Genomic DNA, 72089 nt, shown 5'->3' with positions numbered 1-72089 from the left:
CAGGTCCTAAAAGGATGTCAGGCTGGTACACTCGTTCAAAAGCTCGTCGGAGGCCCATGTATATAAGGCTTTATAGTTGGACTTGGGGGTCTTGGGGGGAGAACCAGACTGGGAGTTCGGGCGCGTCATGGTGCGAATAAATAGCTGGAGAAAGAAGAAAGGAAAAAGGTTTTTAACAAAGTGATGCCAAGACAGAAAAGGGGGTAAAACCCCAGGAAATACCACCCACGCGAGAAAACCCAGAAAGAAGGAGAAGGGAATAGAGAAGAATGGAGAAGCGGAAGAACACAGTAACGCATAAACGTAAACAGTCCGAGGCAGTTCAATAAACTATGCAACGCGACGAAGGAGAAGAGTCGGGATGTGCAAAAATCATACCTTTGTTGTCGAAGTGAGGGAGGAAGGAGAGCACGAAGGAAAGAGCAGGAGTTGCAGGGAAAGGGTTTGAAGGCGATGAACAGTGCGGAGATGCAGAGAGAATGGATGTAACAGTGGTGTGTGCGCGGGGTTTGGGGTAACTTGAACGTTACATTTGCAACCCAAGAGGCGCTAATCAGGAGCCGTGAGATCGTGCCACGTGTCAAAGGATTAAGCGCCCAAGGAGAGCGCAAGAGACTCTAGCGGCTAGCCGTGTGATGAGCCATGTGGCGCACGATTAAGCGTAGCCCCCAAAAGGTGTTATTTTCCCTGCTTCAGAGGATGTCCAATCAGCCATTAAGAGCGCCCCTATGGTTCAGAGAGTGTCACGTCAATAATTCGAGAATTGGTGAGTCAGCAGGGAATGACACGTCATCAGGGAAAGACAAGTCTTCGGCTTAAGACTGGGGGGCTTGTGTACCGTCCCGTATCCGGGCGTTGACAAAGTCAAGGTCAAAGTCAACGCCAGGAGTCAAAGTCAGCACAAGGCGTCGCCTAGGTGAACAGACGCCAAGTACCAGCGTCGCCAAGAGAAAGCGTCGCCTAAGGCGAGGCGTCGCCTAGGTGGAGGCGTCGCCAAGATCAAATATCATTAAGTCAAGGCAGTCACAGCGCGGTTCCCCGATACCCATGTGTAGGAAAGACCATGGAGGGAGCGACGCCGTGGGAAGGCCTCAGGTCCCGATAATCCGGGGCAGTGATAAAGAGAAGGAAAAGGTGGCTTCAAGGCCATAGTGATAGCACCAGTGTAGGGCAGCCTGACTCGTGAAGTACCCCTGCCGCCCCAGAGACGCCTTTGTGACAGATACGACTCAAGGGGAGGGTCACGCCCAGGGTAGCCAGGTGCAGGGTACGAGAGGAAGGCATATACGCTCTCAAAGTGAGTGACTAGATGATTGGGGGCATGAGTTGGCGCCCAAAAGGTCACCCCTTGCGCAGTAGCACTCCCAAGCAGGAGGACTCACACGTAGAAACGTCCCAAATGGGGTCATGGCGCTGTGAGGCCCTCCACGTGTACGACAGCCAGGTCAGAATAGAAACACCATTTAGTCAGGTACCAGGTAATTAAAGTCATTTAATACAGTTTCTGTTTCGAGCGTTTAAGGTACTATAAAGGCTCCCAAGCGTTTCAACGTCTTAAATGCGCTACGTTTTCTAATTAGACGCGTTAATTAAGTGCGTTACGTTGTATAATTAAAAGCGCTTTAAGACGCTTTAAATACTTGGGTAGTTTAAATAGTGCCGAGAGTGTTGGGAACGGGGTTCGGACTTTTGGCAAATTTTCCAGAAACTCTCTAGTTGCTTGCTCGAGCCTTGAGGTTACGGACAAGGGACTGGGGAAAGATCTTTGCCAGAACGAGAAAATACACACTAGAAATAGTTTCCTTTTTACCACCTTCAGAGTGCCATACGCAGTGCTCCGATACAGAGGTGCATAGTTTTTGGTGTTTCTTGCTGGCTGACTTAAGCCTCGGAGTGCAAACGGCCGCTAGGGCGCCCTTTTGTCCTTCTTTGCAGGAATCCACAGGTAATCAGTGGGAAGGAGTCCCTAGCTGACGGTTGAGGTTGCGCACGAAGGCGTCGTAGGTCAACCGGACGGAACAACTGTGTATGAACTGCCTGGGATTGTTTGTGTTTCTGCATTTCTGCGTTCTTTTCGCTCCTTCGTCCTTCTCCGCTCTCTTCTCCCCCTTTTCAGGGTTTCTTCGCGTGGGTGGCATTTTCTAGGGTTTCTCTTCCCCTTTCTGCCTTGGCATCGCTTGTTAAAACCCTTTTCCTTTCTTCTTTCTTCAGCTATTTATCCGCATCATGGTGCGCCTGAAAACCAAGGTCCAGTTCTCCCCCCAAGACCGACTACAAGGCCCTCTACCCTGATGATCTTCTAAACGAATGCACCACCTTGACGACCTTTGAGGACTTGGAGAACCATCGAGGTGACCCCCATTTATACAACTTCAATGCCTTCTACCGCACCAACGATGCCCACATCTCCGTCCGCCCCGGCAGGCCAGGGGAACCTGTTTGTGTGGATGACAGACCCAGGGGTGGGGCCCCCTTTTTCTTCATGTATCAAATTGTATTCAAACACGTTGGTGTACGCCTTCCGTTCACGCCCTTCGAGAGGGAACTCCTCACGGAGATTAATACGGCCCCTGCCCAGCTACATCCCAATAGCTGGGCCTTTGTAAGGGGTTTCCAAATTCTTTGTGGATATCTAGGCATTCTCCCTTCTGTGGACATCTTTCTACATTTCTTCAAGGTGAAGAAGCAAGGGAAAAGCCTCTGGATGAGCTTTTCCGAGATCGCTGGCAGGATCCTCCTTTCCCTCTTCCAGAACTCGTACAAAGGCTGGAAAGGAAAATTCTTCAGGGTGTGCTGCGCCAAACAGGACCCCACAGCCTTGGATGGCTTCCCACTAAACTGGACAGAGCATCCCAAGCTGCTCAAGCCTAAGGCCCTGGATGAGTTGTCCTCTGCTGATAGGGGGTATGCGAGGCCTTGGCTGGCCTGGGGATCGTTTTTGACACGTTGAAGCTCATAGCGTGTGAATACAACGCACACACCCTATCCACCTATTTTGGTAGGGAGGCTCATTTCTTGTTGCCATTTCTTATTTGTGTTTTACTGCATCATGTTTGTTCTGTTGGCCTCCTCCACCTGTTTCCCTCGTTGCTAAGTGTCTTTATGTTTCATTTACCTGCATGCTTTGTGGGTTTATATAACTGCATTGGCGGTGGGATTGGCATTCTGTGATTTGTGTGTAACTGACGCCTTGTGTTTGGTCTGGTGCGGCCTTAACTTCTGTTCTTTGGTTTGTCTGAATATAGGATCAGTGATGGATTCTTCTAAAAGGATGGTCTTGGCGAAAGCACTGAAGGCTGCTCGTGCCACCAAGGCTGGCGCCTCCTCCGCCCCCGCTGCTGATCCAAGCCTCCCACTATCCTCGCCCTCACCAACACCAACCACCACCGAAACTCCACTAGGCCCATCTTCACCACCCCCACGTAGCCCCCAAACACTTCAAACACCCAGCTCACCTCCACCCATCGCCGCAGTCCCACTGGCTGTGGCCTCATCACCTGCTCCAACCCCCCGTGACAAAGGGAAGAGGGTGTTGGAGATCCTCTCCGATGATGAGGACTCTGATGGTGGGGTATTCTTCAAGAGGAGAAAGGTTGCGAGGCTTCCCATCCTACCAGTAGCATCACCCGAGGGAGGGGATTCCTTCAGGGACAACCCCCCTAGTGCTACCTCTCCCCCTCCCACAATAGTCCAAGAGGAAAAAGGTGAAGGGGCCGAGTCTGCTCCACCTCCACCATCAGCCGAGGTCTCCGCTGCTCCTGCCTCAATTTCTGTCGCCCCCGATCTTATTGTCATTCCTCCTCCAATCATGCATCTGATGAGAGGCTTCAACGGAGGATTGATGCCAGAAGGCTCCGACAGGAAAGAAGGAATGCCCTTGTACTTGGGAGCCTTCTTGGCCGTGGCCCTTGATTGGCGCGCCCAAGCTAGAAATGCAACTTTAAACACACAAGCCCTCCAAGCCCTGGAAGCAAGAGTGGCCGCTCTGGAGGAGGAGAAGGAAACTCTGGGACGCCAAAATGAGGCCTATCAAGCCTCTCTGAAGTTGGCGCAAGAGGCTAAAGAGGAGGCTGAAAGGCAGCTGGATGAGGCGATGGAGTTTTAGGCCGACTTCTACGTCCGGGAAGTATCTCTCCAGGTTCAAATAACGGACCTCCAAGACATGGTTGAGGCCTCCGAAGAGCTTCAGAAGGACTTGGAGGATCAGTGCTATGGGCAGGCCGAAAAATTGGAGTGGATGGAGGAGGAGATGGCTACCCAGGCCAAGACATTGTACCTTCTCCAGGTTGACCATGACAAACTGCAAATCGAGGTCAGCCAGCTCCGAGTGGAGAAGGAGGCTCTGGAGAAGCAGGTGGCTTCCGGGGACTCTACCATCGAGGAGTTGGAGAAGGCCAAGAAGGCGCTCATCGATGACATGGCCGGCACCTTCAAGGAGGGATTCAAGGAGGCTTTGGCCTAGGCCGCCTGCGATAACCCAGGGATCAACGTTTCTAATTGCAATTCCACCCACCATGTCGTTGATGGACGCGTCGTGCCCCTCGAGTTGGATGACTGAAACGCCAACTTTCAGCCGCCACCTTTACCTTTTTGCGCTTTATATTTGCTCTCTCCATCTTCTGATAAACTTGTAAATCCTTTGAACTATTTGCACTTTTGCTGGGGTAATAGGTTTTGTATAACAATTTCATACTCGTTCTTCATTTTCATATGCTTTAATTGCTTTCCCTGTACTTTTACCCGTTTCTCACGCTGTGTTGGGCGATCCTATACATCCGGCACCTTACTTCTAACGTGTACCTCAAAACCTGTTCCGCCTTCGTATCTATGAGGCCTCTGCCTCGTGAAGGCACCGGCAGCTCCGCCATTGCTGCAACTCAAAAGTTGAGACCTACTCTGGGTCTTAAACACTTGGGACAAGGTCACGCTTCGATGCCCACGCCCATGGAGAGGCCTGTCTAACAGCGCCGTATCGTCCATGGGGTGTCTTAAGCACCAAGGCGATCTGTCCCTTGATTCTTGGTGCCTGGCGCCCACGCCTAAGGAGAGGCGTGCTACAGCAACGCCGTATCGTCCTCAGGGTGTCTAGAAACGCCGAGCACCGGGAAGGCTCGAAGCCCCCCAGGGGGTCATTCCCTCCATGGTCTTTCCTTCCCATGGGTATCGGGGAGCGACCTTACCAGTGGTTCACTCGTCTTTTTGCGATCTCGTCTCCCTCCACAGTCTTTCCTACCTGTGGGTATCGGGGAGGCGACGCCGTTGGTGACTAGTTTTGACTTCTTCGATTTCGTCTCCCTCCACAGTCTTTCCTACCTGTGGGTATCTGGGAGGCGACGTCGCTGGCAACTCACACTAGCGATGCCCTCGACATCTCATGCTGGCGAAACCTTCGGCGTCTTCTACTGGCGACGCCTTCAGCGTCTTGGCGATGCCTGGTGCGGTCAAGCCGTTGACTTTACCTTCGCATTGACTTTGACTTCGACTCTGGTCGACGCTTGGGGGTAGCGGAGAGCTTAAGGTCTCGCCCGTGCCATCCACGTGGCATTTCCCGTATGGTTGATGGGACGTTCCCTCACTTGACTTGATCCTGACATTTTCTGAGCTTCTGACCCATTCTCGACGGCGCATCGTACCCTCAGGCATTCCGTCGACACGACATTTTCTGAATGTTAACCAGTGGCGCCAGGATCATCCTCCCATCCTCTGACACGTGGCTCGATCGCACGGTGCTCCCATTTGCGTCGTTTGGTGCTCTAACTGCGATATTTAGATCTTCAAAATCTTGTACCTGCGTCTATCATCTGTGTTTTCGCACCCTCCTTGCACCGCTACACAAAGAATTCCTTCCGCGTTCTTTCTAGTTGGCATTTTTCCTCCCGCACTCCTAACGCGTTATTCTCCTTTTGATCTCCTAGCTCTTTGCTCATACTTTGAGGCGGTATGTCTTCCCAGGTTCCTCCCCCTAGGGTTAACCCCAAGGACCTGTATGCATGGGCCTCGCGCAAGCTCCTTGATGAGTGCTCATGCTTGCTTTCTACCAGGGCCATAAGGGAACACAAAGGGGATTCGTGTTCCTACAATCATCGTGCCTTCGCGAAGAGGCATGATGACGACATCACCGTGCTTCCTTGCACCTTAGGGGAGCCGGTGTGCGGGGACGAACGGGCCAACGGCGGGGTCCCCTTCTTTTACTTCTACTAGGTGGTATTCAAGAGCATCGGCATGCGCCTGCCCTTCTCCAGGTTTGAGAGGGAACTACTGACGGAGATTAACGCTGCTCCGGCCCAGTTGTATCCTAATAGCTGGGCTTTTGTCAAGGCCTTTGACATACTCTTTGGCTTTCTGGGGTGTGCACCCTCGGTTGATATCTTTCTTCACTTCTTTGAGGTGAAGAAGCAAAGGAACAACCTCTGGGTGACCTTCAGCAACGTTCCCGGCAGGGTTCTCCTAACTCCCTTCCAAAACTCCTTCACAGGGTGGAAGGGTAGATTTTTCAAAGTTTGTTGCTCCGATCTCGTGCCTTCCGCCCTTGATGGTTTTCCACTGTACTGGGTGAGGGAGACAAGAGTCCTGAAGTCCAAACCCTTTAAAAGGCTACCCTCGAACGACCAGGTTGCATGCCGGATCCTGGCTGAGGCGAGAGGCTTTGACGCTGCCGCTTTGATTAGCTTGGAGTACAACGCCGAAGCTTTGGAGAAGTACATATGTATGAGAGATTACCTTAGAACCTCCCGCTCTTCGTCTTTACTAGATCTTTGCATGTCCTGTCTCGTGGTGTCCTTACCATGTTTGTTTCCTTCGGTGCAGGTTCGAAGATAAACCGGCAACGGAGGTCACAGCTTACCCAGGCACTGAGGGCTGAGAGCGGAGCTTTGTCCTCCTCTCATCCAGACTCCGGAGGCCACTGAAAAGTGGTCTGTTTGCACCTTTCGCATGAGCATTGGGCATGCATATGCTTGTCTCATTTGTCTCATTCACCTTTATCTCGAACTCTATTTGTAATATTAACTTTCTGGTGTCATGTTTTTGCTTTCTGTAACGCCGCTTCATTTTTGCACACTTTCGTCTACATTCGCTTCTTTTAACATACTGTGCGCGTTTCCTTCATTATGTTTATTGGCGACGCCCCCTTTCCTGGCGACGCGAACTCTTGGCGACGCGTATGCATGGCGACGCCCCCTTCTTGGCGACGCGTACTCTTGGCGACGCATACGTTCGGCGACGCCTGTCGCCTACTTCGAGTCTTTGTCTTTTATCTTTTTACCCCTTGGTCTTGCACATCGAGTGGAAAGAAGATAAAAACTGAGGCAAAGTTTTTCTTGAACTTCTCTTTCTTTTTATTTGGGTGACCTCGTTAAAAAACCCCGAGAGGGAAAAAGAGTGTCCCCTACAATAAAATTGTTACATGGCTGCTTACTTACATAGTTCAACTAAAATAAAACTTCAAATTGGCCGCATTCCAGCTGCGCGGAATGGGAACCCCCTCCAAAGTCTCTAAGTTGTACAAACCGTTCCCCTTAGCTTCGGTAATTCTGAAGGGTCCGGTCCACTTGGGAGACAATTTATTTTCTAGCTCGTAGGGGTGAGCCTTCCTCATAACTAAGTCGCCAATCTGAAACTGTCGTGGCTTCACCTTAGAGCTATATTGTCGCTCTACTCTTCTCTTTACTGCTTCAGCCTTTATTCTTGCTTCCTCCCTGGCTTCGTCCAGTAGGTCCAGATTCACCCGCCTTTCTTCGTTGGATTCCTCAGCCACGAAATTTTGGAAACGTGGCGAGCTTTCGTGAATCTCAACCGGGATCATCGCATTCGACCCATATACTGAGCTGAAAGGCGTCTCCATGGTGGAAGATTGGGGCGTGGTGTGGTATGCCCATACGATCCTTGGCACTTCCTCCGCCCACGCTCCTTTAGCCTTTTCTAGCCTTCTCTTTAGCCCTCTCAGCAAAACTCTATTCGTTGACTCTACCTGCCCGTTAGTCTGGGGGTGTTCGACTGATGCGAACACTTGCTTGATGCCTACCTCTGCGCACAGGTTTCTCAACTGTTGGCTGGCGAACTGGGTTCCATTGTCGGATACTAGCCGCCTAGGTACGCCAAAGCGACACACAATGTTCTTCCAAACAAAGTGTTGCACCTTGTGCGCAGTAATCTGGGCCACGGGCTCCGCCTCCATCCACTTGGTGAAGTATTCAATGGCAACAATCAAATACTTCATCTGCCTTATCACCAATGGGAATGGACCTAGGATGTCAATCCCCCACGTATGGAAAGGCCACGGGCTGTATATGGATCGCAGCTCTTCTGGCGGCGCCTTGTGCCAATGAGCGTGTTTCTAACATTGCTTGCAACGCTGGGCGTGCCGCACGCAATCCTCTTTTACTGTTGGCCAGTAGAAACCTGCGCGTACCACCTTAGAGGCTAAGAACCTTCCCCCTACGTGACTCCCACAAATGCCTTCGTGGAGCTCCGCCATTATTCTGGTGCACTCGTCGCCGCTTACGCACGTTAGGATAGGGTGGGTGAACCCGTGCCTGAACAATACTCCATCCACTAGGGTGTATCTTGCGGCATTCCTCTTCACCTTCTTGCCCTCTTCTGGTTCCGCTGGGAGAACCCCATCCGCCAAATACCGTCTGTATGGCGTCATCCAGGTGTCTCCCTCGGCTAAAGCACATATCTGCACGTGCCTTCCTCCTTCGGGCGTGTCCGCGTATGTGCTAATATGGGGCGTCTTCACCGTATCTTGAGTCAAAGAACGATGACTCCTTGGCCTTCCTCTCGCTGTACTAATATGGAGGACATTCACCCTGTTGTCCTCCACGAATTTTCTCGGAGATTTGAGCGTCTCTTGGATTACTGTCCTCTGCCTGCCCACTTGCCTGAGCTGGCCAGCTTAGCCAACAGGTCAGCTCTGGCATTTTGTTCTCGTGGGACATGTATTAGCTCAAGAGCGCTAAACACTCCCTTCAGCAGTTGGACGTACCTTAAATATGTCGCCATTTGTGGGTCTTTTGCTTGGAACTCACCCGACACTTGTCCCGTAATCAACTGGGAATCACTTTTCACCAAGAGGTTCTGCGTGCCCATCTCCTTAGCCAGAAGCATTCCTGCAATCAGAGCTTCGTATTCATCCTGATTACTACTTGCCTTAAAGGCGAAGCGCAGAGCCTGCTCAATCAGCACACCATTGGGTCCCTCCAAGACTATCCCCGCACCACTTCCTTGCTGGTTGGAAGAGCCGTCGACCGAGAGCAACCACTGCGAGCCCGCCTCCGGGCGAGAGTTCTGCCACAAAATCTTCATACACCTGCCCTTTGATGGATCCTTTGGGCTCATACTGGATGTCGAACTCTGATAACTCCACCGCCCAGCGCACCATCCTTCCTGCTACGTCAGGTTTCTGTAATACCTTTTGTATAGGGAGGTTCGTCATCACCACCACTGTAAAGCTGTGGAAGTAATGGCGGAGCCTCCTGGCAGAAAATACCACGGCCAACGCTGCCTTCTCCAGCGCCTGTTTCTCGTCTCCGAGCCTTGTAAAGCCTTGCTGACGAAATATATGGGCTTTTGAACTTGGTCCTGCTCCTGGACCAGCACAGAACTGATTGCTCGCTCTGTTACCGCGAAGTATAGCCGGAGGGGCACGCCTGCTACTGGTTTGCAAAGGACCGGTGGCGTCGCCAAATACTCTTTCAACTTGATGAAAGTCGCTTCGCATTCATCAGTCCATGCAAAGCGACTATTTCTTTTACGGCACTGGAAATATGGGTGCCCCTTCTCTCCTCCGGTAGAGACAAACCTTGATAGTGCTGCCATTCGCCCCGTCAGCTGCTGCACTTCCTTCACTGATGTCGGGCTTCGCATGGCGATGATTGCTGCGCATTTATCGGGGTTCGCCTCTATTCCCCTCTCAGTGAGCATGAAACCTAGGAACTTACCGGCCTCCACCCCGAAGACACACTTCTTGGGGTTTAGCTTGAGGCGGTACTTGGATATGGTGACAAACAACTCCTCTAGGTCCGCCACGTGCCGCATCATATCCTTCGACGCCACTACCATATCATCCACGTAGGCGTACACATTCCTCCCTAACATGGGCGCTAGGACCTTGTCCATCAGCCTTTGGTAGGTGGCGCCTGCGTTTTTTAGCCCAAAAGGCATCACCTTGTAACAGTAACTGCTAGTCTCCATCATGAACGCAGTTTTACTCTCGTCTCTCGAGTGCATTTTGATCTAGTTGTATCCCGAGAATGCATCCAAAAAGCTAAGTATCTTGCAACTGGAGGCACTGTCTACAAGTGCGTCGATGCTGGGTAGTGGGTACGAGTCCTTCGGGCACGCTTTATTCAAGTCGGTGAAGTCCACGCACATCCTCCACTTCCCATTCGCCTTCTTCACCAGGACGACGTTGGCCAGCCACTCAGGGTATTGAATCTCCCTGATGTGACCAGCACTCAGCAGCTTCTGCATCTCTTCCCTTACCACAAGTTGCCTCTCTTCATTAAACTTTCTCCTTCTTTGTCGCACGGGGCGGGTCGTGGTGTCCATGCTAAGGTGATGGCATAGGAAGTCAGGGTCGATGCCAGGCATATCCGAGGCGGACCATACGAAAGCATCTAAATGGCGTGAAATCACTCCTGCCACCTCTTCCTGCTCTTCTTGGCTCAATAAACGTCCCAGCTTAAACGTTTAGCCACCTATCTGCCTTTCCACCACGTTAGCCGCCGACTGATCCCTGCTATCTTTCTTAATGGGCGCCGCCCGGTAGCGCTTTCTAGGCGTCGACTCTTCTACGGGCGATGTGTCGTCAGGCCCCTCCTCCATGTGCGTGTCTGCCTCGGGCGTCGCCCCAACGAGTGTGGCCTGGCCAGGCGTTGACTCCGTGGGTGTCGCCTCAATCAAGGGTTCTATCTCCATCATTGCGTCTGCTCTTGGCGGGCGCTCGAACACCATAAACACGCCTCTCTTCATTTTCAGGCTATTCTCATAACATTTTCGTGCTTCCTCCTGATCCGACTTGATGACAATCACTTTGCCACTGAGATCCGGCAGCTTCATCTTCATATGGCGCGTGGAGGCTACTGCGTTCAGCCTATTCAACGCCGGTCTGCCCAACAAGATGTTGTAGGTAGAATTGGCGTTTACGACCAGGTACTGGATGCTTTCGGTACGCGAGGCCTCTCCATCTGTGAATGTTGTCCTCAACTCCAAGTAGCCTCGGACTTCCACCTGGTTATCTGCAAACCCATATAAGCACCCTGTGTAGGGTCTCAAAAGGTCGGGAGACAACCGCAACTTGTTGAATGTCGAGCAGAACATGACATCTGCAGAGCTTCCTTGGTCGACAAGAACCCTGTGCACCTTTCTGCCCACCGTGACAACTAAAATGACCACGGGGTCGTTGTCGTGCGGCACAACATCCTGCAGATTCGCCCTCGTGAACACGAGGTCCGACTCCCACGGATCACCTGAGATTCTTTCTTCAATTGAGTTGACCCCCCTCGCGTATTTCTTTCGCTGGGAGGCGGTGGGTCCTCCGCCGGAAAAGCCACCAGCAATGGTATGGACTTCGCCGAGGACAGGCATCTCGTGCGCTTGCTCTTCCGCTGGCGCTGGAAGGGTCGCGGTCGTGGCGGGCTCTGCGACGTAATCCTTCAGAAACCCGCTTCTCACCAACTCATCTAGCTGGTAACCCAGTGACAGGCAGCTATCGATGTGATGACCGAAAGCTTCGTGGAACTCGCACCAAGAGTCCTTGCGAGGCCCTAACACCTTGTCAGTCTTCACCGGTCGCCTCAACCTTTCAGCTATATTGGGCACGGCAATCAGATCCTTCAACTCCACCACAAAGTTGTACCTCGCCGGCCTTGCCCTTTCCCTGGCCGGGCGATCCCCTCCTGCTGGACCCCGGGGCTGGGGTTTTCTGGTCTCATAGGGGCGCCTCCCCTCTGGCTTCTTTCTCCCCGTCGTGGTCTCATTGACCCTGATGGGTTGAGCCCGCGTCTGCGTTCTCAGGCTCGAGGGCACAACGCTGGTGCGCTTCTCACACACCTCTCCTTCGGAGGCGATATGTTCCATCGCCCGACGCCGTATTTCAGTGAAGGTCCTAGGGCGATTGCGAATAATGGATTCGCAAAAAGGGCCGGGACACACGCCTTTTTCTAAATGCACACACGATCATAGGCTCCTCTGAAGTACCAACTTTTACTACTTGGGCCCCGAAAAAGTTGATGTATTCCTTCAAGATCTCCCCTTGATACTGTTTTACATCGAACAGGTTGTAGGAAACTAGCGGCAGAGCCCTGTTCGCCAAGTACTGCTCTCTAAACAGCTGCAACAACTGCTGAAAAGAGGTGATATGGCCGTTTGGAAGGCTGATGAACCAATCCATTGCCATCCCCGTCAAGGTGCTCATAAAGAGCTTGCATGCGGCGTCGGAGTCGCCTACCAACACCATCTGCGTGTGGAATGCAGTGAGATGTGCCTCGGGGTCCTCCATCCCGGTGAAGATCACCTTGGGTCCCGCGAACGTGTTGGGGATTACTGCATCCAGGATCTCCTGCGAGAAGGGAGTGGAAAACTCCCTTGGTGGGGTGAGACGCTCCGTCTCATCCTATTCATGTTGCCCCTGGTTATTCCTCAAACCCCGGCGCAACTCCTCATTCACACGATGGAGCTCTTCGTTTCTCGCACACGAGTCTGCGAGATCCGCCTACATGCGTTCTTGTTCCACCCCCGATTCCGCCATCTCATCCTGCAGCCCCCGCATCATTTCCATGACTTGCTGCATGGACATCTCCTCACTCGCCGCGCGTGCGGTACCTTGTTTGGTGGTGGCCCTCATTCTTCACTGTTTCCTCCAACTTCTGCCAACGTTATGGTGGCTCTGATAGATCTTCGTTGCTTGTGATGAGACAGATATTTTAAATCGGCCCCACGGTGGGCGCCAAATGTTCCGGCCGGTTGACCTGGGACGTCTTTGTGCGCAACCTCGCCCGTCAGCTAGGGACACCTTCCCACCGGTTACCTGTGGATTCCTGCAAAGAAGGACAAAAGGGCGCCCTAGCGGCCGTTTACACTCCGACGCTCAAGTCAACTAGCAAGAAACACCAAAACTCTACACCTCCATATCGGAGCACCGTGAATGGCACTCTGAAGGTGGTCAAAAGAAACTATGTCTAGTGTTTTTCTCGTTCTGGCAAACAACCTCTCTCCCTAGTCCCTTGTGCGTAGCCTCAAGACTCGAGCAAGCAACTAGAGTGTGTTCTAGGAAAGTCTGCCAAAAGTTCGAACCCCATTCCCAACATTCAAGGTTCTACTTAAACTACTCTAGCATTTAAAGCGTCTTAAAACACATTTAATTATGAAACGTTCAGCGTCTTTAAGACGTTTAAACCGCTTGGAGCATTTAAAGTACCTTAAACGCTCGAAACGTAAACTTTATTAAATAGCTTTAATTACCTTGTACCTGACAAATTGATGTTTCTGTTTTGACTTGGCTGCTATTACACGTAGAGGGCCTCACAGCACCGTGACCCCACTTGGGGGTATTTCCTCGTGTGAGTCCTCCTACCTGGGAGTGCACCTGCGCAAGGGGTGACTTTTTGGGTGCCAACTCATGCCCCCAAACATCTAGTCACTCACTTTGAGAGCGTATCTACCTTCCTCTCGTACCATGCACCTGGCTACCCTGGGCGTGACCCTTCTCATGAGTCGTAACTATCCCAAGGGCTTCTCTGGGGCAACAGGGACACTTCACGAGTCAGATTGCTCTCCACTGGCGCTATGACTATGGCCTTGAAGCCACCTTTTTCTTTTCTTTAATGCTACCCTGGGTTATCGGGGTTTGAGGCCTTCCCACGGCGTCACTCCCTCCATGGTCTTTCCTACCCATGGGTATCGGGGAGCAACACTGTGATTGCCTTGCTTTTGTGACATTTTACCTTGGCGACACCCTACCTTGGCGACGCCTGCTCTAGGCGACGTCTTATCTTGGCGACGCTTCCTCTTGGCGATGCCCCGCCTGGCGACGCTTGCACTTGGCGTCGCCTCACCTAGGCGACGCCTTACGTTGACTTTGACCCCGGCGTTGGCTTTGACTTTGACTTGTCAACCCCCGAGTACGGGACGGTACAGGTTTCTTCAAAACCTTCTGGATGGGTAAGTTAGTCATTACCAACACTGCAAAACTCTAGAAGTAATGACACAGCCTCCTTGCCAAAAACACAACCGCCAGCGCTGCTTTCTCTAAAGCCTGATATCTCACTTCTGGGCCCTGCAACACCTTGCTAACAAAATAGATAGGTTTCTGGACTTGATCTTGATACTAGACGAGCACCGCACTTATCGCCTTCTCAGTTATGGCAAAATATAACCTGAGGGGCATTGCCATTTAAGGTTTGCACAGAACCGGCAGGCTTGCCAAATACTCTTTAAGCTTTACAAAAGCTTCTTCGCATTCCCTCGTCCAGACAAACCTGTTATTCCTCTTCAAGCATTGGAAGTACGGGTGGCCCTTCTCTCCACTGGCGGATACGAATCGAGACAGGGCGGCCATCCGACCTGTGAGCTGCTGCACCTCCTTTACAGTGGCAGGACTCCTCATCGCCAGAATGGCGGCACACTTGTCGAGATTTGCCTCGATTCCCCTCTCAGACAAGAGAAATCCCAGAAACTTCCTTTCCACGTCGAAAATGCACTTCTCAAGATTCAATTTCAGCTTGTACTTGGCTATTGTAACGAACAACTCTTCCAGATCAGTGACGTGCCTGCTCTTTTCCAGAGATGTCACGACCATATCGTCAACATATGCTTGCACATTCCTCCCGAGCATAGGCGCGAGCACTTTATCCATTAGCCTCTGGTACATGGCTCCCGCATTCATCAGCCCAAAGGGCATCACCTTGTAGCAATAGCACAACCTTTCCGTCATGAAAGCAGTCTTTTCCTCATCCATGGGATGCATTTTAATCTGGTAATATCCCGAGAAGGCATCCAAGAAGCTGAGCAACTTACACCCTGACGCACTGTCTACCAGGGCATTTATACTTGGCAAAGGATAAGAGTCCGTTGGACAGGCTTTATTCAGATCCGTGAAGTCAACACACATCCGCCACTTCCCACTGCTCTTCCTGACCAGAATGACGTTGGCGGCCATTCTAGATATTGAATTTCCCTGATATTGCCTGCCGCGAGGAGTTTCTACGTCTCGTCCCTAATCGCCTGTCTCTTTTCCTCGTTGAACTTTCTCCTTCTCTGGCGGATTGGCCTGACTTGGGGATCCATTGCTAAACGATGACACAAAAAATCGAGGTCAATCCCCAGCATATCTGAAGCAGACCATGCAAACGCGTCCAGGTGTCTACTTATTACCTTGGCGATCTGGTCTTGTGTCTCGCCATCTAAGGTTTTCCCCAGCTTAAACGTCTTGCCATTGATCTTCTTCTCAAGCCACTCCTCGACCGGCTGAGGCCTCTTCTCACTGGCGATCAGCGCTCTCGCAATTCCTGACTCCCTGGCGGCCTCTGGCCAGTTTTTCTCTTCCTCCACCCAAGCGGCGCTCTCGGACCTCGCCTCAACATCCTCCATTGCCACATCACCCTCGGAGGCCACCTCCAACGCTGTATCCACAACTCGCCGGTTTTCCTGCTCAAGCCCCACACCAGGGGGCGGCGTTGTGGTTACATGGCATACCGATCTCTTGTTCTTGAGGTTGTTTTCATAGCACTTTTTTGCCTCCTTCTGGTCAGAACGGATGGTGATGACCATCCCTTCCATTGATGGTAACTTCACCTTCATGTGCCTTGTTGAAGGCACAGCTCCTGTCCTGTTGAGTGTTGGCCTTCCCAACAGGATGTTGTATGCCGATGAAGCGTTCACAACAAGGTACCTGATCTTCTCTGTGCGCGAGGCCAACCCATCTGTGAACGTCGTCCTTAACTCAATGTACCCCTTGACCTCCACTTGATCACCAGCAAAACCGTACAAGCAGCCTCCATATGGCCTCAGCTGGTCAGGGGATAATTGTAACTTTTCGAAAGTCGGCCAAAACATCACATCTGCCGAGCTTCCTTGATCGACCAGCACCCGATGGACCATCCTTCCCGCCGTAACAAGCGAGATTACAATAGGGTCATTGTCATGAGGCACAACATCCCTAAGGTCTTCTTTGGTGGACGTAATGTCCACATCGGGTGAGTGATCCAAACAAACCTCCACTGACAATACGGACCTTGCATACTTCTTTCGCTGCGACGCAGTACACCCATCACCCGAGAATCCACTAGCTATGGTGTGGATCTCGCCGTGAATGGGCACTTCGTGCTGCTGTCCCTCACTGCTCGCCGGTTGTGAACCTGATGATTGCCCCGCCTGCTTCTCCAACAAGTAGTCCTTTAAGAACCCACACTTGACCAACTCGGCGAGTTGGTATCCCAAAGCCAAACACGAATTGATGGAGTGGTCAAAGCTCTTGTGGAACTCACACCACGCGTCTGGTTTTGGGCCCAACATCTTATCTGTTGTCTTCTCAGACACTTTGAGCCTGGCAGCAATGTTCGGATGGCGATCAGGTCAGCCAATCCCATCACGAACTCGTACCTCAGCGAGCGATTAGACTCTCTAGGCCGTCCTGCCCCCTTCCCCTTGCTCTTCTTTGGATCATAAGGATGATGCATCCTTTGATTCTTCTTCCCTGTCGCCGCCTCCATCACCCTCTGCGGCTGAATCCTCGTCTAAGCGTGTGGCTTAGCGGGGGCCACATTTCCCCTTTTCTCGGAGACCTCGCTCTCAGCAGCGATGTGAGCCATGGCACGTCGCCGGATTTCAGCGAACGTGGCGGGGTGACTCCTTATCAGCGATTCACTGAAAGGTCCGGGCAACACGCCCTTTTTGAAGGCATGCACAAACATTTCTTCATCCTTACCTGGCAAGCGAACAATCTGAGCTCTGAATCTGTTCAAGAAATCCTTCAGAGACTCCCCTTGATACTGCCTCACGTTGAACAGATCGTAAGACACCAACGGCGGTGCCTTGTTCACTATGTACTGCTCAACGAACATCTTGGAGAACTGCTCGAAGGTGGTAATGTGGCCAGTAGGTAGACTGACGATCCAGTCCAGCGCTGTTCCACTGAGAGTGCTCATGAACACCTTGCAGTAGACCACGTCTGAACCTCCTGAGAGCATCATCTGCGTGTGAAACGCCGTGAGATGAGCCTCAGGATCTTCCACCCTGGTGAAAGATGCTTACATCGCTACCGTATTTGCAGGGACCACCGTGTCCATGATCTCTTGAGAAAACGGCATGGGAAAACTACGCGGTGGGGACGGGGGTGCAGATATGTCCCCGATCGCACGCTCCTCCCGGCAGTTACCTTTATACCTAGGTTTTTTCTCTCTCCAGGCAGTTACGCTTTGGATGCGTGGCTAGCATCCCACCCTGCACGTGTCATCATCTGGGTTGGGGTAACAGGTAGTAACCAGCCTTACACGTGTCATCATCTAGAATATGATAACTTGAGCGTCATTTCTGTGTAGCATCCAACCCTACACGTGTCGTCATCTGGGTTGGGTTAACTGGTAGTACCCAACCCTACACAAGTCATCATCTGGGCTGGGGTAACTTGAGCGTCATTTCTATGTAGTAACCAGTCGCGCGGCCAAGCCTCCCTTTCAAGGAGTAATCTAGCACGCAACACGCTCTGGAACACCACCTGACAAGGCGAGTATCGGATGCAACAAAGTACATCGTCTCTGTGATATCGCTTGTCACAAGTGCCACCCTCCTTATTGCTAGGCCATGCATGTTCTAGCTGAGGAAACCTCACCACTGACGAATGTCCACTCTGGGAATCTCGTCGTCGATGAGCAAGTTGTTCCCTCCAACTCACTCGACCTTCACGCCCCATGCTGACGTAACAATCATCTTACTGAACTTACACGCTTGAACTTACTCGTCTGAGCCTCCAATAGCTTCAACTACGTTTGCTGGGGAAACCCGACGATGTGCTTCTTGCGGCGATGTGAGACCACCTGATCTTCCATGATCTAACGCGGCGATGACATGAAAACCTGGCAACAACCGACTATATACACTACAGAACGCCGCTTCCACAAACGGCGACTATGCTCACTCCTGGACCATTCATATTTCTCTTGTCCACGTGTCCTGCTGAGCACGCCCCACGTAGTCACTTGCCAAACACGTCGTCACACCCGATGACCTGATCGGTACAGAAGTCACTCGTGAAGGAACAAATGAGGTGAAGAGAGCTAGAAAGCATGCTTTTATCCAAGAGTATGAGATATTTAGAATGCTTAAAGGAGAAACAATTGCTGAGGTGCAGAAAAGATTTACACACATCATCAATCACCTTATGAGCCTAGACAAGATCTTTGTAAAGAAGAGCTGAACATCAGGATCTTGAAATGTCTTGATAGAGCATGGCAACCAAAGGTAACTACTATTTCTGAATCTAAAGATCTAACATCATTAAGTGTTGCTTCTTTGTTTGGAAAGCTTAGGGAACATGAGCTAGAGATGAATAGACTCAATGTTCAAGAGAGTGAAGATAAGCACACAAGGAGCATAGCATTGAAAGCATCCAAACACAAGGGAAAGCAAGATTCCAGTGATGATAGTGATGAGGAAAACTGATGAGAATCAAATAAAGGAGGCTTTTATTAAGGGAGGAAGAGGACATTCACCCTCACATTTGAAGTTCTTCCTTCTAGTCTTCTCAAAATTAAAAGAAGACATAAAATAAAGTAAGGATCAAGCCTAAAGACAAAGAAGTCTACAAGCCATCAAAGAATGGCCTTCAAATAAATATCTCTCTTTATAGTTTTATAAAATGTAGAATGTTTAAATATATAGTTTTTAGGAAGGTGCTTAGATACCTCTTTTGTAAAAGCATCTTTAGGCATTAGTTTAGAATTTTCTAGAAGGTGACTCTTCATGCTTCACTTTAGGTGCTAGAAGTGAGTAGCATGCAAGGGACTTTTGGTTAGCTTGTTTTGTAAGCTTCATGACCAGCCCTTGCTCCTATAAAAGGAGGGCTTAGGTCCTTCATAATGCAGATTTGGAAATTGTAATAGAGAAACTCTACTCAAATTGAGAGAGAATTGTGAGAACTTTGTCTTCTCCTACACCTTGTCTTATCTTGAGTGCCTTGGTTCTCTCAAGTGGCGGCTTCCCACACTTATCTTGGAGCATTCATACTTCAAGTGGTGTGTTCATCAACCAAGTTCTTCAACCACATAAGTCTTCTCTCTTTTCCATCTAGTTCTTCCATTTCCATGTCCATATGAACTCCAAAACAAGTGTAGTTTCTTTTAATCGGTTCATCTTCCTTTTCTTACACTTTTGTTCGGTTCTTTTCAATTTCTCACTGTTTTAATTCGGTTCAGTAGCTTTTTTTCATGTTTTGTTCGGTTCAATTGCTTTCTTTAGAGTTTCAATCGGTTCATTTACTTTCTTGTTCAATTTAATCGATTCAATTGGCAAGAAATGGAACTTCCATGTGAGTTTGGTGTTTGGTGCAAGTTTTGGTGAGTTCTTGAAACATAGAACATTGATCCATCTCTATAAAAGTGCCTATTCAATCTCCAACTCAAGTTGATTCCATAAAATGTCAAAGAATCATCTATATCTTGCTATTGGAATCATATCATGTGGTGATGAGAATCAAATAAAGGAGGTTTTTATTAAGGGAGGAAGAGGACATCCACCCTCACATTTGAAGTTCTTCCTTCTAGTCTTCTCAAAATTAAAAGAAGACATAAAATAAAGTAAGGATCAAGCCTAAAGCCGAAGAAGTCTACAAGCCGTCAAAGAATGGGCTTCAAATAAATATCTCTCTTTATAGTTTCTTTTATAAAATGTAGAATGTTTAAATATATAGTTTTTAGGAAGGTGCTTAGAGGGAAACCTTAGATACCTCTTTTGTAAAAGCATCTTTAGGAATTAGTCTTAGGTTTGTTCTTGTTTAATTTTGAGTTGTGTTGCACTTTTAATTCAAGAGCTCTATCTTCTTGTTGTTTCTTTTCTGTTTTTAGGATTATAATTGAGTATTCTTGCTGTTTTCTTAATTGTGCATACCAAGTGTTTGTGTTTTTTCCTTTTTGAATCCATACAAGTTTTGTCATAGTCATGTTTTTCCATGAATGTCATCACTTCTTGTAGTACTTTTATTGAATTTTTTGTTTCTTGCTTTGGTGTAATCCAGTTTTCTGAACTTGTGTTTTGATCCTTTGTGCATTTTCTGTTTTAGTTTTGAGTTCATACTTGTATTTTAGATCTATACAAGTTCCTATACATCATTTTCCATTATGTCTTTGCTAGTTCATAATTCTGTTTTTCATTCCTGTTAGGACTACTCTGTTTTCTGAAAATGTGCTTACTGTTTTTCCTTATTGCAATTGATTTACTCACTGGAAAATTCTGAAATTCTGGATTTGTGTTCTTCAAAGTGTTAGAAAAGAGTAGAAAAAAGAAGTACTCAAAAATTCAAAATACACAAAAAATGATAAATAAAATACGAACAGTGTACAATTCTGCCGAAAAAAATACGGTAATCTGGCAGCGATTTTGAAATATTTATCTCAATTAATTGGCTTACTTTTTTTAAGTAATTCCAGTGCCATTATTGAGTTAACATCTTGAAGTTTCTTTGGTTTAAATTTCATAATCCAGTTCGCTCTATATCATTCCAGTTAAATCAGTGAACATCAAGCACAGTTTGCATAAAAAAAAAGTTTCCAGTAGCTTATTTTTGTTTTCTTCATCTAATCTAGTGCTTTTCTTTAGGTATTCTTTTGTGTGCCTACTTTTTCATTGAGTTCCTTATTTTTCTTGCTTGTCTCTTGTTCTTTAACCTTTGAGTTTGTCTTATATCTAGTATTCCTTTTGTTCTAGCCTTTCATTGCTTATACTTTTTCTTGATTGTCTTTATTGCTTCATTGGTTTTGTTGTGGTTGGCTTTGAGATTGGTGTGCCTTGCTTTGACATATTTCATTTGAGGATTCCAAGACCTCAAGATCAGATTGGTGCAGGGACATTATTTCTTTGAGAGTGACCTCTTTTTAAGACCACATTCACTTCGGCCATTTGGTTGCCAAACTCACTGTTTTTGCTAATTTTGTTTCTTGACTTGTTTTTGTGTGTTTGCTGTTTTTATTTGCAAATGGCTGGATTTTCAAGTGATGCATCCTACAAGCAGCATTCTCCTTCCAAAGCTTCGGTCCTTGGTGAATTACATGAAGCACAACGCACCATTAGGCGCTTGGAAGAGAAATTGCAAAAGATGGAGGTGCAACAAGCTAGGCCATCTCACTCTATCCATGAGGAGCATCATGCACATAGACCTTCAACAAGAGGTTCTTCCAATGACATAGGCCGTGAAGAAGACCACAGGAGAAGGAGGACTCCACCCCAATTTCATGGACATAGACATCACAACCAAGGGGATAGACATCACCATGGAAATGGCTTCTACCAAGATGCAAAGGCTAGGCTACCTTTGGTCAAGCTTCCTTGTTTTAATGGCTCTAGTGATCCTAATGTATATTTAGATTGGGAGGCTAAGTGTGAACAAATATTTGAGATCCAAGATGAGCACAAGTTTAAGCTAGCCACCTTAGAATTTAGTGATTATGCCAAAGAATGGTGGCATAAAATTGTAATGGACATTATATATCACAAGAAACCTCCAGTGGTTTCTTGGAATACTTTGAAAGAGTATATGCGCGCGAGGTTTGTTCCTCATTCTAGGAAGGAACACTTGTTGAAGTTCCAAAGGCTTCCTCAAGGACATAGGATGGTAGATGAATACTTTAAAGATTTTGAAACCACTTTGACTAAAATGAATATGCATGCTAATGAAAAGTCAAAGATAAAATGGTTTGTCCGTGGCTTAAGAAGAGATATTAGAGAATTTATAGAATTAAATGAGTACTCTTCTTTGAAGCAAGTGCTTCGCATAGCCATCAAGATGGAATTATATCTTTTGAAAACCACGTCTACAAAACAAGTTTCTACTACAAATTCTTCTACTCCTAAGTCACCTACCAAAACTTCCAATATAAAATGTTTTAAATGTTTAGGTTTTGGGCACATAGCTCTTCATTGTCCACAAAAAACCTTAATGACAAACAAGGTAAAACAAGACCTACCTCACCCACCTCCCTCACGTAAAAATGAAAAAGACAAAGAAAGCCAAGTTGACATGAGTCTTATCCTTTCACCTCCAAGGTGTTTTCCTTCCTTAACTTTTTCATTACCCAAGGTTTCTATTTCAACACCATCTTGGTTAAAAAGTGTTAGGGATGATTTCATACCTCCTAATGGTTTTCACCATTTAAGAGGTCTTTTTCCAAAAGATACCATCACTCCCAAACAAATTTTTCATACTTGGTCGATTTATAAAACCTCCTTTTCTGAACTCCCATTGTTTACAAATGATAAGTCATGTTTACATTTTTCTTCCACTTTTAATTGTAAAACTAAACTGACTTTGTTATATACAGGGATTCAAAATTCGTGGACGAATTCTCTCCAACTCGAGGAGTATGATGAGAATCAAATAAAGGAGGCTTTTATTAAGGGAGGAAGAGGACATCCACCCTCACATTTGAAGTTCTTCCTTCTAGTCTTCTCAAAATTAAAAGAAAACATAAAATAAAGTAAGGATCAAGCCTAAAGCCAAAGAAGTCTACAAGCCGTCAAAGAATGGGCTTCAAATAAATATCTCTCTTTATAGTTTTATAAAATGTAGAATGTTTAAATATATAGTTTTTAGGAAGGTGCTTAGAGGGAAACCTTAGATACCTCTTTTGTAAAAGCATCTTTAGGCATTAGTTTAGAATTTTCTAGAAGGTGACTCTTCATGCTTCTCTTTAGGTGCTAGAAGTGAGTAGCATGCAAGGGACTTTTGGTTAGCTTGTTTTGTAAGCTTCATGACCAGCCCTTGCTCCTATAAAAGGAGGGCTTAGGTCATTCATAATGCAGATTTGGAAATTGTAATAGAGAAACTCTACTCAAATTGAGAGAGAATTGTGAGAACTTTGTCTTCTCCTACACCTTGTATTATCTTGAGTGCCTTGGTTCTCTCAAGTGGCGGCTTCCCACACTTATCTTGGAGCATTCATACTTCAAGTGGCGTGTTCATCAACCAAGTTCTTCAACCACATAAGTCTTCTCTCTTTTCCATCTAGTTCTTCCATTTCCATGTCCATATGAACTCCAAAACAAGTGTAGTTTCTTTTAATCGGTTCATCTTCCTTTTCTTACACTTTTGTTCGGTTCTTTTCAATTTCTCACTGTTTTAATTCGGTTCAGTAGCTTTTTTTCATGTTTTGTTCGGTCCAATTGCTTTCTTTAGAGTTTCAATCGGTTCATTTACTTTCTTGTTCAATTTAATCGGTTCAATTGGCAAGAAATGGAACTTCCATGTGATTTTGGTGTTTGGTGCAAGTTTTGGTGAGTTCTTGAAACATAGAACATTGATCCATCTCTATAAAAGTTCTTATTCAATCTCCAACTCAAGTTGATTCCATAAAATGTTAAAGAATCATCTATATCTTGCTATTGGAATCATATCAAAAACCTTAGCTTGCTGTCAAGAAAATTCATCAAATTCCTAAAGAGAAACCGCAACAAAGACAACAACAAGGATAGGTATGGAAACAAGAAACCCAATGAATTCAATTCAAATAACTATACTTGTTTTGGTTGTGGTGAGCAAGGTCATATAAAGGTAGATTGTCCAAACAAGAGCAAAGAGAAAAAGACTAGTTACAAGGAGAAGAAAGGCAAGACAAAAAGAGCCTACATAGCTTGGGATGAAAATGAGGTGTCATCATCAAGTTCTTCATCAAGTGAAGATGAAAAAACAAACATATGTTTGGTAGCTGAAAATGATGATGAATCTTGCAGCTCAAAAGTGAGGTAAGTTCATGTGCTTCCTTAAATGAACAAAATTACAGTGAATTGCTTGAAGCTTTTCAAGAAACACATGATGAAGCTAATAGATTGGTTCTTTCAAACAACCGATTGAAAGATCTTAACAGTTGGCTTGAAAAAAGAGTTAAATCACTTGAAGAGGATCTGGAAAAAGCAAAAAGTGATTTTGAAAAATTGGAAAACCATTTCAAAAATGCTTCTTGCAAGTGTGATACTCTCATTTGCGAAAATTGTGAAAATCTTAAGAAAAAGGTTCATTATCTTGTTGAAATTGTGGACAAGCTTTCAAAGGGGAAATCAAACTTTGAGAATGTCTTGGCATCTCAAAGCTGTGTTTTTGGAAAGGCTGGTTTAGGCTTTAATCCACAAAACAAGCAAGATAAGTTTTCAAAAAAGAATTCAAGAAAATCAGAAAAACAACCGATTGTTAAGACGAACCAACCGGTTGTTACATGCTTTTATTGCATGAAGAAAGGCCACTCTGTTAGGTTCTGTAAAATAAGGAAATATTTTGTTCCAAGAGGTTTTATGAAATGGATTCCTAAGGGATGTGATGTTTCTAACTGCAAAGAAAAGAAAAACGGACCCAAATTTGTAAGGGGACCAAATCTTGCTACTTGAAATCGTTTTTATGCAGGAAAACTAAGGAAAAAGGAAGAACTGAGTCATCTGATCAAGTTGTTGAAGAAAAAGGCATTCATTGAAGCTGAATCAATGCTATGCAAAAGACCTCAACAGTGAAAAGAGGCTTCTTGATCATAAAGCACATGGCTCATTGAAGAATCAACATAAGGATAAGACTTTCCTTTATTTGTTCTTAATTTCTATTTCAAAGTTCTTTCTTATGGTTAAACAATCTTTTTATAATCAATGTCATCTGCTTTGAACTCCTTCTGCTCATGGTTAAAATTCAAAAACAAGTTTTTAACTGCTGCAGAAAAACAACCGATTGTTTCTTCAAAACAACCGATTGTTTTGGGTCTGACAGCACTATGAAGAAATTGTTTTAATTGCTATTTTGAATTTCTATCCGTTGCAGATCAATTTAAAAGAGAGAATCTTGGTCAAAGAATCTGTGTTGAAAGCTGATTATGTTCAGAGAGAAGTTACAACTGTCATAAAGGAATATATTCCAAAATCTTGGAATTTCAAGATCCTTAATGACTAGTCAAAGATCACATGTGAAGACCATGTGATTTTCAGCTTTTTCTGACATTTTCTGTGCAGAGCAGAGTCAAGTCCTCTCTCTCTCTGAAAACCAGGTACCCATTGAATGAAATTAAATTCAAATTGATTCTTTTACTGCTATAAAATATGGTGCAGATTTCTTCCACAAGAACAACCAATTGCAACATCTCTTGCAATATCTCTTGCAACATCTCTTGCAAATATCTGTGAAGTGAGCTCTCCTCTATTTTCGTCTCTGCCATCATGGAATCAACTCCTCCCACCTCAAAGAGAGTCAAAACAAGGGCTGTAAGGTCTGGAGGAAGGCTAGAAGGTTGGTTTTCTAGAGACAATGATCTCATTGAGAAGTATACGTATGAAACAAGTATCAAGAAGATAAACAACCCCAAGGTTGTATGCTTTGATTGGCTGAAAAGTCAAAAGCTTGATAATGTGAGAAGGCTGCTCAAGGATCAATCTCTCAGAAAGTTCCTGGAGATGAAGGGAAACATTTATCCAGATTTGGTGAGGGTGTTCTACACAAACTTGAAGTTTGAGGGAAACAATCTAGTTTCTCATGTGAAGGGTGTAGAAATGGAGATAACTCATGAAGTATGGACTGTTGTTGCTGGTCTTAAGTTCTCTGGTCTGAGAATCAACAAGGGAAACCTTGGAGTGGTGGAGGATTTTAACAAAATCCAATTCTACAAAATTTGCTTGAAGAATAAACATGCTCAAGTTAGTACATGCTCGGTTGGAGGTTTGAAGCTTGATGAGAGATTGCTTGCTCTCATTGTAACTTGGATTCTAACTCCAAGGGGGAGTAATCATTTTGTGCTAACTGAAGAAGATCTGGTATATATCTTCTGCATCACCAAGAAAATCAAAATCAATTGGATCCATATCATCAAAGAACACATGCAAAAAACAATGAGGTTAGGAGATTATCATTATCCATATGTTGTTTTGATATCTAAATTTCTACTCTATTTTGAAGTTAATCTTGAAGATGAAACTTCTGAGTTGGTCAAGTCAACTCAAGAGTTGAGCAATGGATCACTCAGCAAGATGGGTTTTACAAAAGTAGGTGGAAAATGGATAAGCAAGGATGGTGATCATGGTGCCTCATCTAGTGGTGTTGCTAATCTTGAACAAGATGAACCTGCTGATATGGATGTTCAAAATGAAGATCAACCTGAAGATTATCAAGATGATGGACCTAGTGCTGGTGCTAGAGATCAGGAAGATGGAATGCCAACCATGTCTTCTTTTGAAAGATACATGATAAATAGGCTTGATACTTTTGGGGAGAATCAAATAAATCTTCATGATCTGTGTGTTAGCAACTTCCAGAACATTGATAACATATTCAACAACATGGATGCAAGATTCATGACTCTGGATGAACAGATTGAAGCTGTTCAGAATCAAATCTTTGATCTTCAGTTTGCTGATGAAGAAGAATGAAGGAAAAACAACCGATTGGTTATCAGAACAATCGATTGTTTTCTTGCTGTTACATCTGGTTTTTAAATTTCTTTCTTTCTGCTGTTGTTGCTTTAATTCTGATGTAATCCAAACAATATCTTGTTTTATATCTTATCTTTGTCTATTTGTGAAGACAAATAAGGGGAGATATATGTTGTGTTTTAAGTTTCTATTTTCAGTTGTTAAAACAGTTTGGGTTATGTAATATTTTTTTCTGATATTTAGTTCTAAAGGTTATTAACTGTTTATCTGTGTGCTAACAAAATATCAGAAGTTCAATATTTTGCTCAAAGTTCTATTGCAGGAACTGCTTCAGATTTAATCAGATACAACACAAGCATCAGGGATTTGTCTTCATCAAATAGGGGGAGATTGTTGAACCAAGTGGTGTTCAAGTTTTGAAGAATCCAAACCCTTTGAAGGATGTTGAAGCCTTGGCTGTGCTTGATGTTGCTGTGCTGGTTTAGCTTAGTTCTGGGGTAGTTTATATGTTGTAATCCACTCTTTGATTAAATCTAAATCATTAGCATTCTCAATCTTTCTTAAAGTAAAATGTTTTCAAACTAAGTTAAAACAACCAATTGTTTTGTCGAAACAACCGATTGTTTATACTTAGGTGTTTTGAGAAAAAGATTGAAAACTGTTTTTTAAATGGTTGAACTGTTAAGTACCAAAACAACCGATTGTTTCTTTTGGGACCATAATAGAAAAATTGTTTTCTGTTTTACTGAGCTTTAAATGATTTAACTGCTTACGCTCCCGTCATTAAATTCTTTGACCAATCTTTTAATGCAATTTAAGATTTGATAACAAACTACATCTTTGAATATATTCAGAAAAACAGATTTGAGATTTAAGAATCTTTGACAAGTTTTTCCTAAGAGTTTTTGAGATTTTCAAAGAACAGAGATAGCTAAGAGTTTGTGATTGATCAAAGTGTATGGAATAGGATTCTGCTTGTATTAATTTCAGATTATCTTCTGTAACAAGTGTAATCCTTGTACTTTATTGAACAAGTATTCGTTTCTGATATGATTCCACTAGCCAAATAGAGATGATTCTTTGACATTCTATGGAATCAACTTGAGTTGGAGATAGCTTAGGCACTTTTAATAGAATTGGATCAATGTTCTATGTTTCAAGAACTCACCAAAACTTGCACCAAACACCAAACTCGTATGGAAGATCCATCTATTGCCAATTGAACCGATTAAATTGTGTATAAAAGCAAAAGGACCGAATAGAAAGCTATAATACTGAAATTGAACCGAACAAAATGCAAGAAATGAAGAAGAAACAAATGGAAACAGCTAAGGAGAAGATGAACCGAAGCAAATTCAGAAAACAAACTATATTACCGAATGAAAATGCTAGAAAAGCAAACTAAGACATGTTTTAGATTCAAATGAGCTAGGAGATGAAAGAAAGAAGAACTTATGGAGATGGATGCTTTGGTTTGATGATCACGCCACTCCAAGATGAGTGAGCTAGTGTCGTCACTTGAGAGAATCAAATGCACTCAAGATAAGACAAGGTGAAGGAGAAGACAAGTTCTCACAAATTCTCTCTCAAATTGAGTAGAGTTTCTCTATTGCTAATTTCAAATCTGAATTTTACAAGAACCCACACCTCTATTTATATTGTGAGGGTGCTAGAAAATAGGTGGGAAAATTCAAATAAAACTCATTTGAAATTCCCACCAAAAACAAGTCACATGGGAGGTGTGACCTTTTTCTACTATGACACCTCCTAAAAATTACACCTACACCTACTCTCCTAAGTCACATGGATAATGTGACTTTATTTTACATTTTCACACTTCTTTATTTAATATCCACACCTCCAGCAAGAGTAAATCAAATGATGCTCTTTTATTTAATGTTTGGCATTGCCCCTCATGGGATGGACTTGGGCTTGTTGGGCTTTAGCCTTTTTGGGCTTGGGCTTTGGGCTTGCGCCTCATCTTTATTTTATGTCTTCTTTTAATTTTGAGAAGACTAGAAGGAAAAACTTCAAATGTGAAGGCGAATGTCCTCTTCCTTCATCAATAAAAGTCTCCTTTATTTGATTCTCATCAGTTTCTGTGTTTGCTGAGATTGGTTGTGTGTTCTTGAGGGGATCAAGATCAGCAATCTTAGTGTTGGTGTGTTGACCAAGGAGAGTGTGTTTCTTGAGGTGTTCAAGGTCATTCTCTTGGTTGTTGTGTAAGTGATCAAGGTGTGATTGCTTAGTGGATTTTCTCAGGGTTCTGAGAAGACTGGATGTAGCTCTGGGTTTGGAGTGAACCAGTATAAACAACTGTGTACAATCTCTCTATCTCTAACTCTTTAATTTCAGTTTATTTGTTGTTTGCTGGTATAAACAACCGATTGTTTCTGCGAAACAACCGATTGTTTTTCTGGTACTACAGCTTTTGCTTGCTGTTTTGGCGAACTGAATTTCTGAATCAATTGTTTCCTGAGATAAATTCATTCTAGTTTTGAAAAGTTTGCGAAAACCCTCTTTAAACAATTCACCCCTCTAGTTTAAAGCCATCTTTTCTAACCGGATGAGCTTCGGGATTTCGCTTTTGTGATTTAGGAACTAGATTCATAGATTTGATTTGAGAACGAAGTGGAGAGGTTTGATTTGGGAACGTGGATCTTATTCGGGTAACACTTTTTTATTTCAATGCTTTGGGTTTTCAATGCAGTACACAGTGCACTTTCAGTCTTTGAAACCAAACATGTTGAAAAATTTCGAACAAAAAAAAATAGGCACTGCGGTAATTTTTTTTAATTTACCCATGACTTAAATTATATTACCCATGTCTTATCTTTTCCCACCAACTTTTGATTGGTAGGTAAGTACACCTTTCCTTTACTTTTCACGGTTCTACTTTTTTTTTTTTTGCCTAATATTACCTACGGATAGAATTGTGGGTAAATTAAATTTACATAAGAAAAAAAATTGGTATGTAATAATCCGTAGATAATCAAGCTTTTTCTTGTAGTGCTTTCATTTTAGCAAAATACTGAGGATTTATTTACGTTATACTTTTGTTACACATTCTTTATATTGATCGTTACCAAACAACAGTGTTTATTGTGATAATGGGTACTAGTGCTAGGTAGCATTAACATCTTAACTACTCTACTCAACCCAGTCGTGACATTTTCATCAATGACAGCAAATGCACTCCTCCTCGTGTCTCTTAAATCGAAGCAATAAAATCTCCGGACACCCTCTGAGGGACAGGACATATATCAGGTTGTCTCACTATATAAATTTGATCCCCAACTTCCTTGTAAGAGTCCTGATTACGATACCAACTCCACAAAGCCCACGTTTCATTCTTCACCTGCATACGACATATTGAAACACCGCAGATGAGTGAAAGTTCTGGTTACTTTGTTCAGCCAATTTGAGGTTCCATAAGCTAGTAACGCAAATGCCCTCAGAGGTCATAAAAAATTAAAAAAAATACATTTTGCAACTATTTGGCTCCTCTAAAATGAGGGAAGTGTACTTTAGAAGTTAAAGTACAATAATAACCGTTTATTAAATATCAATTGTTGAGATTGTAATTAACTTCAATTTGTATCGTGTATTTGATTTTATCTCATTACTTAACAGTTGATTGTCCGATCAATAATTGTGAGTATGCTTTATTCCCAAAGTATATATTTTTTTTATTAAAAGAAATAAAATCCAGTGTAATACAATTTTGAAAGGTTGTATACTCTCAGAAGAGTTCATTGCTGATAAAAAAAAAAACTCTCAGAAGAGTTATTTAATTTTAGCAACACAGCAGCATTCTAGTGTAACAACTATTTATTTATAGCATCAGGACTGAACATGATATAACAAAGCTTTATACGTTCAACTATCCACCAGTTAATTAATTTTGAGTAGGCATAACTATTAGTATATGGATTTATTGAATATAACGAAATTTGTACCACCATAATTGGGGTGGGGTAGGAAAGGAATGGTACCTCTAGAATCCCATAGCCAAAGCTAGTTTCTCTGAAAGCACTGTAATCTGGCTGGTGATCCCAACAAAACTCACTCTCTGGACCAAATGTAAAATTTGTTGCACAAAAGCCACCCATATAAGGATCAGGAGTACTTAATGGATCAGGACAATGACCAGGCTCGTCTGCAAATTTGATTGCCATCTTCTCTCTGTTACCCCCATCCCCAACTGCAATATGGACAGGACCACATGGATCTAAACTGTAATTGTAAACCCGATTGGACCTCTCATAAGCATGAACCTGTTATTCAATTTAAGTAAAAAGCACAAGCTTAGGCTTAAATCATAAATGTTTGACTAAGTACACGAGCATATATGCGTTATTGTTAACTTCTTAATTGCATGCCTGTACTGAACAAATGTAGGAAGAAGATCAGACATAAAATCCGTAAACTTTGCTGATACGTGTTTTAATTTGCTTCAGAAAAACAATCGATAACCAGATATTTAGATTGCTTTTATTTTATTATTATATGCTGCAATACAAACACAGATTACGCTTTTAGGATGTAAAAGAACAAACTAAAATTGATTATCGTCATTTAATTTATTTGGACTAAGGATGACTCACATGTCCATTGAATACTATATCCACACCATACAAGTATAACAGGTCTTCCATTTCCACCCTCATGCACTCTGCTTCTCTATAATGGGCTTCATAAGAACTATACCATGGTGGATGCCAAGTTGCTACAAGCCAGGGAGTTAGTGATCTATCAACACTTGCCAGATCCCTCTCCAGCCACTTGTATTGATCAGCTGCCATAGTAATAAGCATCTCAGATAACAAGAAGCGGGAATAAACAAGTCAACTGCACTTGAATTTACAATGCAAATTTTAAACACATTCAACTCCCATTTAACCGTTCTATCCACTATAAATGATATTTTAAACTTGCCTATATTTTTAGATCATATTATATCTTCTCCTTTTTCGCTTTGGTTGTAACTTGTAATAACAAAATCGCATTGCTGCTCTTTCAAAATTTAGGCCTTGTGTTAAGGCTTCTTTTGATTCAATTTCTGACTTAGGCAAGAGTGTTATATCAGACAGGAAATTTCTTCCACATTTATCATACAAAATACATGGTCAATCAAAGTAGTTTCACAAGTAGTAGTATATAAATGAATCCAAATATATGACTAACTCAAATAGCATTCCACATTCTTGAGAAGCAGGGTACAATGAAGTTTCACAAGGGTCACCCTCTTAGCTCGTTATCTTTTCATTTGCAGTTGTAGTATTTACTCTGATCGTCCGAGCTTAAAAGTAATGTACAGTGAAGTTTCATAAGGGTCATTCTCTAAGCTCATTATCTTTTCATTTTAAGTTGCAGTATTTAATCTGATGGTGCTAGCTTAAAAGTTATTGGCCGGTCAGTGTAGACACTAAACTGATATGAACTTGGATATTATGGGTACTCAAGTCCCACGTAGAATACTATGGGCTAGGTAGAATATTTAAGTATCTGGTTGATCTTTCTTTAGAGGCTAACATTTCCTTACAATTTTCTTTCTGTCTTTCGAACATGGACTGAAAAGTGTGTCCACTGAATCAATACTAATAAGTAACAACTCAAAATAAATCAATTAAAGGAAAATGACAGCACTGTGTAAAGGGGTAGAACAGGGAAATACCTTTTTTATCATAACTAATATAGGCCCCAAGCATAATAAAATGAATGCCCCCAGCATTGAAAGAGTAGTACAATGTGGATGAAGATCCACTTTCTTCAGAGGGGAATGCAAACCTAGAACTGTAGGCCACAAATGTCCTGTTATCAGCCTGTTCTTCTGTTTCGTGATTTCCTTCTACCACCATTATTGGAACTTCAGCTACTAGATTCTGCATAAACCTGGAATCATTCAGTGATGATAGCATAAGAAGATATAATATAAAATATAATGTCACGGTTCTTTTTTGTCACCCTTAAACTATTGTGTAGAAGTTATGCAATTTGTCTACATACCTTCCCCAATAGTCCCATCGAGGCTGGTAAGTTTCATGTATAGGACTTTGAGGAAACGAGCATTTATAACAGTCAGAGCCAGTTCCATTTGTGAGATACAGATTCGCATAGGTTACATCACCAATCAATAGAATAAGATCAGGTTCATTATTAGTCAGGTGACCTATGGTAGTAGTTGTATTATAAGTGAGACCAAGATCTCCTACTATAGCTACTTTTCCTGGGTAGCTATGTAGACCAGAAATTGGCATGGTCCTGAAATAGTATATATCACTCATGGCTTGTAATGCAGGATCTCCACATTGATAATAGTACAGTGTGCTTGGTTCCAATCCTACATATACAGTAAAAAGTACAATAACATATAGTAGTTGTATTTAAGTAAACAGTACACGAAACTTGCATACAATATCAACTTTAGTTCAAGAACAATGACCAAAGTTATTTGAATGACATATTACACAGGGTATATAGACAACACATTACTATAATTTGACATAAAACTTAAACACTGAAATAGAAACAGTGATATGGAAAGTCCGTAATATTGAACTCTTGCTAGGAAAGAAATGGGGGGAAATATCACCTATGAGTCGAACGTGATGGATAATTCCAGAAGTGTAATTCTGAAGGCCATCGAAAGGATAGAGCTGGCTGTAGATGAGAGATTGACCCCTAGCTTCATGCACTAAATCAAATCTCGAAGTTCCATATTGAACAACACTTGAGACAGTCTGAGGGTCTAAAGGCTTGATGTCGAAACCAATTTGAAACTCCCCTGTTATTATCACATCATCATCCACGAAAACCATCATGAATTACACCACCTTGGATTAAAATTATCCAAACCCAATTTAATTTATGTTCAATTCACTTATTATAAGTGTATTTTGAGTTCACGTTACATGATTCAAAATCACACAAAAATGCCAGCTAACGTGATCTTAGATGAAAATTCATATGTTTAATTCTACTGATTTCGAGGTTAAACAGATTTAGGCATAGACTTTGAACTGGATAAAATAAATTTATACTTAACTGTACTACCAACTTCTTGTAGAGAAAACATTCAAGCATAAATAACACACTTAAAATCAATTGTAGACGCAATAGTGAACTACTTTAAACTGTTGAGCAGGTCGAATTCGTCCCTAAATTTCTTCATTTAAAATCATATTGATATTAGTATACATAGTCCAAGTCGAGATACCTGTAATCCACGAGATCCAAACTGAGTCATGGGTGGTAGATAGAGACAAAGAGATCTGTTCAGGCTCGAAACCCCAGACGCGGCGGCGAACGCGGGGATCGGAGGGCGGCAAGTCGACGGCGTTTCCGCGCAAGGAGTGGTCGAACGGAACGGTGACGGGATCAAAGGGACCTTCGAGAGTGGAGGGAACGCGGCAGTGAGCGAAACCTGCAAGCAGATTCAGCAGCAGAAGAAAAGCGCAATGGAATTGAAGAAAGGGAAAAGCAATTGTCGACATTGGAGAATCCAAAGGCTGAACGATTTTCCATTCGCTAGAAGGAATATGTCAATATTTTGTAGTTGTTGTTGGGTGTGGGAAAGTGTGAGAACGTGGTAAGTGCGGAATATCTCGGAACTGAAAGTGAAGTACTTCTGCTATCACTGCTTAACCGTTTAGTGCAGTGTAAAGAGTACAGAATATTTGTTCTATTGAACCAATTCCGTGGCAGGTTTTGTTTCATATAAGAAAAATGTCATGCAAAATATGCGGGGAAAAGAATAATATTTTAATTGTTTCTGCATTCCATGTAATTAGTTATTTTTTTAAATATTTTAAATATTTTGGTTTACGTTTTTATTTTAGGCTTCTTTTTCTTCCTCCAGTCTTTCTTTTCTATCCTTTCTCTTTCAGCTTTTCTGCAATTGCTAATATTTTTTTTTTCACATTGGAAGTTTGTTTTTGTTTGTGTTGTTTACGGTGTGGGTTTGGTTTTTCTGCAATGTGGGTTTTGTTGTCGGGGTTTTTGAAGCGGGAAATAGTTTTCAATTTGTTTTGATAGTGATTGTGGAGAGCGGTGATATTATATATTTTTTTATTGATTTATTTTTAAATAATGATGTTGTTTAATATTTTTTTTGACGATGAATAATGTAAAGTTTATCCCTAATTTTTGCACACACTTATAAAATATATTTTTTTTTTATTGATTTATTTTTGAAATATTGATGTTGTTTAATTTTTGTTGGGTGATAAATAATGTAAAATTTGTCCCTCTTATTTGTCATGTGGTAACCCCTATAACAATATGTGGTGACCCAAAGTGAAATTCTTGCACACAAACATTTACAGAATACATTTTCTCTTAATTGGTTTATTTTGAAAAGATTGATGTTGTTTAATTTTTGTTGGATGATGAATAATGTGAAGATTGTTCCTATTATTTGTCATGTCATGACCCTTTAAAAATGTGGTGACCCAAAGTAAAATTCTTGCACACACACATTTACACAATTTTATTATTTTGGTATTTCATTTCATGTTAGGGGTTATTTCAGTGTTGTTATATTATTTTATTTGATAGATGGTTGTATTTTGGCACATCTACTTTCGGATTGTCTAAATATCGAGATTCTTCATATAATTATATCTTTAATTTAAAGAATACCATATTATATATATATATATATATATATATATATAATTAACAAAAGTTTAAGCTGGTATTTGTTTTTAGTGGTATGTTTACTTAGTTAGAGAGAGGGTGAGTTGCATGTTTGTTCTCATACAACCATCTATAAATAAAATAATACTCCCTTAAATTTTGACCCATCTCCTCCCCAATTCAAATACGATCTAAATATAGTTTATAATAATTTTTTATTCCTTTCCAGCAAAATTTATAATTTTCTTTTGTTAAATGTGGTGTTTTCCCAACATTCAATGGTTGAGATTTCAATAAGTTTAAATTATTTGTATTCTCTTCTTATAAAACCTTATGTTACGTGTGAACTGTGAATTATTTAGATTTGGTGATTCTATTCTTTACTTTTGTTTTTATTTTTTTTTAAATAGTTCTATTTCTAATTCTAAAAGATTATAAAAGGATATATTTTATTCAGACTCATTTGGTCAAGTTTATTAAAGAAATTATAAAATTATTATTAAGATATAATCACACATAACTTAAGAGCGATCGATAATATCTCTTATAATTAAACAAAACTAATTACATAAATAAATTTAGACACATCACAATATCCTAATTCAAGTAACTTGGCTTAGAGAACAATCAAATTAAATTAATAATTAATAAAATCAATAAAATAATCAATGGAATAAAATCATAAATTAATTAATCATACTATAAGATAAGATCTCTGATGAACAATTATAAAAAGAACTATTGAAGATCAAGATTAAACAAGACACAAAAATTCTTAGCGTTTTAGGCTAAAATAACGATTAATGTATTAAATAGTTAATCTTAGAATTAATTTAATGTTTTAGTTGTAATTTTTTTTATGTTTAATGTGTTTTAAGTTAGCTTTCATTCTTTGATCTTAGTTAGATTTGATATTAAATGACATATAAAAGTGTTTTGAGCCTTCGTGTATTTCAATAAAAATAAATAAACTTGTTATAGTTTGCAAAATAGAAAAATTTAATTGGTTACTTTTGTTTTAATAAACTAAAATTACTTAAAGATTTCAAAAAGTGGAGTGGAGACATTTTAATCGATTAAAACACAATTTAATAAACTAAAACTAAAAAACAACTTTAAAGTGATTTTAAATTACTAAAATGTTGTTTGAACTAAATAAAATGTTATAAGACTTTGCATAACTTAGTTTAGTTTATTAGAAAATACTTTAATCGCATACTTATAAAGTTAAATTTTTTACTTTTTTAAATATAAATTAGCTTAATATTTAATACACATGAAATCTTTCAAAACTCTTATGAGAGTTTTGTATTTTGAAAAACATTTTTTTAAGTTTTTTTTACAAGAATGATGTTACTTGTTGAGTTCTCACCAATAACAAGATTGAAGAAAATACTTTCTATACACAAAGAACTCTCATACAACGATGTTTTTACAAAGATCACAAGAAAGCTCTATATATAGACTCTATGCAGAAGAAGTAACAAAAGATCATTCAAAACAAAAAAATCGTTAAGACAATTATAACAACACGTACAAGATTGTCTAACTTCTCCTCCATGTTAAACGATCTGACTAAACTCATATATCATTTAGAGTCAATCATCATATTACCTTATAACTCGATACTCTTATCTTGAAGGTCAATGCATCTCTATTTTACAATTTTTAGCTAACTTTTGATGTAGTCTTGTTATTTTCTATATTATTTTGTGTTGTTGGTTCTTGATCAAGGTTTTCTTGTGATAAAATTTCACAAGAGATTGTAAAATATCTTATAAGATTCAAGATATTGGTTTGCTTTGCGATAGAATTTCATAAGTAATGGTTGTAAGTAAAAATAGATTGTACATAAAAAAAAAATATTGAATTGATGTTTTACACTTTTGTTTATTTATTAACAAATTGAACAAAGATTTGAGTTTCTAACAAAAAGAAATAAGAAATGTATTAAGAAGTAGATAAAAGATACAAGTTACATGCATAAAAGATTTTAGAATTGTACATATATTTGTCATTGACTTAATGTAACATTCCTAATTTTAGATAATTATATTAATTATTTTATTTTTAATTTTAAATAATTAAGAGTTAGAAAATCTTATATTTTAACTCTTATGATTAAATTTATATTTGGTATATATATGTGTCGTATTCTATCTAGATAAAGTATGAACATTGAAAAATAAATAAATAAAAAATTACGAAATATTATAACTAAATAAAATAAAAATGATAAAAAAATTAAATTATTTATTTAATTATGAAAATATAATAATTAATTATCAACTACAATAATTTAAGAACCTTCTAATAGATAAGAAGGAATAAAAAATAAAATAGATAAGATAAGATGGATATCGTTAATGAAAGAATTTCATCATACTTTTATAAAAAAACGGCTTATAGATAAGTGGATTGGAAGAGAAAGTGAAGGAAGAAGGGAAGAAGGTAAGGGGAAGCTAGTAGAGTAAGAAAAGAGAGAAAGGGAGAAAAAAAGAGAAAAAAAAAAGGATATTTGGAGTAAGGAGGTTTTCAATCTTCACACTTGAAGCTTTACTTGTGATATATCTCTCCAATTAAAGGTAAGACACGAAGTAAGATTAAACTCTTTTATAGTAATTTCAATAAACTTATACACTCATTAATTTTATTTATTTACTTTTAGTTCTAGTTACACACTTGTTCTATTTATTTCTTTATTTTTTTTTTCATTTACACATTCGTACTATTTATTTCTTTATTTTTATCTTTAATTGTCCTATTTATTTATTTTTATTTTTAGTCACAATCTGGTTCTCTTTATTTATTTTTCTCTCTAGTTACACATTGATCATATTTAGTTATTTATTTATTTTACCTGCACATTAGTCTTATTTATTTATTTATATTTTTATTATTCTATTTTCCTATAATATATTGATTCATATCTAATTATTTAAAGTTCTTGCTTTAATATTTATTTTATTTTATTTTATTTGAAATGTAATTCTTTTAACTCAAAATAAATATATAAAGTAATAATTAAAATAAAATAACAGTAATTATTATTTTTATTTAATAAGTTTGGATAAAAGAAAGTTACTTACATGTTTTATTTTTTTTTATCTTTTTGAATGATGTGTATAAATTATTGGTAAGACAAATGTGACATATCTTAAAAGTCACCATGTTATGTGATTCTTGAAAGTGCAAAAGAATATGTCAGTGTAGAAGAAAAAGTCATAAAATTCATTGCATTGAGTTAAGACCATGTTAATGTATGAGTTTTTGTATTTAGTAAGTCACACTTTGGTACATTGCGAAATGAAAGGCAGAGACCGGGTGTGGTCTAAAAAAGTTACCAAATAGGTGAATATCTAGATAGTTCAGAATAACACTCTGGACTAAGATATTCATTGGTCAAACTTGGGACTGTCCAATACTTGTTCAGCATCGCCAATGTTAGGTAGTTAGCATCCCCTTTTATTGGTAGATGACCAGAATTATCGAAAAAATTAATTATGATTGTGTCAATGTTTTTTATGAAAAATACTCAACTACCTAATCACTTTCCAAGTAACTTTTGATGTTTAAAGTGGATCATCATAAGTGGAATGTGAATCCATGTGTCATAAAGTGAGATTAAGTCGTATGGAATATAGGTAAAATCATTGACCCGCATTATGTATTGTGTGTTAAGTTTATTAAAATTGATATTTAAGACTTACAAAGATTTCACTCTTTTTCGTATTTTTTTTTAATATGTACTTGTTGTACAAGTAGAAACAAAACCTCTTTAATAAGAAATGTTCACGAAGATTTTGGGATATTTTTTATAGAATATTGACTCGTGAAAAACTAATAAATAAATATATAAAATATATGAATAATTCTCTACTGATATAAAATTCTTATTATTATATATAAAAGAGTCTAAGTCACCAAATTTCTTGATGGAAGAAAACTTTACTAAAATATATAAAATTAATGCTACTCGGTTTCTTAAACTGTTTCTTGAGTAAGTAAGAAATATAATATAATTTGTAAATTGTTAAACCCAGAAGAGCACAAAAAACATTAAATGAAACAATCTTAAAAAAACTTAATCAATTAAATTTAATGATAATAAATTATATCTCAAAATACAATTGAAACAACTTAATAAATTATTAGTTCATACAATTAATAAATACACATATCAATAATGAAATTACGAGATAATCAATTATATCTTTTTTAAATTGATTACGTGGTTCTTAAATGATTCTCAAAATTACAAAGAACAACTTAATGGATTATTTCACATAAAATTTATTAACTATACATTGATATATTGAGACTGTTCTCACAAAAAGGATTGAGAACACTTAAACAAGCTGACAACACAGACTTCTCTAGTCGATCTCTTGGATTTGGGCTTCCAACTTCTCTCCAGGTTGGGCTTTTGGCTTCTCTCCATGTTGGACTTTTGACTTCTCTCCAGGTTGGACTTTCAGCTTCTCTTCTCAAAGATGGGTGTGTGTACCTGCAAGGCGCTCCGATGTCAAAGTCAGAAATAGTTTTACATTCATCAGATAAAATTCACTCTACCTTACCTCTTGGGTCGATCCTCTATTTATAGGGTTTTCTTATTGGGCTTATACCTTGTTTGGGCATTTCTTGTGCACCTCTTTATTATTTTATACACACCCATTAATTTGGACTCTTATTGATTTGGGCCTTGCTATAGTGATTATGTATATATGTTTGTTTTATCCTTTATATATATAGTTCTCGGTATAACTTCTCGGTATATACTCTCGGTTATCCCTCTCGATCCTGGTAGTACACTAGCCCCCCAAGCATAAAGATTTTTATTTACATTAGAAAATCTTTATGCCTAATATTATGAAATGTGTCCAGAAATCTTTTTTTTTAGAAATCATTTTGATTTTGCATTAAATGTCTCGTTTTGTGTGTTTTTTCTTGATCAGAACAAATGATTTGATGTGAACGATTCACTCAACCGTTAGATGAAAAATATTTAACGGTTTGAGATGTTATGACGTTTCAAATTTTAGGGTTTTACTTCCACTATAAATACTTTGCTTCATTTGCTATTTTGGGTACTATCTTATCTTGTTCTTTTCTGAGAGATCTAGCAAATTATTTCAAAGGTATAATGTCTATTTTGAGCTCTGTTTCCGTTTCTGATGAATTTACCGGTTTTTCAAAGTTGTGAATCTACTGGACGAGTGGTACGAACTGAGCAAAATCTGGAATCCAAGTCCTCATTTGTTACTCTTTCATGTATGAAAGATTCGAATGAAGCCGCTACTGCTGTCGTACCCCACAAAGCCGAAAGGATTGCACCACAAAGAACCCATCGTCCTGGTTACAACTGGGTTAATTCTAAAGTCCAAGAATTTTTCTCTCAGTATCGTTCCTCTAATGAGCTTTGTGATTTTCTTTCTAACACCCAAATCTATTCTTCTAATATTAATGAGGATATAATTTCTTTTCAGCGTGCCGAGAATGTTGATAACGTTTGGCATGGTCGTGAAAATGAAAAAAGTGAATTTTTTTTATTTTTATGCTTGTTTTTTTAGTGATCTTCACATTCGATTTCCATTCAATGATTTCCAAATGGGTGTACTCAATTTTCTTAATATTTCTCCCACCCAACTCCATCCGAATGGTTGAGCTTCTATACAAGCTTTTAGCTTCTTGTGTAAATAATTATTGTCACTTTCTCCTAGCCCAAAATCTTTTTTGTATTACTATAAATAGAATTTGGTAAACAACCAGGCTAGTTATCCTTAATTAGTAAACCTATAATTTGTTTTCTCAAGCCCTTTACTTCTTCATATAAGGACTTTAAAGGAGGTTTTTTCAAGGTCTTGATAGAGGAAGATGGAAAGAAATATTTCTTTAACGGTGATACCCCTAAATTTCCTTTCTATTGGACTAATGAACCTTTGAAGTTTAACTTTTGGTCATACCACTCTATGGATGTTGATGATCGTCGTGTAATTGAGGTTTTCAGTCACTTCTCTTACCAGATTCCCACTCGCACTTTGTTACGGTTATACACTTCAAAAACTCCGCGAAAAGATTTCATTGGTATGTATTTGTTCACACTTTTGCTACATAGCAAGAGATTCTTAATTTTGCTAAATGTTTTATTGATTTTCATATTTAATGGCAACCACTAATCCGAGAGCGCGTTCTTACTTCTCAAAACTTATGAGCAAAACGAGTGATGTAATTCCTCGTCCTGAACCGGTTGTTGAGCATGCGCCAGAAGTAGAAGTGGTTGAACCTTTCTCTCGGGTCGAAGCCATTGAGCCTTTGAATGATGATCGTACTGTTGGTCCTTCAAAGAAAAACAAGAAAAGAGATCGAAGTGGCAAGAGATCTCATTCATCCTATCAGCTTCATCGTCATGTTGAGGGAGGTTCAACACAATTACTTCCAGAATCAATCTTTGCTGCTACTACTAAATTTTCAAAGTTCATCCAAACTTCTATTAACGAATCTTCGTATAACATGCTTAAGGCATCAAATGTCGCTTCTTTGGCTGATTCTATTATTGAACTTTCAAGTCAGACTCTTCTGATTGGGAAAATGATGAAAGAAAAAAGTGCAATTAGTATCTCTTTTGTTAGGTTTGACAAAATGAAGATTGAACTTGCTGAAGCACATGAAAAGTGTTAGAATATATGGCCTTAAACGAGAGGGGGGGGTGAATTGTTTAAGAGGGATTTTCGCAAACTTTGAAGGTATAATGAAATTCAACGCTGAATTACAGAGAAAAGAATCAAGGAAACAAAGAACCAAAATTGTTTTAAGATGATATCAGAAAAACAATCGGTTGTTTTGTCGAAACAATCGGTTGTTTTGTCGAAACAATCGGTTGTTTTGTCAAAACAATCGGTTGTTTTTATCAGTAGTTTATAAAAACAACTTAAAAACAGAATTTAAAGAGTTAAGGGTAAGAGATAAGCACACAAGCAATTTATACTGATTCACTCTTACACCAACAGCTACATCCAGTCCCAAAAAATCACTGGGTATTCCACTATGCAATCAAAACTAGATTACACACACCACACACCAAAGTAGTGACCTTGAACCCCTCAAGAAACACACTACCTTTGGCAAACCACATCAAGAGTGTTGATCTTGAACCCCTCAAGAACACACAACACTCCTTGGCAACACCAATACAGAAATACAGTAATCAAGGAAGAAGGGAATAGAATACACCTAGGTATTACAAAGATTAAAGTTCAAAATTACAACCCAATCCTATTCCACCCACTTAAGAATGATCCAAAGCTCTTTCAAATCTTGGAAAAACTGTTTTGATAAAGTCTTTCTGTTACTTTAAGATTAAGAGCGGAAAATCACCTTTATATAGACCCACCAAGTGGTCAAAAGCATTTAATAAAGGAGCCAAGTTAGTTAGGATCATTTAAAACATATTAAAACCGCTTAACAGAATTTTGTTAAGGTTTGCAGGAAAACAATCGCATGTTTTGTCGAAACAATCGATTGTTTTGGTTTGACAGCAAAGTCAACCAAGTTTTTCAAAAACAGCTAAGGTAAAACAACCTGTTGAATTTTTTACAGTTTTTTAGAAAACACATATTTTCAAAAGGTTAAAGATTCAAATGAACTTGGATCAACTTAAGGAGTGAATTAACAAGTTTCAAACAACTAGACAACACACACACACCCAACAGCAAGGTCTTCAAGCTTTCCTCTTGGATTTGGAGACATCAAAGCATCTTGTTCAACAATCTCCCCCTCTTTGATGAAGACAAATCCCTGGTTTGTTTGTGTTGTTGTTTTTGAACTTGAAAGGTCCTGCAAAACAAAATTTGTACATATACAAAGCAAGTATACCGGCAAGATACCAAGGCACACAAAACTAGTTTTCTGCATAAGCCTTTAAGCAGAAAAACCAGTCAAATGACCATAAAAACCAGTGCCAAAATGAGACTTGTGTGCAGCAGAACTATGGTGAATAAGAGCATGGCAGCATCAGAATTTAAACCATGATAAAACCAGATAGCACCATAGTGTAGCAGCAGCATTACAACACATAAAACCACACAATTCTCCCCCTATTTGTCTTCTCAAATAGAATGAAAGAAGGGATAAAAACAATTGAATTTCCAGCATTGAAAACTAGCATATAACAGTAACATGATAAACTAGAAAACTTGTGTGTTGTAGCAGCACCATTGTAGCAACAAATCTTTGATACCATATCAGAATTGCAGCAAAATCTATGGTGTATCAAAGCTATGACAGCAACAGAATCAAAGTACCATAGACCCTAGAAATTTCAGCAAGGAGACCACAATTTCTCCCCCTATCTTTTCTTCATCCAGCAATTCAAGTTGGTCAAATGATTGCTCAAGAGGTGGATTTGGTAGACACATTCTCTCTTTTGTTAAGAGCAAACCTTCCAGATAATCCAAAGATACATTCACAAATATTCATCAACCCCATGACCACCAATGTGGTTGCCATTCATAAAAAGCTTTGAATTTCAAGGAAAACAAAGAATATATCTCTTTATGATCTAATTCAGAGGCACAAGGAATGCATATTTGACTCAAAATGGGTTATGAAAGAAAAGAAACAGTTGTAATCATGCATAAGAAATCATGACAGCTTTATTCAAATGTGTCAGAGGTAAAACAATCGGTTGTTTCGTGAAAACAATCGGTTGTTTTTCTGAGACAGCAAAAAAAAAGTTATTTTTTCAAAGCAAATCATCTTTCAAAGTGATGGGAAATGCATAATGAAATACATTCATACCTTTGCATTACTTCAAGCATGTTTAGAATCTCATTTGGTCTTATGAAGCCAAAAGCATAGGATGAACATGTACAACATACTTTACATATCTCATGAATTTTGACTTGTCAGGAATATGAGTAAGGTGTATGCTCTTAAGCTATAAACATCACTTTGATTAGTCTTCAACATAGCACCTGTACTTGAAAGGTCATGTAACACAGAATTGATGCATATACAAATAAAGTATAGCAGCAAGATAACAAGACACACACAAACCAGTTTTCTGCATATACAACATTAGCAAAAAAAACCAGAAAAAAATTAATGTAATCAAGTGCTTTCAAGTGCAGAGAAGCAACAACATAATGCACATGTTTAAAGCTAACTATACAACCAAATCAAGCATAAACTTCTCCCCCTATTTGATCTACAAATAGACAATGAGAAGGGTTGTACAAAGCAGAAATCAGAATGATAATAGAGTAGTCCAGCAGTACAAACAATTTTGACATTTCAAGAATAGAACATGTCATAGAGCTTTCAAGAAAACAAGTGGATATAACTTTTATTATCAAATTTTGAGGCACACTCAATGTATATTTGTCCAAAAGCAAGATTTGAAAAAGAGAAATAGGTTTAATCATGCATAAACAAACTTGACAGCGTTATACAAAGGTGCCAGAGGAAAAACAATCGGTTGTTTCAAAAAACAATCAGTTGTTTTATTGTGACAACAAAAAGGACATTTTTCATAACCAGAAATTACCTTTTAAATTAATGAAAATGCAGTATGCAATTTGTTCATACCTTTGCATAGAGAACCTCAATACATTCACCCAAAAAGAAGACTTTGAGATGTTCATATGGTCACAAGGCACACTTACATAAAATGAGAAATGAAAACACACATACTCTCTTTATTCTTGAAGTTTCTCTTTTAAGCACCCACTATGCATGTGCCAAGATGTCTCTTGACTTTCAAAGAACCTTGCAAGACATATACAATTGAAAGTGTAGGTACAAAGATTGACTTTACTCTTGTCACTTTTCCCTTTGACAGTCATTCTTCAAGCCCAAAGATGATTCTTGACTGCCAAAGATACCTACAAGAGAGGATTAAGAAGCAAGATTTGGTCTCCTTATGAATTTAGGTCCAATGATGTTAGTAGGAACCTTAGGAACCCATTTCAAAATACCTTTAGGAATAGAAAACCTTCTTACTCTACAGAATCTAATAGTGTGGCCCCTTTATGCAGTAATGACAAATTTCAACCGGTTGTTTCGATAAAACAACAGGTTGTTTTTCAAAGAAACTTGAAAAGGGTTTTGAAACAGATTTGTTCTTGCTGTTTGGATTAAACCCCAACCCAGCCTTGCCAAAAACACATTTTTGAGAAGCAAGAACAGTTTCAAGATTGGATTGGCCTTTGGAAAACTTATCCATGGTTTTTAAAAGATAGTGAACCTTCTTTTGAAGAGATTCACAATTTTCACAAGAACTTGAATCAACACACTTACAAGAAGAGTTTTGGTAAATCATTTCCAAACTTTCAAAATCTGTTTTTGAATGGTTCAACTCTTCTTCCAAAGTCTTGACTCGATTTTCCAACCAGTTGTTTAAACCTTTCAACCGATTGTTCAAAAGGGCCAACCTATTAGCTTCTTCATGAGTCTCATTGAAGGCCTCAAGAAGTTGGCTATAATTTTCAACATTAATGGAAGAGCTTGAACTTACACTGCTTGTGTCACTTTCTTGTCTTGTCATTTGAGATAAATTTGCTTCTTCTTCATCACTTGAAGAGGAGCTTGATGAGTCATCATTATAAGCTCTTCTTGATTTTCCTTTCTTCTCATGCTTCTTGAAGTTTTTCCTCTTTTTGTTGGGACATTCAGTTTTAATATGACCCTGTTCACCACATCCAAAGCATGTATATTTGTTAGTGTTAAACTCAGTAGGTTTCTTGTTATCATACCTGTTGAATGAGTCACTTTTGTTCTTTCTCTTCTTTAGGGACTTGCTGAATTTCTTAAACAGCAACCTAAATGTTTCCTCTTCACTCTCATCACTTGAGTATTGACAGTTTTTCTTCCCAGCAACTTGACTTGATCCAAATTCTTCTTTTGCCATAAGACAAACCTCTTTTCTGGATTCTGAAGAGAAAGATTCAACAAAAAGATTCTTCTTTGTCCATCAAGGCACTCCTTGGATTCTTGTGATACTCTTCAAGGGTATTCCACATTTCTTTGGCAGAACTACATTCTGAAACCTTGAGCAATTCATTAGAATCAAGTGCAGATACAATGATGTTCATAACTACACAATCAAGATGTTCTCTTTTAGAAGAAACATTTTCAGATATAGGCATGAGATAGCTATTTGTAATAACATTCCAGATTTTTCTATCTAAAGATTCAACAAAGAATTTCATTTTAACCTTCCATAATTGATAATTCAGTCCACAAAACATAGGTGGCCTGTTAATTGAGGCACCCTCCCCAAAAGGTAGTTTTTCAACCATAGAAAAAAGATTTAGGATCGAAAACTTGAATAACTTTCAAGAACTTAGCTCTTGATGCCAATTGTTAGAATATATGGCCTTAAACGAGAGGGGGGGGTGAATTGTTTAAGAGGGATTTTCGCAAACTTTGAAGGTATAATGAATTACAGAGAAAAGAATCAAGGAAACAAAAAACCAAAACTGTTTTAAGATGATATCAGAAAAACAATCGGTTGTTTTGTCGAAACAATCGGTTGTTTTTATCAACAGTTTATAAAAAGAACTTAAAAACAGAATTTAAAGAGTTAAGGGTAAGAGATAAGCACACAAGCAATTTATACTGGTTCACTCTTACACCAAGAGCTACATCCAGTCCCTAGAAACCATTGGGTATTCCACTATGCAATCAAAACCAGATTACACACACCACACACCAAAGTAGTGACCTTGAACCCCTCAAGAAACACACTACCTTTGGCAAACCACACCAAGAGTGTTGATCTTGAACCCCTCAAGAACACACAACACTCCTTGGCAACACCAATACAGAAATATAGTAATCAAGGAAGAAGGGAATAGAATACACCAAAGTATTACAAAGCTTAAAGTTTTAAAATTACAACCCAATCCTATTCCACACACTTAAGAATGATCCAAAGCTCTTTCAAATCTTGGAAAAACTATTTTGATAAAGTCTTTCTGTTACTTTAAGATTAGGAGCGTAAAACCACCTTTATATAGACCCACCAAGTGGTCAAAAGCATTTAATAAAGGAGCCAAGTTAGTTAGGATCATTTAAAACATATTAGAACTGGTTAACAAAATTCTGTTAAGGTTTGCAGGAAAACAATCGGTTGTTTTGTCGAAACGATTGTTTTGGTTTGACAGCAAAGTCAACCAAGTTTTTCAAAAGCAGCTAAGGTAAAACAACCTGTTGAATTTTTTACAACTTTTTTGAAAACACATATTTTCAAAAGGTTAAAGATTCAAATGAACTTGGATCAACTTAAGGAGTGAATTAACAAGTTTCAAACAACTAGACAACACACACACACCCAACAACAAGGTCTTCAAGCTTTCCTCTTGGATTTGGAGACATCAAAGCATCTTGTGCAACAAAAAGATCAAGTCTTTGACCCTTCAGGTGGAAGAAATAAATGCTTTGAATACTCAACGTGAGACTGAAAAGGAGAATCTTGAAAATAAGATTACTGAGTTGAATACCAAAAGGTTGAAGAGTGATGAAGAGAAAACACAACTTCAAACTGAAAATCAACACTTAAAGGAAAACATGTTGGAGTTATCTTGTGCTAAAGAGATTGACAATAACACCAGCAAACTCATGGAGAAAGAAATAAATCAATTGAAGGCAAGCGTGTTTAAAGCCGAGAGTTTTGTCATCAAGCAACACAAGTTAGGTTTTGACAAATCTCTTCAACAAGCCAAACATTTTTACAAAATTCCTGTTGACAAAGCAAATTTTGATGTGAAGGACTTTTATAATGGTGAACTGGTTCCCATCAACGAGATTCCGGAGGAGGATGCAGTAGATATTAACATCATGAACGAAATGAGTTATTAGCTCAATTTTTTGTTATAGATCCCGCTTAGATATCGGGAATGAAATCATTTTGAGTGCCGCTATGGCCATACTAATGTATTACCTGCAGTTTAATATAAAACTTTTCGACTTTATCGTCTATTTTTTATTATTCTTGTTTTTACCATAAATAACTTAATCAATTTAAATGACTTAACTAAGTCGATTAAGAACCACTTTCGATTATACTTTTGGGTTTGTGTTACTTCTCGACTAATGTGATTAAAAAGATGTGCTTTATTGTACTTGATAACCTTTTGATCGAAACTTCTAACTTACCTTACATTTTATCAGTTATAGCTCTTAGTTAATGTGATTTATTAAAAGTGTTCTTTATTATGCATGGTAACCTTTCGGTCAAAACTTTTCGAGTAATGTGATTATAAACATAAGTTCCTAACTTACCTTAGATGTTATCGGCTATACTTCTCAGTTAATGTGATTAACTAAAGACGTGTTTCATTATGCATGGTAACCTTTCGCTTAAAACTTTTTCGAGTAATGTGATTATAAACATAAGTTCCTAACTTACCTTAGATGTTATCGGTTATACCTTTCGGTTAATGTGATTAACTAAAGGCATGTTTCATTATGCACGGGAACCTTTCGGTTAAAATTTTTCGAGTAATGGTTTACTATAAAAGCCATTTGTTTTATTCATAATATACACTTTATGTTACTATGAGGAATTAATGCATTCAAAATTGAGATACGTTGATGATATATCTGTTGGGAGGGTTCACCTGTAGTGAAATCATCCAAGTCCAAGAGATTTTCAGAGTATTTTATTTTGGCAGGGTTTCATTTGTAATGAAATCGTCCATGACCAAAATATTATGATATTTCTCTCGGGAAGGTTTCACCGGGAGTGAAATCATCCAAGACCAAGAGACTCGTAGACTGAATTTTATTGAGAAAAAATTTTTGTTGCTTGCAAAATGTCTTCATTATGTAATAAGTTAATACACAAAAAGTCCTTTACATCATCTTTCAACTGAAACAAAACTTTAAATGACTCGCGTTCCACATTCTCGGTATTGCATTTTCTTCTAATGTTTCCAACCTATAAGCTCCATTTTTCAATTTTTCTAAAACTCTGAAAGGACCTTCCCAATTTGATGCTAACTTTCCTTGTTGTGGATCCTTTTGAGCATCAGTCTGCATCCTCTAAACCAAATCGCCTTCATTAAAACTTCTAAGTTTTACTTTAGCATTAAACCTCTTAGATGTTCTTCTCTTTACTGCCTCTTCTTTTAATTTTTTTCTTTTTCTCTAAGTTTTTCAATGAGATCTAAATATGTTCTTAAACATTCATTATTGATGTTCCAATCTTCTATTTGTCTTTGCAATGTTGGCTCATTAATTTCTATGGGTAACATGGCATCAGTACCATGTGTAAGATTGAATGGTGTTTGGCTAGTTGAAGTTTGCGAGGTACACCTATATGCCCATAATATCTCTGGTAATTTCTTTGCCCATAATCCTTTCGCACTTCCTAATCTTCTTTTTAGTTGTCTGAGAATAAATATTTTTGCTGCTTCTGCTTGTCCATTTGTTTGCGAGTGCTCAACTAAAGTTGTTGTGGACTTAATCCCTAAATCTGCATAGAATTCCATAGCTTTTTATCAGTTAATTGTCGGGCATTGTCAGTTATGATAGTGTGTGCCAAATCTACATATTATGTTTTTCCATACAAAAGTTTGGACTTGTTGGGCAGTTATTTTAGTCAAAGCTTCTACTTCTATCCATTTAGTGAAGTAATCCATAACAACAATCATAAATTTAGTTTGTCCACGCACAAATGGAAATGGACCAAGTATGTCCATTCCCCACTTAGAAAATGGCCATGGGGAAATAATTCCTTGCAACTCTTGTACTGGTATATGATTAAAACTTCCAAACTCTTGACATTTCTTGCATGCCTTGACATTTTGATTGCAATCTTCTCGAACTGTTGGCCAATAATATCCAGCTCTACAAATCTTCGTCACCATTGTTCGGGCTCCACAATGTAGTCCACAAATTCTTTCATGAAGTTCTTTTGTCACATATTCAACTTGTTCCTGTGAAAGACATTTTAACAAAGGTGTTGAAAACCCTCTTTTGTACAACTCATCACCTATTAGAACAAAATTGGCAGCTTTTTTTTGTTATCTTAGAATCTACTTCAATGTCTTGTTCTTGATTTTTTTATCACTTCTACGTATGCCTTGATCCAGTCATCTTTTGTTGTTGTAATATTGAAGCATTCTTCTAAACCAACCATAGGTTGGTTAAGAGTTTGTTGTATGACTGAGTTATGTTGAATTTGTCGTTGTTGACTTGCCAGCTTGGATAACGAGTCTGCCTTTGAATTTATTTCTCTCGGTATGTATTTTATCTCGGCCTTAGCAAAGCATTGCATAATTTTTAACACTCTATGATAATATTTCATTAACAATGGATCTCTTACCTGATATTCTCCTTATATATGTCCTACTGTAAGTTGAGAATCGCTTTTGCATATGACCTTATCAACTCCCATGTCTTTGGCCAAGAGTAATCCTACAATTAGAGCTTCATATTCGGCTTGATTGTTGGATGTTTTGAACTCAAGTCTTAATGCCATCTCTATTTGGAAATTTTTTGGTCCTTCGGGTACTATCCCTGATTTGCTTCCTTTCTTATTTGATGAGTCGTCCACATGTAACGTCCACTCCTCCTACTGTGTTGTTGTTGGCAATTGAATAATAAAATCTGCAAGAGATTGTGCCTTGATTGCTCCTCTCGGTTCGTATTTGATTCCATATTCTGAAAGCTCCATTGACCATGCAACCATTCTACCTACAAGTTCTGGTTTTCTTAAGATTTTAGATATTGGATAATCAGTTCTCACAATTAATTGATGATGGCTGAAGACGCCTTGTTGTGTACACAAGTGTTAAGGCTATTTTTTCAACCAAGGGGTATCTGGTTTTGACATTTTGGAGGGATCTACTTACAAAGTATATTGGTTTTTGCTCTAGATTTTCTTATATTAAGGCTGCTCCTATAGCTTCATGTGAGGTTGCTAAGTAAACTATGATAGGTTGGGCTAGCACATGTTTGACTAGAATAGGTGGTTTGGCTATCACACTTTTTAGTTGAGAAAAGGCCCACTCACACTGTTATTCCACTCAAAAGTTTCAGTTTTTTTCAATAATTTCACTATTGGTTTAGTTCTCTCAGCCAGAATTGGTAGAAATCTTGCTAACGAATTTAACTTCCCCACCAGTCTTTGTACTTCCTTCAAGTTTATTGGACTTCTAATTTTTAATATTGCCTCACTTATCAGGATTTGCTTTAATTCCTCTGTTGTTAAGCATAAAGCCTAAATATTTTCCTCCCCTCACACTAAAAACACACTTTTCAGGATTCAAGCGTAGGTTATACTTTCTTATTTGTGCAAAAATTTCTTCAAGGTCTTTTACATGTCGTTGCACCTCACATGAGTTAACAATCATGTCATCAACATAAACTTCCATATTCTTCCCGATTTTCTCCCGAAACACCTTGTCCATCAACCTTTGATATGTGGCTCCAACATTTTTTAAGCCAAAAGGCATAACTTTGTAACAATAGTTAGCCGTATCAGTTGTAAAAGCTATTTTAGAGATATCTGGCTCATGCATTTGTATTTGGTTATACCCAAAGTAAGCATCAAGAAAACTTATCATCTCCTGTCCAGATGCTCCATCAACCAATCGGTCAATACTTGGTAATGGATATGAATCTTTCGGACATGCTTTATTCAAGTCAGTGTAATCAATACACATTCTCCATTTACCATTTGGCTTTTTAACAAGTACCACATTGGCTAACCATGTTGTATAATGAGCTTCTTGAATGAAACCAACTTGTAATAACTTCTCGGTTTCTTCAATTGCTGCCTTTCGTCTTTCTTCCCCTAGCTTTCTTCGCTTTTGTGCCACCGGCTTTGCTCCTTGACAAATAGACAACTTATGAGAAATTACATCAGGATCTATCCCTGGAATGTCGGCTGCCTTCCATGCAAATAAATCTTTATTTCTTCGTAACACCACAATCAACTTACTTAATAATTCTTCAGGCATACTTCCACCTATATATGTGCATTGTTTCTCATCTTCTCCAAGTATGATAGACGTTGTTTCTTCTTTCGGTTCTAACCTCTCATCATTCATTCTTGGATCCAAATCCACCATAGCCACCATATTCCTGCCATTTTCTCTGTTAGTTTTTTAAGTCATTTTCAACCCAGTTGCATAACACTCACGAGCATCCCTTTGATTAACATAAATGGTTGCTATCTCTCTCTTTTCAATTAGGAATTTCATGGCCAAGTGCGGTGTTGATACTATAGCTCCCAACTTGTTTAGAGAGGATCTTCCCAACAAAGCATTATATGATGTTCAAGCATCCACCACCAAATACCTGATTTTAATTTTCCTTGTTGCACTTCCTCTTCCAAATGTTGTTACTAAGTCAATGTAGCCTTTTGTATCTACCATTTCACCCGATAAGCCAATAATATGTTCACGAAAGGGCACCGTATCTCCTTCTTTTAGATGTAACTTCCTGAAATTTCCTAAAACAAGATATCCAATGAGCTTCCTTGATCTACAAGAGTTTTCATAACTGCGTACTTTGTTATTTCCACCGTTATTACCATTGGGTCATCATGATCAGGATCAATTTCTTAAAAATCTTCATCTGTAAAAAGCACGGGTGGCAGCGTTCTCTTTTTAAAGACATGGTTAACTGTTATGACATTCCTCCAATACTGTTTCCTTGTCGTTGATGATTCATTTCCAGAGAATCCCCCTGAGATTGTGTTAATGAAACCTCTCACTGGTCTTCCTAGACTTTTTTCTCTACTTCTTCTTACTGATTGTGTATTTTGGTAACCTCTTTCATTTCTTGCTTTCGGTCTACCTCCTATTCTTTCATCTCTTCTTTCTACTCTCATGTTATCTTTTCTTTCAAACCTCTATAGCCTCCTTTCTCCTAACTCTCCACCTCTCGGTTCTCTTTCAAGACTTTGTCTCGTTCTTACGTTTCCACTTTTGAAAAAACACCTCAACTGTCCTGCTTGAATCAACTCTTCTACTCTATCTTTCAAACCGATACATTCTTTTGTATGATGACCATGATTTTTATGATACTCACAGTGCTTGCTATGATTTGCCCTTTCAGGTGTTCTTGCTTTTCTTTGGGGTGGTATGATTTCTACTGCCATTGCCTCCTGTAAAATTCTCGTCCTGTTGGTATTCAATGGTGTATATTGTTGGAACTTTCGGCTTCGAAACTCCTCTTTTGCTCTTCTGAAAAAATGTTCGCTTTCTCTCTCAATTATCATTTTTTCACCTCCATATGTTCTTGCTTGATTACGAAATTCTCTTAACTCTTCCATCTGCATAAACTTCGATGCTCGTTGCCTTAATTCATCAAGGTTAGTTGTCAACTTCTTACAAAGACTATCGACAAATGGTCTTGGTTTTAGTGTTGTTATCATGTGATGCATTGTGACTTCTGGACTAAGATTTTGAATACCCAAATCCATCTTTCCAAATCGTTGCATAAACATCCTCAACGATTCTCCCTTCTCCTGCCTTATGTTTACCAACACAATCGATGTTAAATGATAAGGCCGACTAGTCACAAACTGAGCTCCAAAATTTTCCACCAATGTGTCAAAATAATCAATACATAAAGGTGGTAGACATGTAAACTAACTCAGAGTTGCTCTTTTCAATGTGGTTGGAAACACTCGGCACATTATATCATCATTCCATGTGTATAAACTGATCTGAGTTGTATAAACTGCAATATGTTCATCAGGATATGTACTTCCATCATACTTGTCTATGGTTAAATTTTTCCAATTATCAGACAATGGAGTATCCACTATAACATCATAGAATGGATGTTTTCTAGAAGATATTCCGGTAAAGTTCCAGATGTTTCAGGTAACCTTTTCCTTGTTTGAAAACTTTCATTATTATGAACTCTTTCATTTGTTGGTACTCTTGGCTGGACAATTTCAAAGGATGAATTCAAAATTGTTTCTTCTTGCAACTTTCTTTTCATATGCGCATTTTCTGCTTTCAACATACTTAATTCTTCTTCATTACTTTTTTTTAACATTTCAAATTGTTTTTGTAATTGCATTAACATTGCCATTGACATCATATTTTGGTTATCTTCCCGCTCTCCACCCTGTTCTTCCCTTCTACTCATCTCTGCTTCAACTTCTTTAATTATCTCTCAGCCCCACGGTGGGCGCCAAAATGTTCTTACAAAAAGGACTGAGAACACTCAAACAACCTGACAACATAGACTTCACTAGTCGATCTCTTGGATTTGGGCTTCCAACTTCTCTCCAGGTTTAGCTTTTGGCTTCTCTCCAGGTTGGACTTTCGGCTTCTCTTCTCACAGATGGGTGTGTGTACCTGCAAGGCGCTCTGATGCCAAAGTCAGAAATAGTTTTACATTCATTAGATAAAATTCACTCTACCTTACCTCTTGGGTTGATCCTCTATTTATAAGGTTTTCTTATTGGGCTTATACCTTGTTTGGGCTTTTCTTTCTGCACCTCTTTATTATTTTATACACCCATTAATTTGGACTCTTATTTATTTGGACCTTGCTACAGTGATTATATAATATATATATATATATATATATATATATATATATATATAAAGTTCTCGATATATTCTCCTGGTAGTACAGAAAATAAAATAAAATAATGGGTTAATATTAAAGATAAACAATTAGTTAACTAATTGTAATTGATTATTGTAAGTCACAGAGGTTTTAAAACATTTAAAAAAAAACACTTAAAACTTATTTTAAGATTAATAACTCCTATATGTTTGATTCACACTCTTTCTAACATGAAAGTTATAATAAACTAATACAATAAATTTAAAATTAAGTCTTTAATTTTCAAGACTCTTAATTAGCTTTTGATTTTTTTATTGACAATTAAAACTTCATGATCTCATAAAACTTTGTTATTTGAAGCTTCCATTGAGTGTAATTTGCACAAAGAAAATCTACCTTTTCTCTCATTGATCATTAGAAAAAAAAAATGAGAAAAAGAAAACATATAATAAAATAGTGAGCACAATTATTTCATTTAAAAACAAAACTAATTGTTAAGTTGTCATTAATTTACACAAATATTTTAAAATATGGTAAGTAATCATTAATTTAAAAATATTGTTAAGTAGTCATTCATTCATACAAATTATTTTTCTCACGTATTGGTACCTTTAGAAAATCTCTTAATTGTTTTGCTACCATTACATTGACACCAACTTAAGTAGTTAAATAAAATATATATAAACTCAGCACAATTAAACGTAATTGCATTACATTGAAAATCAATTTGAATTCAATATAGCTCCTTTGACTTACATCCATAAGAAAATTATTACAATATTTACACTTTTTATTGTAAATATTAAGAAAACATAAATATTACATTGAATTAAAAGTCTCAAACCGTTGTCGATGTAATCTATCTAAAGATCAAAATCGTTATTTATCCTTTTATATATGATGAAAATACTAATTGTGCATTTGGGTGAATTGGGAATATGTGAGACAGATAAATATTATATAAAGTAATAAATACACTGTGAGATAGATAAATATGATAAATTAATAAATGCACTAACTCTACCTACTGTCATAAAGGTGTAATTTTTATACGTCTACCGTCATAAAGGTGGAACATTTATACGTTGGAAGATGGTATATATCCTATAATTAAATTTTTACCAATAACAATTATAAATAAAATGAATTATTCAAATAATTTTTATTATTAAGTAATTATTTATGAATTATAAATTAATAAACTTAAGGTTGTCACCAAAAAGACCTATAAATACTAATTTTTAACAAAATATAATCTTTCGTATGTGAATCTTATCCATTTTGGTTGGAGACTAGCTAAAAATATATTTACTGAGAAACATTGGATTCTCACCTACACGCCTTTTTGAACACATTTCCAAATAAAAAAATAATAAAAATGGAGAAAATATAAATATATATACTTATATATATATATTAATTATCCTTTATATATTTATAATTAGAGGAACCTTAGTGAACAAAAGGAGCAAGAGAGGAGACCGTGTGAAGCAATGTAGTGCAACTTCTCCAAAATTTACTAGGGCATTGCTTTCTACACCCCTATGTTTTTAAACCTGCACCGCATCCATACCAGTGTAAAATGATAAATCTGTTTTTGAAAAAAATACATTCTAGTGTTGTATATTTTGATATACATTTCTAAATTCAGAAAATATCTTTTGGAATATAAAATTTAGAATATAACATAATTTAGTAATACATTATGGAATAGATATTTCAGAATATAACATAATTTAGTAATACATTATGGAATAGATATTTCAGAATATATTTTCACATCCTGAAGTACATTTCGTAATGTATTAATATATTCCATAATGTATTTTGTAATGTATTAATATATTCCATAATGTATTTCCAGATTACAAAAATATATTTCAAAATGTATCATACATTTCATAATGTACGTTTTGTATTATATTTTTAGATTAAAAAATGGAATGCATGATTCACAAATACATTTTAGAGTGCATAATCTGAAATAATGAATGATAAAATTAATTTTTTTTTAAATGATGCATCAATATATGGAGTCAGAGAATGCAATGCACAATTTGCTAGAGATATATGGAGATCTTTTTTGAAATATTTGCAAAATTTGTTATCTTCTTCAATATAGCCTCTTTGAAATCCTTGGTGTCACTTAATATATATATTCAACTTTTATTAATGTTGCAATGTTGATAATTTTATATAAAAAATGATTTTTCTAATCTAATTGTTAAATTATAATTTCTTGTTATTATGATTATTCGGCAAATTTTGTCAAAATTAAATTATATATTTTTTTATCTATCTATCTATCTATTGCTGATAAAAAAAATAAAAAAAATCTATCTATCTATATATATAAGCAATGCATTGAATAATTATAGTTTAATATAAAAAATTTGTATATATAATTTATGAAAAATAAATTTTTAATCTAATAGTGAATTTCAAAAAAATTCATCAAAATAAAAATTATAAATTGTGCGTTTGCAATCTGAAGTAAGGTTTTTGGTGTATCCCCTTTCATAAGATATTTGTAATTATTTGTAAAAGTAATGCCATATGTTTTTAACATCTTATGTTTTTTATAGACATAGCACATCAACATGTTTAGATGCATATCAAGTATTTGATAATTGTCAAGAGGAATTGTTAACAAAACAAAATCTACAAGCACTAAAAACTGAAATCCCTTTATATGTACAAACACTGATAAAAACATTAAACCAACTAGGGTTATATATATTGTTATATCATAATATAGGATATCAGTGTTGACCAAAATTTTCATAGAAGAGTTAGTTTAAACAAAAGCATCTACCAAGAGAAAGCCACTTAGAGTCATCTAAATCCTCTACTAGGATACAAAACACTAAGGTGGTGTTATCATGGGTGCAAAATAAGAACAAAAAATTGAAACACCAACTATTAAATTACCAGGTACTTTACATGCACAAAATGAAGCCAAACCCAATACAAAAAGTTAGTACTAAACACTTGAGCCTTTAGCCTTTGGTTCTCATAATTGTGATGCTCCCTTTTCCCCCTTCAATGTGAATTTTTGTTTTTCCAACAACGGGCTTCCCAGAAAAAGCTGATTTTGGGTAAGTTGATGGATCTTCCACACTTAGTTTGGATTTCAGAGGAGGTGGTGGAGACAGAATACGTTGATTTATTTCCTTCAGAGTGACATCTCCATGGGCACCACTGGGTTTAATGAAGGCAAATGGATAGGCCACAGAAGCAGCTAGCTTTGTGGGCGTTTCTATAAATGATTTTCCCCCTAAACATGTTAAACAAAGTCAGAATTTGATTTCATGTCAAAAAGTTTCATGCCATTATTAACTACTATGTACATTACTTACTGGTTAAGGATTCTTTAGCATTTGACAACAACTATAGGCCACAGTTTTAGAAATAAAAACACAACTACTGCAAAAGCATGCTAACTTCTCCTGTCTTGTGAATCTTTAGCACATAGGAGAAATGAGCCTTTTTGGATAAACTTCTCAATAAATAGTTCTAGGAGAAGAAAGTAAAATGTGAAAGTAACATAAACTTCTCCATAAGCCAAAGTTAGCTCCTGCATTACATCAATTTGCAGAAAGTTTTCTCATACTAGCTTCTTTGAAAGATAATTTTAGTATTATGCATGTTAATATTGGCATATGCAGAAATTTATTTTATTTTTTCTCCTTATTTTCTTCTCACAGAAGTGTTTTTTTAGTTTATTCAAACAGCCTTCTCACAGATGAGATATTAGGCAGATATCCATTGCAATCAAAACAAGCAGAAACACTATATCAAGATAAAACAAAACAAACCTTTGAAGACAATGTTTTTGTGGGTTTTAGTGACGCGATGCTGAACCACATTTTGTTCAAGGGCAGGTTGGAAGTTGCAGAGATCTAAGCATATTTCAAATAAGTCAAAGTGTACAAGAAAGGGGAAAGAGGGAAGAAATAGGAAAATTGGAGTAAATGACAGGCAGACAAATTTCTACCTGCAACATCTATATGAATGTCATCAGCCCCAGAAAAATTCCTGAGTCAAATAACATAATCATAAGATTGTTTTGTATAAACAGATATATGGCATATATTAGTGGTAGTCTTTAGAAGCATACAAATCATGAGGACATAATTGCATTTCAGTATCCGCAAAGCAATCTGCTAGCCACCCTTCAGCTGACTCAAACTCCTCATAATTGGAAGCAGATGCACTTCCTAATGCATGTTACATTATAATTGGTTACAGATATCAAATCCACAGAAAGAAAAAAACAAAGCATAATCTTGCAAAAGGTAAACCTGATGCCGCAGATACCCATTGTGAAAATTCTGAGAAAATCTCTTCATTTGGGTCTTCCTTCCCCTATATACATAATGTAACAGTTACACAATCAGGCAAAACTACAACTATAGCACAATTATTAACTCAAACAACATCTCATTGAAATTAATAAACTACTACTGACACACTTGACAATCACATATCACAAAATAAAAAGAAAAGGCGATATTCTTGAGTGGTGATGTCTAGTGGTAACTATGTGCATTGAAAATCATGAAGCCTTAAAGGATAGAAACAAGATTGTTGATCAACTCAAAACAAGAACACCAGATTATGTGTACGCTAAGACTGAAAGACCCAGAACAACAGAGAGTTGAACCAAACATCTCATTGCCACATTTTAATGGTCATCACAGAAGTCCAAGTTAAAACAGGGCTCTATTACACTAAGCTGTCAAATGGCTACTGTAAAACTTGCAGATGAGACACTGGATTAAGTTCTACTTCATATATGAACATGGCTGAACTAACTATTTCACAAAACATGAATATGAAATCTAGTATATAAATCAGAAATCTTGCAAAAATAACAAGGAAAAGTTGCACCAATTTTAGTTACATTAAGACAAAATCTGTTCGTGCCTTAGTCAGCTATATCATGTGGGATATATTTAAGAAAAGGATGTATTTGCTCAAATTAAAGTGTACTTGTGCATTTGTTTTTTCATGTGACTTGACCAATCATGCTACTATGGGTGTGAAAAATCACTCAAGGGCACAAACCTTTACTTTCAAATATGCTGAAGACAAATGTTCGTTGCAGGGGGAATGACCCCCATCTTGAGCATTGAATTGTAGCATCCGTCGTCTCTTAACTTGATAAGAAGTCTTCAAACACTTGTCTGGTTCATTTTTCAGATTTGACTCTGAAATCCACCTTATTTGAGTTAAAAGGGACAGCATTGCATATAAAAAAGCATAGCAGTTATAACAATAATAATAGAAATTAAGGGCAACCCAATACATGAAGCTGAGGAGGGTAGATGCATACAGTTATATCCCTACAAGTAAGCTCCAATTTGGTTCAAAACCCTACCCTTTTTGTCAAGTTCGCCCTCAATTGCAGAAATGAAAAGGAACTACATACCCAAGTTGCACATATTGATTGTTAGACAACATATAACTGCCTGCCAGATAGAAGTACTTTACCATTATTATTGACATTATATGAAAAATCCCCACATTCCTTCACTGGGGTTGTTTCATCGTTGAACACATAGGACATATCTTCATTCTGAGGAACCTCATTCCACAGTCCTTGCGGAAGTTCTGCTCAAACAAGAAAACTTTCTCAGGCATCAATTATTTAGACTAATCTAACTTAAGAAACACAAGTCAGAGTTACCATAATTGAAACTCTTCTGGAGACAATAGTCCTCCCTATGCCAATCCCAAGGCTCCCTAGCAGCATTTAACATGGAGCAAAAAGCAAATGATTGTCATGCAACAATGAAAAAGGAGAAAGGCACACAAAAGAAGCCAATCATATAACAATTTTGAAGAATGGCAAGGGATACATTGTAAACATCATGATTTCAACAATAAACAAGCCAACCCAAAGTACATAGACAGAGATGATTAACCAAATCTACAGCACAAGTAAATTGCAGCACAAGTTACTAACCAAACCACCACACTAATATAAAAAGGAACAGAACCATGCACAAAAGAGGGCAAAAAAAGAGAAAAGGGCCAAATAAACAAAATAAAAAACATGAGAAAAATTGATAAAGGGAGAAACAACATCATCGTCATCTTCCTCCCTCTATCCACAAAATCTAACATTAATCGACCATCTCAACAACAAATAAAAACCAAGAACTGAAAACAACTAAACCGGCCAAAGTTTACAGATGAAAGGTATAAAAAAATAGGGAACCCGTAGTTAACAACCTCATACACAAACCAACCAATAAACTAGAAAAAACACTCATCACAAGCAAAATCTAATGAAACCCCATTTCATGTCCCAAATAAAAACACAGAACAAAAACAAGAGCATGAAAAAAGTACATGTTGAAAACCAAATGCAGTTCCCAAAGGTGTGGTTTCCCAAGAGAAGAGACAGACCCAGAAAAAGAAAAAGACTGAGACAAAGAAAAGGGCTGAGAAATATATATGTATATACTTATAATAATTGCTGTGATCCATTCCAGAAGTCGCAATTTCAACCAAAAAACAGTAGTCACTGATCAGTGTCCTTTCTCCCCTCCCCTTCACAAAAATAACCGTTACAGAGAATTTCAAGACCCTGCTGCATGAGATGCAAATATGACACATAAGAAAGGAACCCAAAAGAAACTACCTTTCTCTTATATGTCTCTCTACACACACGCACACACAAATATAAATATAAATATATATTTATTTATAGATGCATATTCTCTTAGTGATGTTTTGTCTTCCTGTCTTGTTTTCCATTTTCTTGGTTTGGTGATTATATATTATTGTTATTATTCTTTTATAGTGCATGGTATTTATGATTTATCTATGTACTTTGAAACTTTAAGAATATCTAACCACATAATCCAAGAAGGAAGGTGGGGAGGGACATGGGGGGTCCACAGGAACACGACCTCACGAGATACGGCAAGCGTGCTTTTACTCCCTAGGCCCACTCCAGCCATTACTCTATTTAAAACAATGTTCATTCTATTTGGAATTTCTTTCCTGCAATTCGATTTGGAATGAAAGAAAGAGAAAACTGTTTCTGTCTTCTTCATTGGGTGCTTGCTACAGGGACAAGGAAGTTCTTAATGCTTGCTTCCCACCAAATCAATATCCTAAAATATGGGAATTACTTTTCTCATAAATATTTTACTTTTATTAAAATTATCATCTTCTTAATTCAAACTATCTCACATGAAAAAATAGGATTTTTAATAACAATAGTTCATTTCTGAAAAACCTGTTATGACAAACCAAACAAGTTTTTTTTAGTTATTTTTTAAAATCATAACTTTCAGACCTACAAATTCTTCTTGTGTCAAACGCTTATATTTATTCTCCATTTCGTTTCACTTTCACAATTTTATATATATATATATATATATTTTATTTTACTCTATTTGAATTTTAAACTTGACATATTTGTTCAAAATATTATGAAAAATGATTTAACTAATTAAAATAAAAAATAAACGTTGTATAATTGTAAATTAAACTAAATTTGTGAATATTTAAGAGAGTGGTACTAAAAGTGTGATAACATATTTGTATGTATAACTGATTAAAGAGGATTTTTATTAATTTATATTTATAACTATTAATAAAGGAATTTTTTCATAACCGTTTTGTAAAAACTATTTTAATGTAGATAATTTATTAATGTATTTTATTTTATTATTTTATCTTTTAAAATTTATAATTTGTTTAAAATCAACTAGCAAAACATACATGTTCGTGTGTGTTCTTATGTTTAAAATATTTTTAAAAATTTATTATGTTTCATTTGTACCTATATATAAAGGGGATTCCCCTCTTAACTGCTCTTAATTTTTTTTCCTATTTTATCCTTATATTAATATTTAATTTTATTATTGTATTATGGTCATTGTGTCATTTCTTATTCCCTCTTAACTGCTTTTAATTTTTTTCCATTTTATCCTTACTTAATAATTTATTGTATTAATTTATTTTAGTTATTTGGACATTTTATAATTTCAAAAATTAATAAAATAATTTTTTAATTTTAAAATTTATTTTATTTGTTATTATTTAACTGGAGAGCAGAGAGAATGGAGAGAGTGGCAAGATTGATTAGTTACTTTTCTGATTTAAACTGATTTTTTTTATTAAAATTAATTTAAGAAACAAATTTTATGATTCTCCACTACACATAACCCACATATCATACTTTTCACTTTCTCTCCCCTATATAGGTACCTACTTCCCACTTTCCCTCTCCACTACTCTTTAACTTCTCATTTTAATGTTATTAAGAGAAAATGTTTTTGAAAAATAAAAAAAATACTAAAGAAATAAAAAAATGCGGATACACAGGTGTGTTCCCGATAGTTTATTATAAATGTTACATTATAAGTTTATAATAATTTAAATTTTATTAAATTAATCGATGGTATAAATTTAAGAAATGTTATTACCAATTTTAATATATATTTTTTATACACATATATTCTAAAAAATAAAGTACTAATTTATATTTTCATGATTTTATAACAATAAATTATTTCTTTGAGTATCTATCTGAGCTTCCATGTAATTTATAAGAAGTAAATTTTTTTTAATAAATTTATTTATTAAATTATAAAAATAATAAGTAAATTCATATTGTTTAAATAGAAAATATAATTTATCTCTTAAAGAGTTTTCTTAAATTTTTTTAGCACACATCATCCATAATTCTTTTTTTATCAAATTAAAGTTTATTTTTTTATTATGGAGTCACACTCAATAAAATAAATTTGTAAATGATTAACATACAATTAAAAACATTATTCTTATGAATAAAAAATGTCATACATCATCATTATATAAAATCATCGTAAAAAAATATATTTATCTATAACATGTATTATAATAAACTTGAATTAATTATATCACCTTGTTGTCAATATTGACTCTAATATGAGTGATTGTTTATCCTTCTTTCAAGGATTTCATTATTTTACAATTTCAGTTTCTTATATAAAAATGACAATTATTAAAAATTACAAAATAATATATATATATATATATATATATATATATATATCTTAACATTCAGTTACAATTCGAGCATATTTGAAAAGTTTGATAATGTTATGCTTTAGATGTATTAATTGTGACACATTAATTGTCTGACTCAAATATTAAAATAAAAAGTAAGTAGTTGTTATTTTTTAGAGAGAAGTTATTTAATTAATTTGGAATAAAGGAAGTTATTTAATTATTTATTTATTAAATAAATAATAATATGTGTTTCTAAAAAATATAGTATAATGTAATAAATTATATTGACTTAAACAACTACATTTTATTTATTAAAAGATAAGTTATATATATATATTAAATGATAAATTATTATATGTGTAGTTGTTATTTTGAAAAAGATAAGTTATTTAATTATTTTGAAATAAAAGATAAATTATTCAATTATTTATTTTATTAAGTAAATAAATTATTTTTTATTTATTGAAAGAAAAATATACGTTTTTTTTGAAAAAAAAATATTATTGTTATAATAACTATTGAAATAAAAATATATTAAGTTATAAAAATATATTATTAGATTTTAAAATATTTTTATTAAATGTAATTATAAAATATTTTATTTTATTTTTATAGATATTATAATAACTATTAAAATAAAAATATATTATTAAATTATAAAAGGATTTTTATTAAATATAATTATAAAAATATTTTTTTAGGTAATTTTTGTATTGTGAGTAGTTATTTGATTTGAAAAGGAGTAATTATTTAAAGAATAAAATTATAACAAATTATATATGAGTGAATTAGATGTTAGTCTATGGTAAGGTCATACTCAATAAGTCTTGCAAAAGATGATAGATCCATATGCAATTGATGTGATTGAAATGGAATTGAAGTATTGAGGATTAGAAAGAAATCAAGGTACTTTGATACAAATGAATGTATGAGTAGTCTGAATGAATGAAATGAAAACTATTGTTATTGATGGTATTGGAATGTAGTTGGATTGTGGTGATTTGTATTGAGTATTATATGACTATGATTGATGAAAAAAATAAAAATAGAATTATATTAAATGAATGATTAATCCAAATGATTATTTTTACTTACATTTTCGTATGTTACAATTTTATTTTCGCTAGTTTACCCTTGCATGTGTTGTTTGTGTATCAACTGTGGTGACTATGTGTATATATATACATATATATACATATATATATATACACATATATATATATATACACATATATATATATACACATATATATATACACATATATATATACACACATATATATATATACACATATATATATATATACACATATATATATATACACATATATATATATACACATATATATATATACACACACATATATATATATACACACACATATATATATATATACACACATATATATATATACACACATATATATATATATACACACATATATATATATATATATACATATACATATATATATATATATATATATATATATATTAAGAATTACACCATTCAGTGAGAGATATAATATTTAAAAGGTTGACTCCAAAGTTTATAGAACCTTATAAGATCCTTGAACTTGTTGCATATGAACTTGTCTTACCTTTTTCTTTAACCAACATTCACAATTTTTCATGTACCACAACTAATGGAGTATGTACCTGATTTCAATCATATTCTAGAGTCTAATTGAGTTCAAATAAAAGAAGATATGTCTCTTGAGGTGAAGCTAGTTAGAGTTTTAGATAATCAAAGTAACTCCGCAACATAAATATAAACATAGTTAAAGTGTTGCGAAATCTCACATGTAGTGATTCCATTAGAGAAAGGAAAAGAAGATAAGAGAATTATATCTTAATATTTTCTTAGTAACAAAAATTTCAAGGAATAAAGTTTTTGTTGTTGGGGATAATTGTAATAGTCACGCCCTTATGCCTTTCTCCTTTTTCTCTCCCTTCTCTCCCCCTTTCCCTTCATTTTCTCTCCCATATAACATATATTCTAGATCTAATCACACCATGCAATAACAAATGAGTTAAGGTACATTTCTACTCGATCAGGTTTTCAAACAGAGCAAATTCATATTTACTCTAAAGATCCCTTATTCTTTGTTTTCGTTATGTTTTGGTCATCAATCTCGACGGGGAAAGTTGAGAAAAATGTTTCTCTCAAATTGTTTTACCATATACTGAAATTTGGTGATATTTGGATAACATATTTTAGGTCCTTAGATTTGGGAGTGGCTTTTCTGCTACAACTGAAATTTCCACTACTATAAAGAATTTCAAGTAAGGGAAGCTAACTTTAGCTTTTTTAATAGTATCCTAAGCTAGAAGATTTGGATATGGAGGGGATGTGGTCTCAAACTTCAATTTCTCTTACAGAAATGTTCTTTTATTATATGTTGTATGAACTTGTAGAAATATTAAATTTTGATAGTTTAGTATTTAAGTGTTTTTTTTTTATGTTAAATAGGTTTTTGAATGTTGTGAATTAAGTTATGAATAATTTGGAGTGTTGATTTTGGATGTATGGTTGGAATTAAGTTTGGTAGGTTGCTTAAGTAATGATATTTTCGCTCAAGCGAAAGATGGAAAAAAACTTACCTTGCTCTTCAGTTCATTTTTGCTCAAGTAAGACAATTTTTTCTTAGGCAAAAATTTCACTACAACTTAGCCTGGTCTCAACATCATTTTCGCTCAAGTGACAACATTTTCGCTCAAGCGAGTCCATTCTCGTTTAGGCTAAAATTGCTAAAAGTTCATTCTCGCTTAAGTTAGAACTTCTCACTTGAACTAGCCTAAACAAAACAAAAAAATCATTTTTTTTCTTTTCTTTTTTTCATGCCTTTTTAATGATTTGAATTATACATGAATTTTTATTTGTGTTATGAAAAGTAGACATTTGATGGTAAATTCAATTGATTTGTGAAAGTTTAAATGTTGTGTGATTGAATGATATGTAATATATATATATATATATATAAGTGATATTGTATGATAAATTGAATTGTGTAACTTCTAAATAATATGGATTGGTGTTAATGATGGAAGACGTATGAAATTGAGATATATGTGTAATTTATTTCGAAATCTTAAATAATGTATGAGTGATTAATATGCATTGTCTGTGAATGATATGTCAATGATAAAAGCTTGAAAAAAATTGATGTCATACATTTGGGATAATGTATGAGATGTTAGGTAATGATGCCTTAATTATGAAAATCTTATATTTTAATAGAGATCCTCTAGCTTCCATGATGATCTAAGTCACGTAGACTAAGGTATCAGGTGGTGAGAAGCTGATAAGGGAGTCCCTACATACTGTGATATGTAGACACACAATATTGGATGTTTGGACTTACCCTAATTGTATATGATTGAATTACATGTTAGTCTCCAGTAGGGTCATACTTAACGAGTCTTCCGAAAGACGATAGATCCACATGCAATCACTATGATTGAAATGAAATAGAAAGTATTGTGGATTGAAAGGAAATCAAGGTAGTGTGAGACAAATGGATCTATGAGCAGTTAGTATGAATGAAATGAAAATGATTGTTGATGATGATATTAGAATGTAGTTGAATTGTGGTGATTTGTATAGAGTATTATATAACTATGCTTGATAAAAAAAATGGAATTATCTATATGAATTATTAATTTAATTGATTCTTTTTATTTATATTTTCATATGTTAGAATTTTATTTTCTTTACCTTACTCTTGTATGGATTATTTGTATAGGAATTACGATGATTGTACTATATACACAAACAAATATATGTGCAGGTGCAAGATGAACTTTGAAAATATAGTGGAGAACATTGTTTTGTTTTATTCCTTTTGTAAAATGTTTTGTATATTTTTGGGTGTCACAATAATTATTTTTAATATATAACTATAACATTAAAAATGAATAAAAGATATTTGTTTTTATAATAATTTTTTATATTAAATTTTTATAATTTCAATATAAATTTTTATTAATATTTTTTATTTAATAATAATTATAACACCTAACTTTCTAATTAAATTTTTTATTTTTAATTATCATAAAAAAGTAAATACACATGTTTGCAGTAGTTTTTTGAAATTTATAATTGTGTAAGATTTTAACTTTATTTTGACTGAATAAAGAATCTATTAGGTAAGTTAATTAATTTTGTCAAAGAAAAAAGTAAGTTAATTAACTAAATAATTTTTTAATGAATTTAAATATGATAATGTATTCCTATATAATTTTAAAATTTGATACCACATGAAAGAATAAAACACTTTTAAGGGGATTTTGTTTAACTAGTAACATTTCAATATTTTCAATTGAAAGAAATTATAAAATATTAAAGTAATAAAAAATTTATAAGACAAGTAAGAACTAAATTTTAAATAACACATGTATTTAAACAAATTATAATATTTTATTTTTATGAACTAGAAGAAAACTTGGAATTAGCTGCCAAAAAAGAGACGGTGAAGTAAGGAATATTATTAGCATCCCCAAATCCTACATAATTGATACACAAAAGTAAATATTAATTATAGTGTGAGCTAAAAAGACTTTAAACCCACACTAAAATCATAATATATATATATATATATATATATAATTAATGATAAGGTAGTGTTTGTTAGAAAAGATGGCTTTAAAATGGAGGGGGGGGGGTGAATTGTTTAAAGAGGGTTTTCGCAAACTTTTAAAACAAGAATGAATTTATCTCAGGAAACAATTGATTCAGAAATTTAGTTCGCCAAAACAACAAGCAAAAGCTGTAGAAAAACAATCGGTAGTTTCGCAAAAACAATCGGTTGTTTCGCAGAAACAATCGATTGTTTATACCAGCAAACAACAAATAAACTGAATTTAAAGAGTTAGAGATAGAGAGATTGTACACAGTTGTGTATACTGGTTCACTCCAAACCTAGAGCTACATCCAGTCTTCTCAGAACCTTGAGGAAATCCACTAAGCAACCACACCTTGATCACTTACACAACAACCAAGAGAATGACCTTGAACACCTCAAGAAACACACTCTCCTTGGTCAACACACCAACACTAAGATTGCTGATCTTGAACCCCTCAAGAACACACAACCAATCTCAGCAAAACAAAAAAACGAATACTTGTTCAACAGAGTACAAGGAAAACACTTGTTACAGAAGATAATCTGAAATCAATACAAGCATAATCGTATTCCATACACTTTGATCAATCACAAACTCTTAGCAATCTCAGCTATTTGAAAAACTCAAAAACTCTTAGCAAAAACTTGTCAAAAAATCTTAATTTGCAAATCTGTTTTTCTGAATATATTTAAAGATGTAGTTTATTATCAAATCTTAACAAACTCTTAAATTGCATTAAAAGATTGGTCAAAGTATTTAATGACTGGAGCGTAAGCAGTTAAATTATTTAAAGCTCAGTTAAACAGAAAATAGTTTTTCTGTTATGGTCCCAAAAAAACAATTGGTTGTTTCTTCGAATCAATCGGTTGTTTTGGTACTTGACAGTTCAACCATTTTAAAAACAGTTTTCAATCTTTTTCTCAAAACACCTAAGTACAAACAATCGGTTGTTTCGAAAAAACAATCGGTTGTTTTAACTTAGTTTGAAAACATTTTACTTTCACAAAGATTGAGAATGCTAATGCTTTAGATTTAATCAAAGGGTGGATTACAACATATAAACTACCCCAAAACTAAGCTAAACCAGCACAACAACATCTAGCACAGCAGAGGCTTCAACATCCTTCAAAGGATTTGGATTCTTCAAAGCTTGAACACCACTTGGTTCAACAATCTCCCCCTATTTGATGAGGACAAATCCCTGATGCTTGTGTTGTACCTGGTTAAATCTGAAGCAGTTCCTGCAATAGAACTTTGAACAAAACATAGAACTTCTGATATTTTGTTAGCGCACAAATAAACAGTAATAAACTTCAGAGCTAAATATCAGAAAAAAATATTACATATCCCAAACTGTTTTAACAAATAAAAACAGAAACTTAAACACAACATATATCTCCCCCTATTTGTCTTCACAAATAGACAAAGATAAGACATGATATTGTTTGGATTACATCAGAATTAAAGCAACAACAGCAGAAAGAAAGAAATTTAAAAAACCAGATATAACAACAAGAAAACAATCGATTGTTCCGATAACCAATCGGTTGTTTTTCCTTCACTCTTCTTCATCAACAAACTGAAGATCAAAAAATTTGATTATGAACAGCTTCAATCTGTTCATCCAGAGTCATGAATCTTTCATCCATGTTGTTGAATCTGTTATCAATGTTCTGGAAGTTGTTAACACACAGATCATGAAGATTCCTTTGATTCTCCCCAAAAGTATCAAGCCTATTGATCATGTATCTTTCAAAAGAAGACATGGTTGACATTCCATCTTCCTGATCTCTAGCACCAGAACTAGGTCCAACATCTTAATAATCTTCAGGTTGATCTTCATTTTGAACATCCATATCAACAGGTTCATCTTGTTCAAGATTAGCAGAACCACTAGATGAGGCACCATGATCACCATCCTTGCTTATCCATTTTCCACCTACTTTTGTAAAACCCATCTTGCTGAGTGATCCATTGTTCAACTCTTGAGTTGACTTGACCAACTCAGAAGTTTCATCTTCAAGGTTAACTTCAAAATAGAGTAGAAATTTAGATATCAAAACAACATATGGATAATGATAATCTCCAAACCTCGTGGCTTTTTGCATGTGTTCTTTGATGATATGGACCCAATTGATCTTGATTTTCTTGGTGATGCAGAAGATATAAACCAGATCTTCTTCAGTTAGCACAGAATGATTACTCCCCCTTGGAGTTAGAATCCAAGTTACAATGAGAGCAAGCAATCTCTCATCAAGCTTCAAACCTCCAACCGAGCATGTACTAACTTGAGCATGTTTATTCTTCAAGCAACTTTTGTAGAATTGGATTTTGTTAAAATCCTCCACCACTCCAAGGTTTCCCTTGTTGATTCTAAGACCAGAGAACTTGAGACCAGCAACAACAGTCCATACTTCATGAGTTATCTCCATTTCTACACCCTTCACATGAGAAACTAGATTGTTTCCCTCAAACTTTAGGTTTATGTAGAACACCCTCACCAAATCTGGATATATGTTTCCCTTCATTTCCAGGAACTTTGAGAGATTGATCCTTGAGCAGCCTTCTCACATTATCAAGCTTTTTACTTTTCAGCCAATCAATGTATACAACCTTGGGGTTGTTTATCTTCTTGATACTTGTTTCATACCTATACTTCTCAATGAGATCATTGTCTCCAGAAAACAAGCCTTCTAGCCTTCCTCCAGACCTTACAGCCCTGGTTTTGACTCTCTTTGAGGTGGGAGGAGTTGATTCCATGATGGCAGAGACGAAAACAGAGGAGAACTCACTTCACAGATTTTTGCAAGAGATGTTGCAATTGGTTGTTCTTGTGGAAGAAATCTGCACCATACTTTATAGCAGTAAAAGAATCAATTTGAATTTAATTTCATTCAATGGGTACCTGATTTTCAGAGAGAGAGGACTTGACTCTGCTCTGCACAGAAAATGTCAGAAAAAGCTGAGAATCACATGGTCTTCACATGTGATCTTTGACTAGTCATTAAGGCTCTTGAATTTCCAAGATTTTGGAATATTTTCCTTTATGACTGTTGTAACTTCTCTCTGAACATAATCAACTTTCAACACAAATTCTTTGACCAAGATTCTCTCTTTTGAATTGATCTGCAATAGATAGAAATTCAAAATAGCAATTAAAACAATTTCTTCATAGTGTTGTCAGACCCAAAACAAACGGTTGTTTCGAAAAAACAATCGGTTGTTTTTCTGCAGCAGTTAAAAACTGTTTTTGAATTTTAACCATGAGCAGAAGGAGTTCAAAGCAGATGACATTGATTATAAAAAGATTATTTAACCATGAGAAAGAACTTTGAAACAGAAATTGAGAACAAATAAAGGAAAGTCTTATCCTTATGTTAATTCTTCAATGAGCCATGTGCTTTATGATCAAGAGGCCTCTTTTCACTGTTGAGGTCTTTTACACAACATTGATTCAACTTCAATGACTGTCTTTTTCTTCAAAAGCTTGATCAGATGACTCAGTTCCTCCTTTTTCTTTAGTTTTCCTGCATAAAAGATTTCAAGCAGCAAGATTTGATCCCCTTACAAATTTGGGTCCGTTTGACTTTTCTTTGCAGTTAGAAACTTCACATCCCTTAGGAATCCATTTCATAAAACCTCTTGGAACAAAATATTTCCTT

The 72089-nt window shown here is 37.0% G+C and overlaps 2 protein-coding genes and 1 long non-coding RNA gene across 5 annotated transcripts; 1 reads left to right on the top strand and 2 right to left on the bottom strand.

Annotated features, from left to right (window-relative positions):
• Positions 1–29619: 29619 nt before the first annotated feature.
• Positions 29620–34290, bottom strand: PAP15 (purple acid phosphatase 15). Of its 2 annotated transcripts, none has more exons than XM_068631459.2 (7): positions 33821–34290; positions 33197–33388; positions 32611–32944; positions 32279–32496; positions 31209–31399; positions 30597–30878; positions 29620–29959 (listed from the first exon to the last, which is right to left on the bottom strand). In XM_068631459.2, exons 1-7 carry the CDS (start codon positions 34095–34097, stop codon positions 29813–29815), a joined length of 1641 nt encoding a protein of 546 aa, XP_068487560.2. In that variant the 5' UTR covers positions 34098–34290; the 3' UTR covers positions 29620–29812. The 2 variants fall into 2 exon arrangements, with proteins under 2 accessions (XP_068487560.2, XP_090150659.1); XM_090294533.1 differs by having other exon boundaries at positions 32279–32486.
• Positions 34291–37699: 3409 nt separating this feature from the next.
• Positions 37700–40789, top strand: LOC150025490 (uncharacterized). The gene is made up of 2 exons (XR_016515247.1): positions 37700–37826; positions 40439–40789. It is a non-coding gene; the product is annotated as an uncharacterized LOC150025490 (long non-coding RNA).
• A 16701-nt stretch (positions 40790–57490) lies between these two features.
• On the bottom strand, positions 57491–61562 carry LOC137826477 (protein XRI1). Of its 2 annotated transcripts, none has more exons than XM_068632454.2 (9): positions 61259–61562; positions 60476–60531; positions 60280–60399; positions 59854–59996; positions 59088–59151; positions 58904–59003; positions 58781–58821; positions 58602–58685; positions 57491–58060 (listed from the first exon to the last, which is right to left on the bottom strand). In XM_068632454.2, exons 1-9 carry the CDS (start codon positions 61408–61410, stop codon positions 57783–57785), a joined length of 1038 nt encoding a protein of 345 aa, XP_068488555.2. In that variant the 5' UTR covers positions 61411–61562; the 3' UTR covers positions 57491–57782. The 2 variants fall into 2 exon arrangements, with proteins under 2 accessions (XP_068488555.2, XP_068488554.2); XM_068632453.2 differs by having other exon boundaries at positions 59860–59996; positions 61259–61520.
• Between the last annotated feature and the right edge of the window lie 10527 nt (positions 61563–72089).

Source organism: Phaseolus vulgaris, chromosome 8, assembly GCF_051622355.1.
Source record: "Phaseolus vulgaris cultivar YP4 chromosome 8, ASM5162235v1, whole genome shotgun sequence".
Classification (NCBI taxonomy): Eukaryota; Viridiplantae; Streptophyta; class Magnoliopsida; order Fabales; family Fabaceae; genus Phaseolus; species Phaseolus vulgaris.
This window is presented reverse-complemented; position numbering and strand designations above follow the sequence as displayed.

Coding starts and splice junctions, on each gene's coding strand:
- PAP15 (XM_068631459.2), bottom strand. CDS start 34,097: ATGTCGACAATTGCTTTTCCCTTTCTTCAATTCCATTGCGCTTTTCTT. Junction 32,945..33,196: donor CCATCACGTTCGACTCATAG/GTGATATTTCCC, acceptor CTGTATATGTAG/GATTGGAACCAAGCACACTG. Junction 32,497..32,610: donor CGATGGGACTATTGGGGAAG/GTATGTAGACAA, acceptor GAATGATTCCAG/GTTTATGCAGAATCTAGTAG.
- LOC137826477 (XM_068632454.2), bottom strand. CDS start 61,410: ATGTGTCATATTTGCATCTCATGCAGCAGGGTCTTGAAATTCTCTGTA. Junction 60,400..60,475: donor CCAGAAGAGTTTCAATTATG/GTAACTCTGACT, acceptor TTGTTTGAGCAG/AACTTCCGCAAGGACTGTGG. Junction 59,997..60,279: donor ATATAATGTCAATAATAATG/GTAAAGTACTTC, acceptor GGTGGATTTCAG/AGTCAAATCTGAAAAATGAA.